This window comes from Amblyomma americanum, chromosome 8, assembly GCF_052857255.1.
Source record: "Amblyomma americanum isolate KBUSLIRL-KWMA chromosome 8, ASM5285725v1, whole genome shotgun sequence".
Classification (NCBI taxonomy): Eukaryota; Metazoa; Arthropoda; class Arachnida; order Ixodida; family Ixodidae; genus Amblyomma; species Amblyomma americanum.
The window spans coordinates 85,091,902-85,163,738 of record NC_135504.1 but is presented as its reverse complement, the minus strand read 5'-3'; the positions used below and the strand labels follow the sequence as shown (position 1 = coordinate 85,163,738).

At 48.9% G+C, this 71,837-nt stretch overlaps 3 long non-coding RNA genes across 3 annotated transcripts; all 3 read left to right on the top strand.

The window, feature by feature from the left end:
* The first annotated feature begins 23,634 nt into the window (after positions 1-23,634).
* LOC144100497 (uncharacterized) lies at positions 23,635-30,189 on the top strand. Its single transcript, XR_013307690.1, has 3 exons — positions 23,635-23,819; positions 27,566-27,764; positions 30,111-30,189. It is a non-coding gene; the product is annotated as an uncharacterized LOC144100497 (long non-coding RNA).
* Positions 30,190-34,057: 3,868 nt separating this feature from the next.
* LOC144100496 (uncharacterized) lies at positions 34,058-38,603 on the top strand. The gene is made up of 3 exons (XR_013307689.1): positions 34,058-34,340; positions 36,616-36,722; positions 38,561-38,603. It is a non-coding gene; the product is annotated as an uncharacterized LOC144100496 (long non-coding RNA).
* Positions 38,604-46,247: 7,644 nt separating this feature from the next.
* LOC144100495 (uncharacterized) lies at positions 46,248-64,199 on the top strand. Its single transcript, XR_013307688.1, has 10 exons — positions 46,248-46,453; positions 50,945-51,051; positions 51,571-51,617; positions 53,805-54,022; positions 56,153-56,243; positions 57,299-57,379; positions 58,031-58,121; positions 59,951-60,085; positions 63,013-63,136; positions 64,027-64,199. It is a non-coding gene; the product is annotated as an uncharacterized LOC144100495 (long non-coding RNA).
* Positions 64,200-71,837: the final 7,638 nt, after the last annotated feature.

Below are 71,837 nucleotides of genomic sequence, written 5' to 3'. Positions count from 1 at the left end.
GAAGCTTTCCTTATTAAAGCGATAATTCCTGTGCTACAAGAACTAACCGCATCGCGTACTCGAAGCGCTTTTTCTAGCTTCAGATCAGACTTCAGCGAGTTGCCCGTTGTTCAGTCAGGAACGATTTTAGCGCAGAGACATACATTACAGTTTTGGAATGCGAGATTTTCGTTGACTTTATTTAGAGTCCATGCTTCGCGACACAGATTTCGCGCCTAAATTGCAGGGCTAATGGATACAGGGTAATGCACAAGCTATCCTGAATAAGATATCCTGCATAACGCCACCCAAGTCTTTGATACACCGCGTGAATGGCTGCGTAAAGAGCATAGGTAGGATAATGCGTATTCCTTGCTAAGCAGACTAGCTGAGTAATACCTCAACATGATGGTTTTGATAGGGTACACAAGGCTTGAAGGAGCAATTCGTGGGTATGCAGTTTTGCTGCAGTTGCAGCGAGTGTTCCAGGTGTGCAAGTACAAAGTTTCCCATCCTCAGCGGTATCAATGCAATGAAGCACGCAGGACAGTTATGTGCGTAATGTTATGCTATGCGCCTGGTGTTAGTTCACACTGGAGAATATCCCTTGCCCCTTCTTCATACCTGATCACTGAGCGGGGAGCACCCACGTGATGACTGCACTCCACCCATTGAGGCAGGATTCAAATTCCTTCCACACCGATGTCTGTTCGCGGTTATAAGTAGGCAAAGAAAAAATAAACAGGGTACACTGTTAGGAAGCTCGAACATATAAAAGTCCTCTTAAGATCTTTTCGAGGTCATGCACATACCTGCTACATCAAGGATTGTCCGAGCCTGACAGCAGACGGCAGTGGTTGCTGGAAATATAAAATGACCACCAATGCCGATCATGACGTTACTGCAAGGAAATCTGATTATAGGGAGGCCTACGTACTGAGCGCTTTCGGTTTCTGCATACGGGTATTTCAAGTGTGAAAGCAGTAATCCTCTTAAACAGAAAGATCAAATGGCGTACGGCGTGCAGCCTCAGAGGGTGTCCCGAACGGAAATGAAAGGCGCATAACTGGCTTCCTGAGTCAGTGGACACCTCAATAGCACTTTCCGCTATGAGTGGTGATACAGATGTGCGCTGCTTGCCTTAGGGTTGACAACGTTCCAGAAAAATATACGGCACTGAAGGAATAGACCACCGTTCATTGGCGCTGACGTTTTAAACTCTATTGATTTTAAAGAAAGGAAAGATGCATAAGTGGCTGGCTGCCTGGGTAAGTTCACACCTCAATCATGCTCTGGGGTTGTCATGTGGCGGTTGTCCACAGCGGTTGTCCACAGCGGAAATCTGTGCTTTCGCACAATATTTAATAATCATATTATTAATTGGGTTTTTTTGGGGAAAAGAAATAGCTCAATATCTGTCTCATATATGGTTGGACACCTGAACCGCGCCGTCAAGGAAGGAATAAAGGACGGAGTGAAAGAAGAAAGGAAGGAAGAGGTGCCGTAGTGGAGGGCTCCGGAATAATTTCGACCAACTGGGGATCTTTAACGTGCACTGACATCGCATAGCACACGGGCGCCTTAGCGTTTTGCCTCCATAAAAACGGAGCCGCTGCGGTCGGGTTCGAACCCGGGAACTCCGGATCAGTAGCCGAGCGCCCTAACCACTGAGCCACCGCGGCGGTTGCACAATATTTCGCGCTCAGCAATGCTGAAAAATTGAAATTCAAAATTAGTCTTTGTGGAAAGGAAATGGCGCGGTATCTGTCTCACATCTTGGTGGTCACCTTAACCGCGCCGTAAGGGAAACTATAAAGGAGTGAGTGAAAGAAAAAAGGAAGAAAGGTGCCGTAGTGTAGGGCTCCTGAATAATTTCCACCACCTGGGGATCTTTAACGTGCTCTGATATGGCACAGCACACGGGTGCTCTTACGTTTCGCCTCCAGCGAAACACTGCCGCCGCGGTCGCATTCGAACACGGGTACTCCGGATCAGTAGCCGAGAATTACCTGCACCGAGGATTAAAGGATTACCTGATACCTGATTTAATATCTGCTGCTGGTCCTTGCACCCAAGATATTAAACTTAGTTTTGGAATATGGTGGAGTGCTAGACGCACTCTGGCACGGGTCGGCCCGGTTTTGCACTGCCTCCTGGATCGACCCGGGTCCTATGGACCTATTAGCGCGCGGCGTCTTTTCTTTCTATCTTTCCTCTCCTATCCTTTAATTCTCCTACTTTCGGCACGCGGCAGCGAGCGTGGCTTGGGTTGAGCCAGTAGGCAGGCCCGTGCAGTTTATTCCTATCTTCCTGTCAGCAGCAGTACAGTAAAGCCGGGCGCTCTAACCTTTGCAATGCTAAGCCGGAAAGTTTTTTCACATTACCTCTGTGGGAACGCGGCCGCCACCACTGAAATTCAGTTTTGCGTCCTCGCGCTCAGCAGCCGATCGCAGTAACCACTGAGTTAACATGGCATACATTTATGACATACAAATCCTCTCGAAGGATGAGGTATTTCCATATCCAGTATTTGTACATAATTTTGCTTACAGGTTATGGAGGGAGGGGGGGGGGGGGTAACATCTCAAAGGCACTAAGGCTATGAGGGACGACGTAGCGAAGGAGTCTGGAAATTTCTACCATGTGTAGTTCTTTAATGTGCACTAACATCGTACGATACACGGCCCTCTAGAATTTCGCCTCCATCGAAATTCGGGCGCCGCGGCCGGAATCGAACCCGCGCAAAACGAGCACAAACAAACGCTGACAACTACTTTCGCAAGAGTTCGCGTTTCTACATTATGATTAACGCACTCCCTAAGGCGCCCTTGCATGGAAAAAAAATTGTCTGGTGGTTTAGAATTGCTGAGCACGGTTTTTTGCACGTGGGAACCACCGCCACGTATCTCAAAGCGTGATTGAGGTGTCCACTGAACAAGGGATCCAATTATGAAATTCAAACTAACCCACTGAATCTAATGAACGCCGGCGCCCTATTGAAAAAATTAGCTGTGGTTGAAGTACTGCTAAACCTGGTTAGAGAGCGAAAGTTGTGCTCAATCAGAGCACTAGACGCGGCTTGGCGTCTTTAACGTTGAGTGCGTTCACTGTATAGGCACCGTGCCCACCCTGCCACCCTGGCAAGTGGCAGTTAAAGGTTAAAGGTTGATCGCGAGAGGTTGGTCACACAATGAAGGCTACGGCGTAATGCTGCAGTGCCGCGTGTCTGCCACAACATTGTCAGGGCTAATGCATGTAGCCCACATCTCCCTCTCATCCCCGCCGCGTACCTAAAAGCGCGATTGAGGCATCCACTGTCCCAGGGAGCCAGTTATGAGCCTTGAAAATGATAATTGGTATTGGGGAAAACCCGCCGCGATGGCTCAGTGGTTAGGGCGCTCGACTACTGATCCAGAGTTCCCGGGTTCCAACCCAACCACGACGGCTGTTTTTATGGAGGAAAAACGCTAAATCGCCCGTGTGCTGTGCGATTTCAGTGCACGTTAAAGATCCTCAGGTGGTCGAAATTGTTCCGGAGCCCTCTACTACGGCACCTCTTTCTTCCTTTCTTCTTTCAATCCCTCCTTTATCCCTTCCGTTGCGGCGCGGTTCAGGTGTCCAACGATATACCAGACAGATAGTGTGCCATTTCTTTTCCCCAAAAAAACAATTATTATTATTATTATTACTATCATTGGGGGAAACGAAATGGCACAGCACCTGTCACATATCGGCGGGTACGTGAACCGCGCCAAAAGGGAGGCCTTGTCAACACCAACAGCAATAAACACAATGGACGCCGACAGTTCTTCAGTGCCGCGTTTCTGCTACAACCTTGTGAATTCCAACGCCTGCCGCGCGCATCTGTCACTACCGCCACGTGGGTTACTGCGCGACTTGGGTGCCCATTGCCCCAGGGGGCCATTTACCTGCCTTTTTTTGCTTTCGAAGAAAATTGAAGATCAGTTTTGAAAATTGGTTTCGGGAAAATAAATGACCCAGTGACTGTCTCACATACTCTGGTGGACACCCGAACCGCGCCGAAAGGAAGGAACAAACGTGGTTGGACTCAAGGTCGTTCAAGTTCAATCTCTAGCCCATGCGATGACAGCTTTACTTAGCGTAGCAAAGTTTTTCGCATAAAAAATGTTTTTTGAGGAATGACGCAGTGTGTCCTATTGTGGTGTACAACCGAACCGCGCCGTAAGGCAAGGGAGGAAGGTCGGAGTGAAAGAAAGAGCCGCCGGACTGGAGGGCTGCGGAAAAACTTAGCAAGACTGACACCGCACACGGGCGCATTCGCGTTTTGTCTGAAGCGCGGCTGCCATGCCCGAGCGCCCATCCACTGAGCCACCGTGGTGAGTGATCCACTGCCGCGTTTCTGCCACAACGTTGTCAACGCATTGCAGCGCACGTCACGTACAGTACCTCAAAAGGCTCTTGAGGGGCCCACTGACCCAGGAAGCTCGTTATCAGACTCTCCTCAAAACCAATATAGTCTACAGCATTGTCACCACCAACGCCAGTATACGCTGGCGGCCTATGGCTCTGCAGCGTTTCTGCCACAACGTTATCAACGCCAACGCATGCAGCGCACATGTCTGTCACCACCGCCACGTACCTAAAGCACGATTGTGGTGTCCACTGTCCCAGGGAGCCAGTTATGCGCATTTCGTTTCCTGAAAAGAAGGCTCTTATGGAGGCTCTTATGCTTATGGAGCAGGTTTTTATGGAGGCAAAGCGCTAAGGCGCCCGTGTGCTGTGCGATGTCAGTGCACGTTAAAGATCCCCAGGTGGTCGAAATTATTCCGGAGGCCTCCACTACGGCACCACTTTCTTCCTTTCTTCTTTCACTCTCTTCTTTATTCTTTCTCTTACGGCGCCGTTCAGGCGCCCGCCGATATAGGAGACAGGTACTGCGCCATTTCCTTTCCCCAAAAACCAATTATTATTATTATTACATGAAATCTCGCACAAGCTTGCAGGTCGGTGGCGGTGGGAGGCAGACTGAGACGGGCGAGCCCACTTCCACTGCAGCTGAACGGCAGAGGGGTGTCGGGGTGCGCGCCTCGTGGGGACGCCGAATTTGCTGTTGTTGCAGCGGAAACGAACGCTTCTCTATATGCCCGAAATGTCGAGTTTCGGAGAAGACGCTTCCTAATCTCGATTCGATGTGGTCCACAAGGCGTCAATACAAAAACGTGAGAGAGGAAACTGCGGCGGACGTAGTTTTCCAAGGTGTGCGATTTCGGGCTTAACGAGCAAGTTCGCACAAAGACCTATGCACGTGTGCTGCATGCAGCGTAAAGTTGTCCAGATGAACGCTTTCGCAGTATTAATAATAAGGCCCACGGGTACTGCGCGCCGAGACTACAACGACCAGCTGCATTTGCCCCGCCGTTGCGTTCTTCGCGCATCGTACGGCTTTTGCCAGCGCTCACCGCCACCAAAGCTCTCGCCACTGTACGTATACGCGCGCGTTCTCATGGCACGCCATCCTCGCCCACCGACTCTCGGCCGGACTCGAGCGACTGCGAGGACTCGACGGCCGTCAAAGGTGGACACTTCACAGTTGCATTTATGAGGCCCACAAATTTGACCACTTCCGAGAACGCTTCCGATAGTGCAATATATTCGTGCAGACGGCCTACAAAGTCCAATGAGCGGACCCATGCACTCAACCCGTCACACAGCTCCATTAAAGGCGTGTACGTACCTCTGTGATTGGGTTGGAAGCTATGGTTCCATTCTTGCTTCGTTTTGGTTTTGCTCTTGGCCCTCCATTCGTTCCGCCCAAATGAAGGCGCGCGAGGAGCAAACTGCAGGACTGCACAACCCCTCCCTTCGCCGGAGTTGCTCCCTCTCCGGAGGTCTCCTTCCTCCGGATGTCACTGCCACTGTTGCCTGCACTCCGCGTTGACCTCCTGCATGTTTGCAAACAAACGAGGTGGCGCTGCGGCTGCTAGCGGGCTCGCGGTAGGGAAAATGCAAGGGAGTGGCGTCGCGGAGAGGCGTTGATGGCGGCTTTCAAGGCTTGTAGGCGAGTTGGCAGTTTCTGCGAATCACAGCAATGGTTCATGCTTTCAACTCAGTAATTTCTCGAAGTACACGAGCTCGCGTTGTCCACGTGCGGCGTATTCAGAGAAATAGTTATCATTATTATTATTGTGTTATTTCCTTTCCTCAGAACCAGGAGGAACGTTACATACAGCGATGTCTTACCCACCAAACAGCGCATTCTTGGCCCGTATAAAAAGAAGTGTCATGTCAGTGCTACAAGAAGCTTCTGCGGTATCAAATCGAAACGCAAAGGCGCTCGTGTGCTGTGCGATGCCAGTGCATGTTAAAGACCCCAGGTAGACGAAATTATTCAGAAGGCCTCCACCAAGGCACCTCTTTCTTCCTTTCTTCTTTCACTCCCTCCTTAATCCCTTCCCTTACGGCGCGATTCAGGTGTCCACCGAGATGTGAGAGAGATACTGCGCCATTTCCTTTCCCCAAAAAGCAATTTTCATTTTCATTTTTATCAAAGCACAAGAAGCCGCTAATACAGGTCGATGGCTTCCTATGCACTGTCTACACAGCCCCTCCCGAGGCCTAGTTAGAGAAAAGAATTGACAGACACCACAAAAAGTCTGGCCAGCCCATAAAATCATTTTGCCATATCCTTTTAATCATTTTTCTCACGCAACTAAATTCGTTGTTTATTAACTCAGCCCCACTGCAGTCAATTCACATTACAGCAAAAATATTTCTGGCCCACAGGAAATATTTCTGACCCACACTCCCTCCTTTATCCCTTCCCTTACGGCGCAGTTCAGGCGTCCAACGATATATGAGACAGGTAGTGCGCCATTTCCTTTCCCCAAAAACCAATTATCATTGTTATTATTACAACATTGTCAACGCCAAAGCCAATGAACGAAATGAACGCCGGCGGCCATTCGCTCCGCTGCCGCGTTTCTGCCAGAGCTTTGTCAACGCCAACGCATGCAGCGCATATACCTGTCACGACTGCCACCTACACAGCAAAGCGCGATTCAACTGGGCACTGAAACAGAAGCCGCAATTTACATTAAAACGACACAAGTCGGCTCCACCCAACTTTTTGAGGAAAGCGCAAAAACGTCGAGAAAAGTAGAGGACGAGCAACTTATCTCCTTCTCAAAACTTGCCCTTTCCCTCAAAAAGTGGACAGGAGGCGACTTCTGTCGCATTCATGAAACTTCAGCTATGGAGGCAGTTATCCGCGCTTCTCTTCGCAACTCTCTCAGAGGTGTTACGTTTCGCCTACAACGCGCGGTATAGCCGGCGCGGATGCAACGGACGCCGCGGCTTCGTTCATCGCGGCCGCAACGCCTCCCGCCAAGCGCGTCCAGGCATGTTTCAGTGCCACGTGTCGTCGTGCGTGCGTGTGTGTGTGTGTGTGCATGTTTTGCCCACGCTTGTCAAAGCGCGGCAGCCGGGGAGAGGAGCTCCTCCAACTGGGAGGCGAGGAGGTCTGACCGGCGCCGGCCTGGCGGACGCGCCCGTCACGCCTGAACATGTTCAAGCGTCGCCGTATCGGATGACTCTTCCCAAGCCGTTCCCTCTTGCCCTCGACTCCGAGGGTATAAAGAGAGCTGCCCCGGACGCCAAGGAGAGACTTCGATTTCGCCCTTCGAGTAACGTGGTCGCCCTGACCGGCTGCTCTTTTGGCGATGCCAGAATAAACAAGTTGTTCTGTTTCCAGTCGACTCATCCTTTGCCGGGACCTTCGGATGTTTCCAGCTGTGCCCCAGGCCGCCAGGCCAACGCTACCCTTGGGGCTTGCAACCCAAATGCAACAACTGGTTGCCAGCGGTGGGATCCCGACAACGGAGGCCAGCAGCGAAGATATGCGGTCAACGGTATGCTGAGCAGCACAACGACCATCCGGGAGCAGTGCAACGAGCCCTGTGTGATGACTGGTTGCCTGCAGCGGAACGACTGCGCTGAATTCTTGGCTGCGAGGTTTGGTGAGTGCGGGACTTTCTTCTTCTGAGTTTTGCCAGGCTTTTGTTAGTGTCAGAAACAGAGCTGGTAATTGTGGTTGTCGTTGCTGCCGGGTTAGTTTGCGGCAAGACAATAGTAGGCAGTAGAGAAAGCAGCATTCGGAGCAGCCATGGATTTGAAGTCGTTGCGCAAACCGAAATTGCTGGAGCTTGCAAGAGAGTTGGGTCTGGATGTCTCAGACAAACTCAGAAAACCAGAACTGCTAAGGGCTATTCTTGAGTTGGAGGCTGAGGATGACGAGCTGTCGGAATGCCTTGAGACCATTGAGGAGAGGGAGCAAAAAGAGAAAGACGAGCGCGAACGTAAAGAACAAAAAGAGAAAGAGGAGCGCGAACGTAAAGAGCAAAAAGAGAAAGAGAAAGAAGAGCGCGACCGTCAACACGCTTTGGAAATGAAGCGTCTCGAGGTAGAAATGGAACGCGCTCGTAATGGAAGTCAGGCACACGGTGCAGGAGAACGGGTATCGTTCAAAATGACTGACCTGATGCGGCCGTTTAAGCTTGGAGAGGACATTGGTTTGTTCCTGGTTAACTTTGAGCGAACGTGCGAGAAGCAGGGGTTCTCTCGGGAAACGTGGCCACAGCGCTTGCTCACTTTGTTACCCGGCGAGGCGGCCGACGTAGTCGCTCGCTTGAAGAGAGAGGAGGCAGAGGATTTCGACCAAGTGAAATCGAGTCTGCTAAAAAAGTACAGGCTGTCAGCGGAGGCGTTCCGTCGGAAGTTTCGGGAAAATGAAAAAGGCAGAAATGAGTCATATACAGAGTTTGCCTACAGGCTTATGTCAAACATGCAGGAGTGGCTCAAAGAAGAGAAAGCGTTTGGTGACCACGAGAAAATTCTTCAGTGTTTCGGGCTGGAACAGTTTTATAGTCGGTTACCTGAGAACGTGCGGTACTGGGTCTTGGATAGGCCAGACGTTAGTACAGTGGCTAAAGCCGCCGAGCTAGCCGAGGAGTTTGTGACGCGTCGGGCTCGCGGAGCTAAGGACGGTCAAAAGGGTGAATTTGGCTCCAAGTCTGAGAGGCCGAAGTTCACACCCATGAGAGCAAGGGGGGACACGCGTAGTGCGGATGCGAGTGAAAGCAGTCCGACCGAACGTAAGGAGACGGCGGCAGCCGAAGCCGAACGCAGAAAGCGGTTCGAGGCGAGGCAAGCGCGCGTGTGTTATACGTGCCAGAAGCCGGGCCACTTTTCGGCGCAGTGTCCAGAAACAAAAAGTCGTGTGTTTGTCATTATGTAGCACTGACGAGAACATGAAGCTTCTCGAGCCTTACATGCGAGACTTCCTCGTGAACGGGAAAGAGTGCCGAGTGCTTCGTGATTCCGCAGCTACAATGGATGTAGTTCACCCCTCTTACGTAGAACCCGATATGTTCACGGGCGAGTGCGCATGGATCAAGCAAGCCGTGGAAGCTCATAGCGTGTGTCTGCCCGTAGCAAAAGTGCTTATTGAAGGACCTTTCGGAGCACTTGAGACGGAGGCCGTAGTGTCATCTATGCTGCCCCCCCCAGTACCCGTACCTATTTTCGAACAGGTCCGATCACCTCCTGCGCGAGAAGGGTCTTTTGTTTGGTGAGGCTAGCGTTCAGGCCTTAACCAGATCGAGAGTTCGGGAGCTCGCTGCAAAGGCGGTAGTTGCGGGGCCGACGTTGTCGAGCAATGAGAAAGGGTCGGAGGCGCAGCAAGCTGATATCCAGAGCACGTCCGAACTGGATAAAATTGAGCCTGTAGCGTTGAAGGCACTAGGTACAGGAGAGGAAATGCCCGACACGGGAAAGTTAGAAGAGCTTCCGATCGAGCTTCCGGGACTAGGCTCAGTGACGAACAGGGAAGACACTGATCAGGTCATTAGTGACTTAATCATTAAAGCACCGCTGTCAGCTGAGCAGAGAACCGAACTACACCAACTCTTACAAGAATTTCAAGGTCAGTTCTCTGAGAGGCCTGGTAGGACTTCTGTCCTTACTCATGATATAGAACTTACCTCGCCAGAGCCAGTACGATCCAAGGCGTACCGGGTGTCACCCCGCCAGCGCGATATTATGGAGGCTGAGGTAAAGAAAATGCTACAGCTCGGTGTTATTGAGGCGGGTGAGAGTGATTATACCTCCCCTTTGATTTTAGTTGAGGTACCGGGCAAGGAACCTCGTCCTTGCGTCGACTACCGCAGGCTTAATTCTATCACTAAGGATCAAATTTATCCGATCCCTAACATCGAGGAGCGCCTTGAGAAAGTTAGTAGCGCTCAGTTTATTTCCACCCTAGATCTTGTCAGGGGTTATTGGCAGGTTCCACTTACAGAGGAGGCTAGTAGGTATGCGGCGTTCATTTCACCAATGGGAACATTCCGTCCTAAAGTTTTGAGTTTTGGTTTGAAGAACGCGCCATACTGCTTTTCAAGCCTCATGGACAAAGTGTTGCGGGGACAGGAAGAATTTGCTTTACCGTATTTAGACGACGTAGCGATATTCTCCGCATCCTGGTCTGAGCATATGGCACATTTGCGGGCAGTGCTAACCCGCCTGCGCGAAGCGGGCTTGACAGTCAAGGCTCCCAAGTGCCAATTAGCACAGGCCGAGGTTGTCTACCTCGGTCACGTGATTGGACAGGGTCGTCGCCGCCCCTCTGAAATAAAGGTGGCCGCTGTGCGAGACTTCCCGCAACCGCGCACGAAGACCGATATTCGGTCGTTCTTGGGTGTCGCCGGCTACTATCAGAGGTACATCCCCAGGTACTCCGATATCGCGGCTCCCCTGACGGATGCTCTAAGAAAAACAGAGCCCCAAACAGTCGTCTGGAGCGAGACAAAGGAGAGAGCTTTTAGCGCCCTAAAGAGCGCCCTAACAAGCCAGCCTGTGCTACGATCGCCAGACTATACCAAAGGGTTCGTTGTTCAGTGCGATGCTAGTGAGCGAGGCATGGGCGTTGTACTGTGCCAAAGGGACAATGGAGAAGTGGAACACCCCGTCCTGTATGCTAGTCGTAAGCTGACCTGTCGTGAGCAGGCGTACAGCGCCACCGAGAAAGAGTGTGCGTGTCTCGTGTGGGCCGTTCAGAAATTGTCATGCTACCTAGCCGGCTCGAGGTTTATCATTGAGACGGATCACTGCCCTCTCCAATGGCTGCAGACCATATCTCCCAAAAATGGCCGCCTCCTGCGCTGGAGCCTCGCTTTGCAACAATATTCCTTTGAGGTGCGTTACAAAAAGGGGAGTCTCAACGGTAACGCCGATGGCTTAAGTCGAAGCCCCTAACGTAGGAATCCGCCTCAAAGTTGTTGGTTACTGATGTTTTCTTCCTGAGGCAGGATTTTTAACATATTGCTTTTGTTTAGTGTTTCAAAGTGATTATGTGCTTTCTAGTGCAATTTTCCAATTTGTGGACGCGTTCTGAGTGCTGCTTGACTACTGTAAGGAACTAGGCAGTAGTATAAAAGGGGAAAGAGCCTGGCTGAGCTTAGTGAGGGTTGTCTCGTGCTTGCTGACTGAGCGGTTGCGTTTCGGCGTAGTTCTAACGCTTGCTGGGAACGAGCACAAAAATGGCAACTCTCCCGAAGTCACTTTGCAGTGCCCTGTATGAACCTGAACCTGAGAACGAGGCCTTCTCTGTGCGCTGCGCTCAAGCAACGTCGAGGGACCACCGGTTTCGATTATGAGCATCATCGAGCGACATCCCTCTGGACAGCGGATGCAGTCCCCTGACCATCGGGATCTCCTTCTCCCGGCGGGGCGGTCTGTTACGTTTCGCCTACAACGCGCGGTATAGCCGGCGCGGATGCAACGGACGCCGCGGCTTCGTTCATCGCGGCCGCAACGCCTCCCGCCAAGCGCGTCCAGGCATGTTTCAGTGCCACGTGTCGTCGTGCGTGCGTGTGTGTGTGTGTGTGCATGTTTTGCCCACGCTTGTCAAAGCGCGGCAGCCGGGGAGAGGAGCTCCCCCAACTGGGAGGCGAGGAGGTCTGACCGGCGCCGGCCTGGCGGACGCGCCCGTCACGCCTGAACATGTTCAAGCGTCGCCGTATCGGATGACTCTTCCCAAGCCGTTCCCTCTTGCCCTCGACTCCGAGGGTATAAAGAGAGCTGCCCCGGACGCCAAGGAGAGACTTCGATTTCGCCCTTCGAGTAACGTGGTCGCCCTGACCGGCTGCTCTTTTGGCGATGCCAGAATAAACAAGTTCTGTTTCCAGTCGACTCATCCTTTGCCGGGACCTTCGGATGTTTCCAGCTGTGCCCCAGGCCGCCAGGCCAACGCTACCCTTGGGGCTTGCAACCCAAATGCAACAGAGGCTTCACACAGGAGTACGAGGCTAATAATGATTTCGCATTAAAAATCTCGTCGCAGCAAGTTAAAAGTTCATTGAGCGTTAGCTGTTAGCTGCAGTAAGCGTCAAAAAGAACAGCAGTCGAAAAACGCGGACGATAAAGGAAAAACACGAACGCTGCCTAACGACAAAGTTTTCAGTGAGCGTTTGTTTCTTACCTTTCTACGATCACCTAGCTACGTCAACTTAACACTGAACGCACGGCAGCAACAAACGTGTATAGTACAACGCACAATACGCTCCACAGAAAAATTAGCAGTACGTGGCGGCACGAAGAAAGAAAGGCACGTGCCTATAGACTTCCGCCAAACAGGCCAATATCGCTGCCAGGTTCAGTTCAGAGAAATGATCGTGAAAGACGCTTGTCGTGCCGCTGACGGGGCCTGAAACTAACAGGAACACGCCGCGTACGCGTGGTGAAAGTGAAGGGTGCTTCGATGGTAAGAGCGAGGCTGCCGTGATATCATGGACCACAAAACAATGCCTGCCGGGACAGAAAACCGGAAAGAAGAGAAAAACTTGCGACCTTCCTAAACACATTCATAAAGACGCGCACACCAATATATTTCGAAACTCCTCAAATTTGAAAGCAGGCCTGCGCCTGAAAAAGATAATAAGCCGCATTGAAGAAGATTAGTGCGTTGGTTTGGATGAATCAGTCGGATTTAGTAGGTGGACTAACGTAATTAGTGGTTTATGCTTTATGGCTTCCCAAGTAGAGACAGGCTATTGAGGGACACCTTAGAAATTTCAACTACGGCTCCGGAAATTTCAAACACGAGGGGTTCTTACTGGAAATTCGAAGGTGGACTAAAGTGGAAAAGTGGATAGAGTTAGTATAATCCTATATGAGAATACATCAAAAGCAACTCGATCATTCTAGTCCTCAGATTTTTCATTTTTGCCGGTACGCACAGCTCGCGGGCGATTTATGCGTTCCGCCGCCTTCATAACGCGGCCTCCGTGGCCAGGATTGAAAACCCTACTCCTCCGGATCACTAGCCGAGCTCCGTAATCACTGACCCCCCCACGGCGGGTAACGCTACTCTTTGGATCAAGTGTAAATACATGCCGCACAACGGAGCACACGCACCTAAGTAATAGTCGCCCGCCTATGCTAAGTCCGACGGCTAGCCATCATTTCCGCTTAACTAACACAAATAGCTTTGAATTTTACCTGCCGCTAGTCTCAGAGGTGCCCCAGTGCAGCTTAAGAATGTGCAAAAATGACGGCCTCGTGACACATATGCTCCGTGAAGCCAGGCTAGAATGCCAGCGACGCACGGCGAACGCAGCAGCCAACCTCGTCGACGCACTATAGAACGCATCGCTCAGTCCAGCGAGTAAAAAAAAAAACACTTTGAACGGCGACCTGAAGCCCTTTAGCCGAGATACAGTCATGGCGGAGTTTTTTATGGCTTATGGGGCTTAAGGTCCCAACGCGCCACAGGCTACAAGGGACGCCGTAGTGAAGGGATCAGGAAATTTCGACGACCTTGGGTTCTTTAACGTGCACCGACGTCGCACAGTACACGGGGCTCTACAATTCCGCCTCCATCGAAATTCGACCACCGTTTTTTAGACCTTCCGACTATCATTATGGGCGCATATACAAACACTAAGTCTTCATGAGTAGATATTATCGTTTAGAATTATTCGTCGTTCTCACCTTTCGTGATGCTTTGCCGCAGGGGTCGTCCTTGCAAAACTACAGCTGCCGGTTGCGTCCAGTCCGGGGCACTGCTGAGGTCATATGCCGCTGCCCCATCAATCTCTTCCAGGAGACGCGCTAGGAGACGCGCGTCTGAAGTTCTCGCCTGCTCCTTCAGCAATGGCCTCCCTCCGAAGTGAGGCTGACGTGTGTGTTGGACAGCAGGTCACATGGGGCCGAGCGCCAGCCACTCAGGCGCTTCCGCGTTTGCATGTCACGTGCCACGTGCTCCGCCTGGCGTCGTCGCCGTATTCTTCTTCAGGCTAGTGAAAAATTGGAAATGAAAATTGCTTTTTTTGGGGGGAGATAGGAAATGGCGCAGTATCTGTCTCTCATATCGGCGGACATTGAACCGCGCCGTAAGGTAAGGAATAAAGGAGGGAAGTGAAAGAAGAAAGGAAGAAAGAGGTGCCGTAGTGGAGGGCTCCGGAATAATTTCGACCACCTGGGGATCTTAACCTGCACTGACATCGCACAACACACAGGCGCCTTAGCGTTTCGCCCCCATCGAATGTAGTAAGTGGTTTTATTTTTAAAAAAATGGCAGTGCCTTAGTTCGGCTATGCCAGGATATACGTAGCGAGAGGTATGTTTCCCTGGCTGAGCCTATTTTTCGGAAACTCGAATGGTGCGATCAGTAACGCGACGGGCCTTCACATCCTGTTCTTTTGGTTCCCACTGACTGACCCCTTCCGTAGGATCCATCTCGGCGGCTATGAGCCGTCTATTATGCTCGGCAGCCTGGCATCTCCGTTTGGCAAGCCGTTGCTCTCACTGTTCGGGCGTCTCTGCTGCTCCCTTCGCCTTCTTACGCTCATTCTCTCTTTGCTGAGTACCCAAGCGCCAGGCGACAACCTCAGGATCGGAAGAGTTAATATTATCTTGTCTATAGCGCCGTTTAGCAGCAGCTGTACTCTCCTTCTCTTCACGCATGCCAAGCATTGTGATACACACGCCCATTACTTCTGCGCCTTTTATATGCAATGCTGCGCATGCGACGTGCGGTTCGGGTGAAAAAGTGGCCTGCGGCGTGGTGACGTCGAAGAACGCCGCGCAGCTGTGGGGTCTGTCTGGTTAAAATGATATTGGCGCATGCGCACAACTGCTCATCCGCGTGACGTCACGCTCGGCTCCGACGGTGGAGCGGGCGCGCGGCCGCGGTGAGGGCGAAGCGCACAGCACACCTTGCGCCTCTCCAGTTGACATGGTAATGGCGCATGCGCACAAGAAGTACTTTGGTTTGGGCTAGTTGGTCATTGTGTTCGTGTGCCTCTTTGGTCCTTGTTGTTCTTCGCGCCGTCCTGACATCTTCAAAAAGCATGCGCACAACTGGCCTCTCCCATGTATCGCGAAATGCACGAGTGAATAAAAAGCCACTACCGCCACCAGCCCACAGTAGCTCTCGCTACAATAATAATAATGTCTGCAATTCGTCTTTCGTCTTTATACCTCGTCCCTCCTTGAGGACATGAGGACATTCACATAGTATGTGGTCCAAGGTGGCCCTAATAATAATTGGTTTTTGTGGAAAGGAAAATGGCGCAGTATCTGTCTCATATATCGTTGGACACCTGAACCGCGCCGAAAGGGAAGGGATAAGGGACGGAGTGAAAGAAGAAAAGAAGAAAGGAAGAAGGAGGTGCCGTAGTGGAGGGCTCCGGAATAATTTCGACCACCTGGAGATCTTTAACGTGCACTGACATCGCACAGCACACGAGCGCCTTAGCGTTTGTCCTCCATAAAAACGCAGCCGCCGCGGTCGGGTTCGAACCCAGGAACTCCGGATCAGCAGTCGAGCGCCCTAACCACTGAGCCACCGCGGCGGGTCAAGGTGGCCCTAAGTTCCCAGTTTGCGAATTTTTCTAAAAATCGCCCTCGGTACATACAAACTCGAGAGGGCGGGGTTTGGAAAGGTAACCGGCGCCAGTTTATGGCTTCGTATCTTCAAAAATCCATCCGCTGGAGGAAGTCTAGCTAGTTGGAAACCACAGTGCTGTGTAGCTTCTCTTTATAGCACCATTTGATCCTTTTATGTGAAGACCACCTCGCTCGGGTTCGCCCGGAAGTAAAAGCCTCGGGCGAACTCGTGGGCCGTCTCATTACCTGGCAGGGATGCATGTGCTAAGACGCCCGTGTGATGTGCAATGTCAGTGCACGTTAAAGATCCCCAGGTGGTCGAAATTATTGCAGAGCCCTCCACTACGGCATCTCTTTCTTCCTGTCTTCTCTCAGTTCCTGCTTTATTTCTTCCCTAACGGCGCGGTTCAGGTTTGCGCCGAGAAGTGAGACAGATACTGCGCGATTGCCTTTCCTCAAAACCAATTTTAAATATTGTAGAACATTCTCGCCGCGCCGCGGTGGCTCAGTGGTGAGGGCGCGCGACTACTGATCCGGAGTTCCCCAGGTTCGAACCCGACCGCGGCGGCTGCGTTTTTATGGAGGAAAAACGCTAAGGCGCCCGTGTGCTGTGCGATGTCAGTGCATGTTAAAGATCCCCAGGTGGTCGAAATTATTCCGGAGCCCTCCACTACGGCACCTCTTCTTCTTTCACTCCCTCCTTTATCCCTTCTCTTACGGCGCGGTTCAGGTGTCCAACAATATATGAGACAGATACTGCGCCATTTCATTTCCCCCCAAAACCAATTATTATTATTATTGTTACTAGAACATTTTCGAAACCAACGCCAATGAACCAAATAACGCTAGCAGCCTATTGCTCTGCCATAACATTTTCAACGCGAACGCGCGTTCATCGGTCGCTACGGCCACGCAGAAATTAAATGAAAACGAAAATAAGTTTTTGAGGAAAGGTAATACCTCAGTAATTGTCCCACATATCGCGGTGCACACTCGAAACGCGCCGTAAGGGATGGGATAAAGAAGGAACTGAGAGAAGAAAGGAAGAAAGAGGTGCCGTAGTGTAGGGCTCTGCAATAATTTTGACCACCTGGGGATCTTTAACGTGCACAGACATCGCAGAGCACACGGGCGCCTTAGGAACATGTATCCCTGCCAGGTAATGAAACGGCCCACGAGTTCGCCCGGGGCTTTTACTTCCGGGCAGACCCGAGCGAGGTGGTCTTCACATACAAGTATAACATGGTTCCATAAAGATAAAGTACACAGCACTGTGGTTTCCAACGAGCTAGACTTCCTCCAGCGGATGGATCCTCGACCAGATAGGAATCCATAAACTGGCGCCGGTTACAAACACCTTTCCAAACCCCGCCTTCTCGAGTCTTACGTACCGAGGGCAATTTTTAGGAAAATTCGCAAACTGGGAACTTAGGGCCACCTTGGACCACATACTATGGGAATATCCTCATGGCCCCCAGGAGGGACGAGGTATAAAGACGAAAGACGAATTGCAGACATTATTACTACTGTAGCCACAGCTACACTGAGCTACCACTCAAACATTTCGCGGTACATGGGAGAGGAGAGTTGTGCACATGCGCCGTTACCAAGGCAACCGGAGAGGCGCAAGGTGTGGCGTGCGCTTCGCCGTCGCCGCGGCCGCGCGCCCGCCCCACCGTCGGAGCCGATCGTGACGTCACGCGGATGAGCAGTTGTGCGCATGCGCCGATACCATTTTAACCAGACAGACCCCACAGCTGCGCGGCGTTCTTCGTCGCCGCCTCGCCGCACGCCGCTTTATCACCCGAACCGCACGTCGCATGCGCAGCATTGCTTATAAAAGGCGCAGAATGGGCACCTGTATCACAATGCTTGGCATGCATGCAGAGAAGGAGAGTCGAGCCGCTGCTAAACGGCGCTATAGACAAGAGAAGATTAACTCTTCCGATCCTGAGGTTGTCGCCTGGCACTTGGATAATCAACAAAGATAGAATGAGCGTAAGAAGGCGAAGAGAGCAGCGGAGACGCCCGAACAGTGAGAGCAACGGCTTGCCAAATTGAGATGCCTGGCTGCCGAGCATAATAGACGGCACATAGCCGCCGAGATGCAGCCTACGGAAGGCGTCAGTCATTGGGAACCAACAGAAGAGGATGTGAAGGCCCGTCGCGTTACTGATCGCACCATTCGAGTTTCCGAAAGATCCCCAGGTGGTCGAAATTATTCCGGAGCCCTCCACTACGGCACCTCTTCTTCCTTTGTTCTTGCACTCCCTCCTTTATCCCTTCCCTTACGGCGCGGTTCAGGTGTCCAACGATATATGAGACAGATACTGCGCCATTTCCTTTCCCCCAAAAAGCCAATTATCATTATTATTACTAACATGGGCACAGCCAGGGAAACGTACCTCTCGCTACGTACAGTCAAACCCGACTATATCGAACCCGTTTACATCGAATTACCCCGTATATCGAACAATTTATGAACATTGTATTGCTAAAATGAGAATATATAGCAAAAAATACTAATATATCGAACAAAAATAGCAGCCGCGCTTGATATATCGAACTTCAAGCCGCGCAAAACTGCTCCAGAAGTTGGCTTTCCCGCGTGGCGGCCGGGCGAGCTGCGCCAACATCCATCCCCCCCCCCCCCCCCCCCACTTGGCCAAAGTGGTTTAGCCCAACAGCGCTCGCACGGCGCTGCTATAAATAGAGTCCCAGCGCTGCGCTCGCTCCCTCAGACAGCCACCCAGCCACCCCTAGCAGAAGTGGTTCGACCGCGCACTCTGTTTACTCGCAGCCACGTGCGGTTGATAACTGGTTGATAACTGGTTGATAACTGCTCTGCCCACCATTGCAACGTCAGCGTCAGCAACATCGAGCTTCGTTTTCTTCCGCCGAACACAACGTCGGTGCTGCAGCCTTTAGACCAAGGTGTCATTCGTGCACTGAAGGCAGGCTACAGAAAGCGACTTGTGCAGAGGCTTTTGCTAAACCTCCGCACTGGCCGGGAGCTGAAAATTGACCTCCTGGGAGCAATAACCATGCTGAATGAGTCATGGAACGACGTCAAACAAGAAACAATTCAGAACTGCTTCCGTCATTGTGGACTCTCTGCTTCCGGCGAGGCTGGCGCGAGCTCATCAAACAATCACCATGAACCCCTGGATAGCGGTGAACCGCTGGAGGAACTTGATGAGTTGTTTAGCCAGCTTGCCGAGTTCCCGGGTGCTGTTTGTGATGGGACTGCAGCAACAGACTTCGTCTCCGTCGACGACGATGTTCCGACAACCGGAGAGCTCGCTGACGAAGACATCATTGCCGACCTCACTAGGGATGCCGCCGGCGACAGTAACTGTCAGGATACGACGAGTTCGTACCCGCCATCGTGTTCCGACGCACTTAACGCGCTGAGCGTTGTTCGCCGTCACTGTGAGTCAATAGAAGGCTGTGGGCTCAGCTGTTCTCAGTCGCTCGATAACGTTGAGAAGTGCATGCTTAATAATGCTTTCAAAATCAAAAAGCACAAGAAGATCAACGACTATTTCTCGCATTAATAGTCCCACCGTACATGTTTTTATCAAATAAAGAATGCTTTTTACTGAGGTGCGGTTTGTACATTGCCAAATTTGTTAAAAGTTGTATTTCGAATTACACGATATATCGAAGTGATTCCCGTTTTTTTACGAGTTCGATATATCCGGGTTTGACTGTATATCCTGGCATAGCCGAACTAAAGCACTGCCATTTTTTTTAATAAAACCACTTACTACATTCGATGGGGGCGAAACGCTAAGGCGCCTGTGTGTTGTGCGATGTCAGTGCAGGATGAGATCCCCAGGTGGTCGAAATTATTCCGGAGCCCTCCACTACGGCACCTCTTCTTCCTTTGTTCTTGCACTCCCTCCTTTATCCCTTCCCTTACGGCGCGGTTCAGGTGTCCAACGATATATGAGACAGATACTGCGCCATTTCCTTTCCCCCAAAAAGCCAATTATTATTATTATTAACAGGCACAGCCAGGGAAACGTACCTCTCGCTACGTATATCCTAGCATAGCCGAACTACGGCACTGCCAATTTTTTTAATAAAACCACTTACTACATTCGATGGGGGCGAAACGCTAAGGCGCCTGTGTGTTGTGCGATGTCAGTGCAGGTTGAGATCCCCAGGTGGTCGAAATTATTCCGGAGCCGTCCACTACGGCACCTCTTTCTTCCTTTCTTCTTTCACTTCCCTCCTTTATCCCTTACATTACGGCGCAGTTCAGTGTCCGCCGATATGAGAAACATACTGCGCCTTTCCCCCCCCCCCACCCGAAAAAAAAACAATTTTCATTTCCAATTTTTCACTAGCCTGAAGAAGAATACGGCGACGACGCGAGGCGGAGCACGTGACACGTGACATGCAAAAGTGGAAGCGCCTGAGTGGCTGGCGCTCGGCCCCATGTGACCTGCTGTCCAACACACACGTCAGCCTCACTTCGGAGGGAGGCCATTGCTGAAGGAGCAGGCCAGAGCTTCAGACGCGCGGCTCCTAGCGCGTCTCCTGGAAGAAATTGATGTGGCAGCGGCATAGGACCTGAGCAGTGCCTCGGACTGGACGCAACCGGCAGCTGTAGTTTTGCAAGGACGGCCCCTGCGGCAAAGCATCACGAAAGGTGAGAACGACGAATAATTCTAAACTATAATATCTACTCATGAAGACTTAGTGTTTGTATATGCGCCCATAACGATAGTCGGAAGGTCTAAAAAAAACGGTGGTCGAATTTCGATGGAGGCGGAATTGTAGAGCCTCGTGTACTGTGCGATGTCGGTGCATGGTAAAGAACCCAAGGTCGTCGAAATTTCCTGAGCCCTTCACTACGGCGTCTCTCGTAGCCTGTGGCGCTTTGGAACGTTAAGCCCCATAAGCCATAAAAAACTCCGCCATGACTGTGTCTCGGCTAAAGGGGCTTCAGGTCGCCTTTGAATTTTTTTTTCTGTTGATTCGCTGGACAGAGCGATGCGTTCTAGAGTGCGTCGACAAGGTCGGCTGCAGCGTTCGCTGTGCGTCGCTGCCTTTCTAGCCTGGCGTCCCGGAGCATACGTGTCGCGAGACCGTCATTTCTGCACATTCTAAGCTGCACTGTGGCACCTCTGAGACAAGCGGCAGGTAAAATCCTAGGCTATTTGTGTTAAGCGGAAATGATGGCTAGCCGCCGGAGTTAAGCATAGGCGGGCGACTATTACTTAGGTGCGTGTGCTCCGTTGTGCAGCATGATTTTACACTTGATCCAAAGCGTAGCGTTACCCGCCGTGGGGGGTCAGTGATTACGGAGCTCGGCTAGTGATCCGGAGGACTAGGGTTTTCAATCCTGGCCACGGAGGCCGCGTTCTGAGGGCGGCGGAACGCATAAATCGCCCGCGAGCTGTGCGTACCAGCAAATATGAAAAATCGGAGGACTAAATGGTCGAGTTGCTTTTGATGTATTCTCATATAGGATTATACTAACTCTATCCACTTTTCCACCTTAATCCACCTACGAATTTCCAGTAAGAACCCCTCGTGTTTGAAATTTCAGGAGCCGTAGTTGAAATTTCTAAGGCGTCTATCAATAGCCCGAGTCTCCTTGGGACGCCTTAATGCATAAACCACTAATAACGTTAATCCACCAACTAAATCCGACTAATTTATCCAAACCGACGCACTAATCCCCTTTAATGCGGCTTAATACCTCTTTCTGGCGTAGGCCTGCTTTCAAATTTGAGGCGTTTCGAAATATTTTGGTGTGCGCTTTGTTTATGAGTGTGTTTAAGAAGGTCGGAAGTTTTTCTCTTCTTTCCGGTTTTCTGTCCCGGCAGGCATTGTTGTGTGGTCCATGATATCATGGCAGCCTCGCTCTTACCGTCGAAGTACCCTTCACTTTCAACATGCGTACGCGGCGTTTTCCTGTTAGTTTCAGGCCCCGTCAGCGGCACGACAAGCGCCTTTCACGATCATTTCTATGAACTGAACCTGGCAGCGGTATTGGCCTGTTTGGCGGAAGTCTACAGGCACGTGCACTTCTCTTTCTGGTGCCGCCACGTACTGCTAATTTTTCTGTGGAGTGTATTGTGCGTTGAACTATACACGTTTGTTGCTGCCGTGCGTTCAGTGTTAAGCTAAAGTAGCTAGGGAATCGTAGAAAGGTAAGAAACAAACGCTCATTAAAAACTTCGTTTTTAGGCAGCGTTCGTGTTTTTCCTCTATTGTCCGCGTTTTTCGACTGCTGTTCTTTTTGACGCTTACTGCAGCTAACAAGTAACGCTCAATGAACTTTTTAATTTGCAGCGACGAGATTTTTAATGGGAAATCACTATCAGCCTCGTACTTCTGTGTGAAGCCTCTGAGAGAGTCACGAAGGGAAACACGGATAACTGCCTCCATAGCTGAAGTTACATGAATGCGACAGAAGTCGACTCCTGTCCACTTTCTGAGGGAAAGGGCAGGTTTTGAGAAGGAGATAAGTGGCTCGTTCTCTACTTTTTTCGACGTTTTTGCGCTTTCCTCAAAAAGTGGGGTGGAGCTGACTTGTGTCGTTTTTAATGTAAATTGCGGCTTCTGTTTCAGTGCCCAGTTGAATCGCGCTTTGCTGTGTAGGTGGCAGTCGTGACAGGTATATGCGCTGCATGCGTTGGCGTTGACAAAGCTCTGGCAGAAACGCGGCAGCGGAGCGAATGGCCGCCGGCGTTCATTTCGTTCATTGGCTTTGGCGTTGACAACGTTGTAATAATAACAATGATAATAGGTTATTGGGGAAAGGAAATGGCGCAGTATCTGTCTCATATATCGTTGGACGCCTGAACCGCACCGTAAGGGAGGGGATAAAGGAGGATGTGTGGGGGTCAGAAATATTTCCTGTGGGTCAGAAATATTTTTGCTGTAATGTGAATTGACTGCGGGGGGGCTGAGTTAATAAACAACTAATTTAGTTGCGTGAGAAAAATGATTAAATGGATATGGAAAAATGATTTTATGGTCTGGCCAGACTTTTTGGGGTGTCTGTCAATTCTTTTCTCTAACTAGGCCTCGGAAGGGGCTCTGCAGACAGTGCATAGGAAGCCATCTACCAGTAATAGCTGCTTGTGCTTTGATAAAAATGAAAATGAAAATTGGTTTTGGGGAAAGGAAATGGCGCAGTATCTGTGTCACATCTCGGCGGACACCTGAACTGCGCCGTAAGGGAAGGGATAAAGGAGGGAGTGAAAGCAGATAGGAATGAAGAGGTGCCGTAGTGGAGGGCTCCGGAATAATTTCGACCACGTGCGGATCTTCAACATGCACTGACATCGCACAGCACACGGGCGCCTTTACGTTTCGTTTTGATACCGCAGAAGCTACTTGAAGCACTGACATGACAATTCTTTTTATACGGGCCAAGAATGCGCTAATTGGTGGGTAACACATCGCTGTATGTAACGTTCCTCCCGGTTTTGACGAAAGAAAATAATGCAATAATAATATTATTAATAACTATTCCTCTGAATACGCCGCACGTCGCCAACGCGAGCTCGTGTACTTCGAGAAATTACTGAGTTGAAAGCATCAACCATTGCTGTGACTCAGAGAAACTGAAAACGCGCCTACAAGCCTTAAAAGCCGCGATCAACACCTCTTCGCGACGCCACTGCCTGGCCTTTTGCCTAGCGCGAGCCCGCTAGCGACTGCAGCGCCACCTCGTTTGTTTGCAAACATGCAGGAGGTCGGAGTGCAGGAAACAGTAACAGTGGCAGTGACATCCGGAGGAGACCTCCGCAGGAGTCGCTCCGGCGAAGGGAAAGGTTGTGCAGTCCTGCAGTTTGCTCCTCGCCCGCCTTCATTTTGGCGGAACGAATCCAGGGCCAAGACCAAAACGAAGCAAGAATAGAACAAGAGATTCGAGCCCAACCACAGAGGTACGTACACGTCTTTAATGGAGCCATGTGACGGGTTGAGTGCATGGGTCCGCTCATTTCTCATTGGACTTTGCAGGCCGTGTGCACGAACATATTGCACTATGGGAAGCGTTCTCGGAAATGGTCAAATTTGTGCGCCTCATAAATGCAACTGTGAAGTGTCCACCTTTGACGGCCGTCGGGTCCTCGCAGTCGCTGGAGCCAGGCCGAGAGTCTGTGGGCGAGGATGGTGTGTCATGACAACGCGCGCGTACACGTACAGTGGCGAGAGCTTTGGTGGCGGTGAGCGCTGGCAAAAGCCGTACGACGGGTGAAGAACGCAACGACGGGGCAAATGCAGCTTGCCGTTGTGGTCTCGGCGCGCAGTAGCCGTGGGCCTTATTATTAATACTGCGAAAGCGTTCATCTGGACAACTTTACGCTGCATGCAGCACACGTGCATAGGTCTTTGTGCGAACTTGCTCGTTAAGCCCGAAATCGCACACCTTGGAAAGCTACGCCCGCCGCAGTTTCCTCTCTCACGTTTTTGTATTGACGCCTTGTGGACCACATCGAATCGAGATTAGGAAGCGTCTTCTCCGAAACTCGACATTTCGGGCATATAGAGAAGCGTTCGTTTCCGCTGCAACAACAGCAAATTCGGCGTCCCCACGAGGCGCGCACCCCGACACCCCTCTGCCGTTCAGGTGCAGTGGAAGGGGGGTCGCCCGTCTCCGTCTGCGTCCCACCACCGCGGGCCTGCGAGCTTGTGCGACATTTCATGTAATAATAATAATAATAATTGGTTTTTGGGGAAAGGAAATGTCGCAGTATCTGTCTCATATACCGGCGCCGTAAGGAATCGAAGGCATAAAGGAGGGAGTGAAAGAAGAAAGGAAGAACGGGGTGCCGTAGTGGAGGGCTCTGGAATACTTTCGACCACCACAGCACATGGGCGCCTTTGCGTTTCACCCCCATCGAAACGCAGCCGCCGCGGTCGGGTTCGAACCCAGATTTCATGTATAGCAGTTTCGCGGCGGCGATGAAAACACGTTCAGTCCTTTAAGGTACCTTGGACTTTAAGGCGCGTTCACGCCTACGCTGCAATAATCCCAATGCTGCCATTGCAGCGTGCATGTTCGCGCAAGCTATGTCGGCGCCCAAAAAGTGTTTCTGTATATAACCAAAGTGAACATGGGCATATGTAATACATATTTCGTTGTGACAAATCTCAAGTATATACCTTGACTGGCGTCCTCCTGCACTTTGTTTTACGTCTCCCCATATTCCGTCCTGCGTTGGCTGTTATGTATGATACGTAGTATAGTGACTGCTTAATTACCGCGTCGGCTGCGACGGCCACTTCTTTGTAGCGCTTTTCCAATGCAGCCCGAAAACTTCGTTTCTACGTGAAGATTACATTCAGGTCACTACGTGGTTCAATTGGCGACACGCGCTTCTTGAAAAAATACCAACTGCATGCATTCGAAACGCGATGAACTAGCAACAAACCTTTGAGCTACTCACGACATTAACCACAGTAATAGAGCCGGTACCCGTAATTAATAAGCGCGTCGTGAAGAGTTCCCACCTCCCGCAATGACCCTGCGCTGTTTTCCGTTTAATTAAGGACGATGGCGTCAAGTCGGAGGGTGAATAAGTGCATCAAGTCAGCCCCTGGTATGAATGAGCGTCCGCGTTAGCCACATCGTAAGTCTACCGATGAGGAGAGGCTGGCTACGAAGAATCGAGAGGTGGGAGCCTCTTTTCAGTGAACACTGATAACAAGGCACGCCACTGTTCCCTTTTGTCTGCCTTATGGGCGCAGCTGCAGCCCGCATCCCAATGAACGTTTCCCATGGTTTCCTTCGTTATCTAGACAGCATTGCGAGAGAGTGCAAGGGATGAGACCGAGTTTTGAAACCAAGCGGCTGGCTTGGTGCGGTTGTGGAAAATAGCAGACGGCCCCGTAGGGAGGGAACGGAGCTTTAAAAGAGATGGCGCCGTGAGCCCGCAACGCGACTTCCACCCGTGAGCCTTGTCTGACCAATGTCACAAGTGGCCCTCTCTCTCTTTTTGCACAGACTACCAGGAACCAGCCGCTCGGAATGCCCTCCTTGCTCCGCTTCCCACTGTTCCCTTTGTATTCTGCATGTGTTTTGTGTTTCCAGATATCTGGACAGCGTTGCGTCTGCTTCGCCTCGCGAGCAAAAATAGTCATCGCGTAAGCAATGAGCTGTACTGCTTTCGTTAACTGATGTGTTTACACGGTTACCGCCATTAGCTCCGAACCAATTTGCTGTGCACACGCTATGTCTAAATAGCCCATTCTTTCATTCATGTATACCGTGGACCGTCATTTTCAGTCAGGTGGCGTTCCAAGACGTGTTCAGACGACTGGGGTTGAATTTTCAAACGTTAGCGCTCGGCTGCTGACCCGAAAGACGCGGGTTCGATCCCGGCCGCGGCGGTCGAATTTCGAAGGAGGTGATATTGCAGATGCCTACGTACTGTGCAATGTCACTGCAAGTCAAAGAACCCCAGGCGGTCGAAATTTCAGGAGTCCTTCACTACGGCGTCCCTCATAACCTGAGTGGCTTTGGGACGTTAAGCCCCGATAAACTAAACTATCGTACGGGTTTTGTTAAGTGTTTTCGTGTGACGCATTGTTTCTGCGGAATCCGCATTTTTTTAAAGAGCGGTTGGTCTTACTTCTTACGTTTCTCAGGGACGCGTCTCTCTGCAATGAAGGCCAAATTGACCAAAAGTTACCACGTGGCCTTATCACATTACATAAGCCACTTTTATATGAACGCTACAGAAGTATACGGCAGTCCCCTTTTGTGGGAAAGAGCAGGTTTTTAGAATGAAAGCCTTGACTCGTCTTCTACTTCTCCCGCGATGTAGCGCCTGAATTAATACCTAACGGCTAGCTGAAATCGTCGAGTTCTCACTGAAGTTGTCTAGATGGCTCCCTTTATCGTCGAGTTCTAATTTCAACCAGTACTGTCTGGCTAAGTATTGCGGCCATCGAAGTGGGACCCACCGGCACCACCATTTGCATAAAACTTGGGGACACCCGTTTGACACAGAATATGTTCCCGATGATAAAATTACTGTCATGAAACCCGAAATATGTGGTGCATTCGCATTGACGATCTTTTTGTCCTCAAATCATCCATGCCGAGGACTGAAAATTGAAAATTGGGTTTGAGGAAAGGAATTGGCGCAGTAACTGTCTCACATGTCTCGCTGGACACCATAACCGTGCGTTAAGGGAAGGGATAAAGGAGGGATCGGAAGAAGGAACAAGAGCCGTAGTTTCGGCCACCTGGGGATCTTTAGTGTGCTCTGGCATCGCACAGCACACGGGCGCCTTAAAGGCGTTTCGTTTTGATACCGCAGAAGCTACTTGAAGCACTGACGTGACACTTCTTTTTATACGGGCCAAGAATGCGCTATTTGGTGGGTAATACATCGCTGTATGTAACGTTCCTCCTGGTTCTGAGGAAAGGAGATAACGCAATAATAATAATGATAAATATTTCTCCGCATACGCCGCACGTGGCCAACGCGAGCTCCTGTACTTCGAGAAATTACTGAGTTGAAAGCATCAACCATTGCTGTGATTCGCAGAAACTGAAAACGCGCCTACAAGCCTTGAAAGCCACGATCAACGCCTCTCCGCAATGCCACTGCCTGGCCTTTTGCCTACCGCGAGCCCGCTAGCAACTGCAGCGCCACCTCGTTTGTTTGCAAACATGCAGGAGGTCGGAGTGCAGGAAACAGTGGCAGTGACATCCGGAGGAGACCTCCGCAGAAGGAGTTACTCCGGCGAAGGGAAAGGTTGTGCAGTCCTGCAGTTTGCTCCTCGCGCGCCTTCATTTTGGCAGAACGAATGGAGGGCGAAGAGCAAATCCAACACGAAGCAAGAATAGAACAAGAGCTTCCAGACCAACCACAGAGGTACGTGGGCGCCTTTAATGGAGCCATGTGACGGGTTGAGTGCATGGGTCCGCTCATATCTCTCATTGGACTTTGCAGGCCGTGTGCACGAACATATTGCACTATGGGAAGCGTTCTCAGAAATGGTCAAATTTGTGCGCCTCATAAATGCAACTGTGAAGTGTCCACGATTGACGGCCGTCGAGTCCTCGTAGTAGCTCGAGTCACGCCGAGAGTCGGTGGGCGAGGATGGCGTGCCATGACAACGCGTGCGTATACGTACAGTTGCGCGAGCTTTGGTGGCGATGAGCGCTGGCAAAAGCCGTACGACGCGCGAAGAACGCGACTAACGAAGGGGGCAAATGCAGCTTGTCGTTGCGGTCTCGGCGTGCAGTAGCCGTAGCCTTTGTTATTAATGCTTCGAAAGCGTTCATCAGGACAACTTTACACTGCATGCAGCACGCGTGCATATGCCTTTGTGCGAACTTGCTCGTTAAGCCCGAAATCGCATTCCTTGGCAAGCTCCGCAGTTTCCTCACTCGCGTTTTTACAGTGACACCTTGTTGCCCACGTCGAATAGAGATGTTGTGCTGTGTATGACAAATTTATCACCAATGCGGTAGGAAGAATGCCTCTTTTGAAAGGATTACTGTTTATTTATTTTTTTGCAGAAAGCTTATATTTGAGATTATAGACAGTTTTTCCTGCTCAACGTGCTTGGGGAAAATTTTGAATATTAAAAAATGTAATGCACTGTTATGAAAATTTAGCTAATGGTCCATTCTATGGCAGTGAAGAATGCCATAGACAACCAATGGGGAACCCCTTTGGCGAAGGCGAGAATGTCAATAGCAAAAAAAGCAAACATACAAGCCTGCAGATGGAAGATCTGTGGGTATATTGATTGTTGTAGTGAAATCTTACAATATGTGAAAACGTTCCGTTCATAAACCTTTTCCCGTTCAAACATAATTTCATACAGGATTTTTGGGTGTGAATACAGCGTTTATTGACTGATTTTTTTCGTTTTTTTAGGCAAACAGTCTCTGGTACATTGTTTTGGGCGAGTAATTTAATTGTTCAAGCAGGTCTTTGCCTTTTGTTTGAATTAAAACTGAATTTTATTTCCAAGTACTGAGTCCATGCTGAGAAGCTACCAAAAAGGCCACATACAAGCGGTCTGTAGAATAACCTTGTTTTTTAGACTGTTACTATTCCCATGTCTTAAATAATTGTCCGGCGTTGGCATCGGCGACAGTTTGAAGCTTCGTAGCCCAAGCGCGCAAATAGAATGTGTAGCATGACAAATAGATCACGTGATATTTTAGCATCATGACAACTTGCCCACCGGATAGCGAGCATACTGCCTACCGCCCCAGGTGCCAGTTAAACGATTGATTGGTCTTGAGGCATTGCTGGGGAAGAGCACCCTGGGTCTCAAAAGCTCCACCGGAGGCTGTGCTTGTAAAAGCTACGTGCCGGGGCAGTGGGGCATCTTTTAACCGCTACACCAGTTTGAGAACACCCAGCGATCTATACATGTAAAGCAGAGTATGAGCAATTCTGGATATATGGGTTTTAACTCATTAGCCTAACGTGTCATAACCTTCAAGCAGAACGTGTGTGTTCCCTTCATTTTTCTTTCACAGCTTCCAGCGTCTGCTCAACAACACAGGTGTCACTCTACCATGAACACACATACTAAGCAGTAGTAGTCACTCTAAGCACCATCCAGTGACTCTAAGTAGGAACAAGTACACCTCTGAATGCTCCCGCTCCGAAGGCCTGATTATCCTGATCAGGCCTCCTTTCTATTGACGATACATCGATCACCGGTAGACGGCGATCCATTTATACTGAAGTTGGTTAAGCAGCCGTCATTGTCCGAGTATATCGAGCAAGAACCGTGAACTAAAGGTCAGTATTCGTACGTGCTGTTCTGTCACCGACTGGCTTTTAGCGCAGCGCAGGAAGGTCGCACAAGTTCCTCGCTTGCCATGAATGGCGTCGCGGCTGACGTCACACAAAGCAGCCTTCCGCATTTCACGCGGCGGCTTCTGTTCCCGTTTAAAGATTTCGCTGATGTGATCGAATTTTAAAGAAGTACGCCCTAAGTTTGGGTAAAAAAGTCCAAATGTATAAGTAAAAGTATAAACTAAGCATGAAAGCTTTCCTTTACGGTACTGAGAAAGACCTCAGCAGCATTAATCAGCCATTGCGTGCAAACAAAAAATCTCCGGAGTTTCTTTTTAAGCACTAGAGAACCAAGGGCTGTTTGATCCTTAAAAAAACATTCAACATTAAAGCCTCACTGTCGCTGCTTATTTTCTGACTGATAAATTCTCAGGTAGGATTTACCCTGTGCAGGTGAGATGAAGCCGAACCCTGCTTCTTCGTGTGAGATACCTGCATCGCGTGTGGATGCCCTTCCACTACAGTCTACGGGTGAGTGACCGTTGCTTAGAATGAGTGCATGAGCTGTAGTGCTTTGACACTGGAAGTATTTTATTCACCTCAAAACCTGCCGAAAACGTATAGCACCACCTCCATAGCCTGGAAGTTCAGTGGTGGAGGACCAAAATAAAAACGACGGTTTTACAGTAGCATGTTCACTTCCTGCGGTATTTAACAAATGAGAATAAGAAACGGAAGGTGTGTAATGTAGTACTGTGCCCCAACAACAAATTTTGTAGAGTGGCAGGTGAAAAAGGAATAAAACTTTGGGTCTTCATATAGAAGTGCAAAAAATTTAGGAGCCTTGTCTACCTCATTCTTACAGAAGAAAATGCAAAAGCGCTTAGGTTGCTTGATACGGTGTCTACAGTCTAATGTTGCGATTTTCGCGCCAAAACTGCGGTCGGAAAAGCTTCCATTGCCCTTATACGGCAGCCCCTTCTAGAATGTTCCAGTACCTTCCATTTGATTATCCTGAAGAATTAATGCAATTCGACCCACTAATCAACCTTACTCCGGCAGCCTTAATCAACCTTAATTCATTTTCTAGAGTGGGCGTAAATTGGGAGGCCGTTTGGAATTTTCAAGGCAAAGGAGGGGGTCAGCTTCTAAATTGTGAGGCTCAGATTTTCTACCAGGTTGTCACCAGCCCCCGTGGGCACTTTTATGGTGTCAGAAGGTCACGTGACCCCTCAATCTGTTTGGTTGGTTGTACCTGTCACGGCGGGCAGGTTGTGATGGCGTCACAAGGTCACATGACCGCGGTGGCTCAGTGGTTTTGGCGCTCGCCTACTGACCTACAAGGCGCGGGTTCGATCCCAGCTGCGGCTGTCGAATACGGACACGTTACTGAAATGTTTTTCTGTAGTTATCTTTGCAAATGAGCCTGGCAACCTTGACACAGCTCTCCACAGCTATAATTGCTGTAGGTTAGCAGTCCTGTTTCTAGCGGCATCTTAATGTTCTGAAATTATTTCGCTAAGTACCACAATACTACAATTTATTGAAACCTCAGCTCCACGCAATCATCGAGCAAGCCTTCTTAAATTTTGCTGCCTTAAAATTGTGACATTTAAGATCATAGAACTAACCTTTTTCTTTAGTATAGTTGGAGAAACAAAACTACTGGCATGCCGGACTTGTGCAGTGCATTTAGCTTTTCATCTGCTGATACATGTGTGCCTGTTAGCGTAGTGCGGCTCTTTCTCCTAGTGAAGCTGCTGTATCGATCTACAAAGAATGGAATCTTGAATACTATGCAGACCTAACAGTACATCGTATATAGCCTGGGCACTTAATTTATTTTTTGCCCGAACGTGCACTCAGGCGAATTTTTTTCTGGCAGCGTGAATTTTTAAGAATGTGGTTAAAAAAATTAGTTATCATGGCCTGCCTGAAATTGAGATGGTACAGGTAACTACTTTTAGTATGCACACTTCCAACGCAAATGCCAGTTAACAAAATTTTAGCGCATTTCCGCTTTGATATGGTTGCGATCGTCACTATATAGAACTTTCGTTCCGCCATGAATTTTTGATTTGCCGGTATGCGTGGTAGATATAATACAACGGTTCTGTGCGAAATTTATTTGATTTAATTTCCAGGAATGGCGGAGGGTAAGAATGGGAGAGAAAATTCTTGTATTTTTCCTGGACTGCATTGAGTGCCATCGTCCACTTTTGGCTTATAACATTTATTCCCGCGGCTAAGCGTAGCAGACAATCAGAAAACGTCAAATTTTATCTGCGGTGACGTTGGGTTCATAATACTGCCTGAGCGTTGTTGTCGCTTGGTAGATTCTCCAGCGGACACCTTGATATTTATTTCAGGAGGTCGAAAAAACCAGAGAGAGGACTTGGGAGGCGCCAGCTACCAGGTACGGGTCTTTTATTTCCACACACCAGAGTAAACCCCACTCAGTTTTTTTATTTATAAAATGCACCGAATCTTGAAAGCGCAGGAAAAGACATAGCATGGAAGAATTGGACAAGACCGGCGATTTGTCGTTTTTGGCCACAGAAAGAATTTTGTTCAACTCCTCTGCCTTCGCAGTCAGAACTTGCCGCTTTGGTTTTGAAAGGCCACTTTGTCCAGATGCGCCAAAGCTCTCTTGTCTGCCTAGGCCTCTTCCATAGCCGTAGATATGTAGTTCTTCCACCTCAGCCAAGAGTTCCTTCGGAACGACGGCGAATCTGCCCTGCCTGTCAGCTGGAATAACCTTTAGATCCAGTTCTTCGAAACTCTCCGAGACATTTCAAAACATGGGCTAGGCACTCACTGTTTTGTTAGTTTCTTTGCAGAGAATCCACAGGATTCAAAATGTGTCGTTCTTTTTGTTGCCTTGGCGTGTCCTCAAGTTCTGTCATCCTTTGTCTTTATCTATCCATTGAAAATTCGGTATGCTATGCCAGTAGCCTAAGAGAAAGCATAGCGGCAAAATATACCTTTTGTCTAGATTGTTGTTTACTCAAGATAGCAAGTAATTATTACTAATGCGTCTTACGGCCCTCTCAGAGAAGGTCGTGGCACTTGTCGCAGCGGTAGACAACGGATGAGGCAGACCATCTGCAGTGCTAGCAGTATATAGGACGTTTGAGTGCTTCAGCAACGTTCAGCATCCTCTAAGTTGCGTGCAGAGGGGCCCGTTTTTACATGAGCACGAGCGCTAAACTGGTAGAGGTTCACCTCTCAGTGTTCCCCCTCGTTCACAAGATCAGCAACCCTTTTTCCAATATCAACAATTGCGTATTTGTTCCCCAGTTGCTATCACGGTGGCCTTTATTTGGTTTACTTTGGCAGTCCTTACAGTGCCAGATGTTTCTTGGCGGTTATACCGACGGTGCGCCAGCATACCGTCTTACCGTTACCGGAGAAGCACGAGGCCACCCACCGCCGGAGAGCATGCTCTGATTGGTCCCGTTACTGCAGGCGTGCGCTTAGCATCCGTGTACCAGGTGCCATCTGGCACCGTCAAGGTGATTTGCGCATGCGGATTCGCACGCGGACACCCGGACATCCGGTACCGGTAACAGTAACACGGTACACGGCATACTAAAGGTGTCTATTAACTGCCGCAATCGCTGCGGTGGCTCAGTGGTTATGTTGCTCGGCTGCTGACCCGAAAGACGCGGGCTCGATCCCGGCCGCGGCGGTCGAATTTCGATGGAGACGAAATGCTAGAGGTCCGTTTACTTTGCTATGTGAGTGCACGTTAAATAACGCCATGTGATCGAAATTTCCGGACACCTTCACTACGGCGTCCCTCACAGCCTGTGTCGCTTTGGAATGTTAAACCCCCGGAAACTAACCTAAAGTAAACAACCGGTTCCAACAAACGCAAAGCGCCTCCCGGTTCAAAATATAGCTCCGGTGGGGTTTACCTCCGATGTCATTAAGCACAAGTGTAGCACATCTGTTTCTCGGCACAGATCTAAGCGTTTATCAGGGATTCTGGTTTTCTAAGTACATGGTGTTCCACACATCCTGTATACACGGGGTTGATGCAGGAAAGAGAAGAAAATAAACAATCGTACCCCTACTGACTTCAAAGTTGGTTTTAACCTACGCACAGCATAAACAGGCAACTCAACGATATCTTATTCCTGGCTTGTGAGTGCACTCTCCGCCCATTACCACTTCACCGTATTTCGAAGCTCTCTTTCGCTGACTGGTGTATTTTTCTATGCGTGCGTAGCGGACCTTCGTCGCTCACTGAGTCGTCAAAGAAATGTCACGTCCTCGTTGAAATCCATTTGTGCGATGTAACTCGCTTGCAGCGATCACAAAACCGAAGGTGGTTAAGGCGAAATCAGTAGTGAAGGCTGTGAGCTTTTTTTTATTCTTTGCACTTGCGTCGACAGCAACTGCCAATCACGAAACTTTTGTACCAATTTTTGACTGTACTTCTGTTATAGAAACCACTCAAGAAGACGCAGCTTCTTCGTTGTCATGGAGACAACCGGCAGAGGCATCGTCCATCATGTGTCACGTCGCCGCATGTTTCTGTCTCGGATCTCGCGTTGATGATATCGGCGACAGAAACAGCGCTGCAAGGAGGCGTTTTCCGAAGCAGCCCGATGCGAAGAATATATCCGGGTTTACATGCTCACGCAGTGGATATTGGACCGAGGAAAAGACCGCATGGTAAGCGTCTGGAACTGTCACACGCATAGGCCGCGTTCTGCAATTTCTAATTGATAAATACACTCTCTCGTGTAACGCTTCACTATGCTAGGTAAAGCAGTCTTCGGGCAGCTAGCACAACGGCCTTGAACGGCCTTCATTCCAACCAAGGATAGCGATGTATGGCCATATGTGGGACAGGTATGGTGGCGTACCCTTGACCCATGACCTTGAGTTGCCCTCTGACCTTTGACATTGGGCGACCTTTGGTTGGAGCTGCCATGGACGAGCCTAAGACGCTTAGCAAGCATGCTTGATTTTCTCCTAATTTCAGTGTTAGACAAGTTAAGCCTCTCCCAATTTTGTTGTTCTCATTTTTTGTTTTTGCTTTCTTTTTTATCTTTGCTTACTCCAGCAGTATTGGTGAGCATTACATGCACATTTCAAAGTCGTCAGTGTAGACTCGGTGCTGTATATGACAATTTTATCACCTATGCAATTGGAAGCAGATGCCTCTTTCGAAAGCAATATGATTACGTTGTGTGTAGAACGTTTTACTTCAGATTATGGGCAGTATATCGTGCACAATATTCTTGGAAAAAATTTTGAGTATTACAAAAGTGCAAAGCGCTGTTATGAACATACTGAACCTAATGGTCCATTTCTCTGAAGTGAGCCAAAATGTTTCTCTTAAAATATTTTCCATCATCTCTTTCATCGAACAGTTAAGACTGCCATACACAACCAATGGGAAACGCCTTTGACATGGCAAGAACGACAATAGCAAAATAATGCATGATTGCCGATAGGAGAATTGCTGGTATATTGATTGTTATAATGAGGTCTTACAATTTATGAAAAAATTGCGTTCCTAAACTTTTTCTCGTTCAAAAATGATTTTGTCCATGATTGTTGGGTGTGAATACACCGCTTATAGACTTCGATTTGTTTTTGTTGTTTTTATTATGTAAACTGTCACCGGACGGAGTAATTTATGTTTAGGGCGAGTAATTTATCTGTGCAAACTGGTCTCCGCCTTTCGTTTCGGTTCAAAATCAATTTGACTTTCAGCACTGAGTCCTTGCTGCGAATCTAGCGCAAGTGATAACCGCTGCCTGAAAGGTCGCATGCAAGCTATCCGTAGAATTACTTTTAATCTGACTGTTACTACCCCCATGTCAGAAAAACATTTTCCGGCTTGGGCATCGGCGACCGTTTGAAACATCGGAGCACAAGCACGCAAATTGAATGATGCGCCTGTCAATATGTCGCGTGACCATGTGACGCCATCACAACTTGCCCACTCCATTGTGAGCCAACTGCCTGCCGTGGCATGCGCCATTAAACGGATGATAGCTGCAGAGACATTGCTGGGAAAGCAAAACCTGGGCCGGAAAAGATCCACCGGTTGCTTTGCTTGGCACAGCTACCTGCTTGGGCAGTGGGGCATATCTTAACCGCTACACCAGTTTGAGAACGCTCAGCGATCTATGAATGCAATGCAGACAATGAACAATTCTGGATCTATGGGCATTAACTCTTTGCGCTATCGTGTCATACCCTTAAAGTGGTCACGAAGTCCAGCGTCCGTTCAGCAGCACAGGTGTCACTCTACATGAATTCAAATGCTGAGCAGGAGTAGTCACTCTAAGCAGCATCCAGTGACTCTAAGTAGGAACAGGTTCACCTCTGAGTGCTTCCGCTCAGAACGCCTGATAATCCTGATGAGACCTCTTTTCTCTAGGCGATGGATCATCGGTAGGCGGCGATCCATTTATACTAACGTTGGTCAAGAAGCCGTTCTTGTCAAAGTTCATCGAGCAGTAACCGTGAACTAAAGGTCGTTCTTTGTGTACGTGGTTTTCTGTCGCCGACTGACTTTTTGCACAGTGCGGGAAGGTCGCACATGTTCCTCTCTTCCCAAGAATGGCGCCGCGGCTGACGTCACACAAAGTAGTCTTCCGCACTTCACGCGGCAGTTCCTGTTCCCGTTTAAAGATTTCGCTGATGTAAAGGAATTATAAAGAGGTACACGCCAGGTGTGGGTAAAAATAAGAACAAATGTTTGAGTAAAAGTATAAACTAAGCATGAGGGCTTTCTCGTACTCTGTCGAGAAAGCCCTCAACAACATTAATCAACCACTGAGTGAAAACAAAAAATCTCCAGAGTTTCTGTTTAAGCACCAGATAATCAAGGCCTGTTTGATCCTTAAAAAATATTTCACATAGCAGTCTTAGCGTCACTGCTTATTTTCTTATGAGTGAGAAATCCTCAGGTAGGCTTTACCCTGTGCAGGTGAGACTAAGCCGAAGCCCGCTTCCTCGTGTGAGATACCTGCGTCGCGTGTGGATGCCCGTCCAGGGAACCTGTCCACCCAGCGTCCCTCCCACTATAGTCTCCGGGTGAGTGATCGTTGCTTAGAATGAGTGCATGAGCTGTAGTGGTTTGACACTGGAATTGTTTTATTCACCTGACAACTGGCCGGAAACATTCATAGCACGACCTCTATAGCATCGGTGTTCAGTGGTGGATGACCGACATAAAAATTACGGTGTTTACAGGAGCGTGTTGACTTCCTGTGGCATTTAACAAATGAGAATAAGAAGCAGAAGGTGTGTAGTGTACTAATATGCCTCAACAACAAATTTTGTAGCGTAGCAAGTAAAAAATGAATAAAACTTTGGGTCTCCATAGAAAAGGGGAAAAAATTTTAGGAGCCTTCTGTACCACATTCTTACAGAAGAAAATGCAACAGCATTTATGTTCCCTTATATGGCGTCCAGTCATGTTGTTGCAATTTTCGCGCCAAAACTATGGTCGGAAAAGCTTCCATTGCCCTTATACGATATTCATGAGGCAGCCCCTTCTAGAATGTTTCAGTACCTTCCATTTGATTATCCTGTAGAATTAAAGTAATCCGATCCATTAATCAACTGTGCTCCGCCAACTAACCCTGACTAGTCATAAGCTTAATTCATTTTCTAGTTGGGGCATAAATTTGGGGGCCGTTTGGAATTTTCCTAGCAAGGGGGGTGGGGGGGGGTCAGCTTCCAAATTGTGGGTCTCATCAGATTTTTTACCAGGTTGCCACCATTCACCGTGGGCGCATTTACGGTGTCAGAAGGTTACATGACCTCTCAATCCGTTTGGTCGGTTGTACCTGTTACGGCGGGCAGGTTGTGATGCCGTCACAAGGTCACATGACCGCCGTGGATGAGTGGTTATGGCGCTCGCCTGTTGACCCAAGAGGCGGGTTCGATCCCGGCCGCGGCTTTCGAATACTAGCACGTAACTGAAATGTTTTTGCGCTGTTATCTTTTCCCATGAGTCTGGCAACCATGACACAGCTCTCCACAGCGATAATTGCTGTAGGTTACCTGTCCTGGTTCTAGCGGCATCTTAATGTTGTCAGATTATTTCGCAATACTAGAATTTTTTTAAACCTCAGCTCCAGGCAATCATCGAGCAAGCCTTCGTAAATTTTGCTGCCTTAAAATCGTGACATTTGAGATCATAGAACTAACATTTTTTGAGTATAGTTCGAGAAACAAAAGTACTGCTATGCCGGACTTGTGCAGGGCATTTAGCTTTTCATCTCTTGATTCTTGTGTGCCTGTTAGCAGACTGCAGCTGACTCTCCTAGTGAAGCTGCTACATCGATCTACAAAAAATGGAATCTTGTGCACTATGTAGACCTAACAGTACACGGTATATAGCTTGGGAACGTGCAATCAGGCGATTTTTTTTTTCTGGCAGCAAGACTTTGTTACGTATGTTGTTCAAAAATTTAGGTATCATGGCCTACCTGAAACTGAGATGGTAAAGGTAACTATACTTTTAGTATGCACACTTCAAATGCGATAGCCAGCTAATACAATTTTAGCCCATTTCTGCCATATAAAGGTTGCGATCGCCACTATATAGAACTTTCGTTCCGCCGTGCATTTTAAATTTGCTGTCATGCGCGGTAGGAATAATAGAACGGTTTTGTACGAAATTTTTTTCCTTTAATTTCCAGGAATGGCGGAGGGTAAGAATGGGAGAGAAAATTCTTGTATTTTCTCTGGACTGCATTGAATTTCATCGTCCATTTTTGGTTTATAACATTTATTCCTGTGGCTAAGCGTAGCAGACAATCAAAAGACGTCAAATTTTACCTGTGGTGACGTTGGGTTCATGATACTGCCTGCGCGTTGTCGCTTGGTAGATTCTCCAGTGGACGCCTTGATATTTATTTCAGGAGGGCGAAGAAACCAGAGAGAGGACTTGGGAGGCACCAGCTACCAGGTACGTGTCTTTTATTTCCACACACCAGAGTAAACCCCACTCAGTTTTTTATTTAAACAATGCACCGAATTTTGAAAGCGCAGATGACATAGCATGAGAGAATTGGACAAGACCGGCGATTTGACGGTTTTGGCCACAGAAAGAATTTTATTCAACTCCTCTGCCTTCGCAGTCAGAACTTGCCGCTTTGATTTTGAAGGGCCGCTTTGTCCAGATGCGCCAAAGCTCTCTTGTCTGCCTAGGCCTCTGCCATAGCCGTAGATATGAACTTCTTCCTTCTCAGCGAAGAGTTCCTTCGGTATGACGGCGAACCTGCTCTGCTGCCTGTCAGCTGGAATAACCTTTGGCGGTGGTGAAAAACTTTATAAAGTAGAGCAAGCCTTAATTGTTACATCCTAGTGATGGGATTGCTCTTGGATGCGTGTCGTGGCCGGAAGGTGATGCTTCTCAGCGACTTCCAAAGCCCAGTCCACTAGCTGCCGTTGGGCAGCCGGGTCAGAACTGGACACCGCAGCCTCCCATCGCTCGAGGTCTGTGAGTTGCCAATCGACTGGTGGAAGGAGCTCAGAGCAAGAATAAAGAATGTGTGCAAAATCCGCATTCGGAGCGCCGCAGAGGGTGCATACTGGCGTGAACAGTCCCGGGTGAACCAGGGCTAAGTGGGCAGGGGAGAGGAAGGTGCGGGATTGTAGCTGTCGCCACATCACCTGCTGCAATTTTGTGAGAGACTTGTGCGGAGGGGGATACGTTAGCTGTTGCTCACGGTAGTGTAGAGTGATCTCGTGATACGCGACCATTCGATCTCGAGCGTCTCCCCAGGCGTCGGCGACTTCTGCTCGGCTGATGAAACCTCGAGCTAAAGAATGAGCCGCCTTGTTACCTGGGTGGCCGGCGTGGGCCGGGACCCAGAGAAGCTGAATAGGTCAGGTAGGGGCGGGAGACCGGCTTAGAAGCCGGAAAGCGGGTTCGGAGATGCGGCCTTTCGCAAAGTTACGGACCGCGGTTTTTGAGTCGCTGAAAATGTGGGTCGCCAATGTAGTAGCGATGGCTAAGTCTATGGCTGCCTCCTCCGCTTCCGCAGGAGTGGAGGCAATGACAGTGCCTGCCATAATAGGTGTGTACAAATTGGACACTACCGCCAGGGCAAAGGCGGAAAAGGAGGTGTAAGAGCCTGCGTCAACGTAGACGCTCTCCGGCTGAGCGCCATAGTGTTTGTGTAGGGCTGCAGCCCGAGCAGCACAACGAGCCGCGTCATGCTCGGGATGCATGTTCTTGGGGAGGGGTTGAATGGGGATGCGGTCCCGTGTGCGGTGTGGGAGGGAGAAGGTGTGGGTATAGCCAGGGGGGTGTAGGCCAATGGCGTCAAGAATGTGACGGCCGGCTAGGGTGGAGGAGAGCCGATCAAGTTGGGCAGATCGATGGGCCTCGGTGAGCTCGGCGAGGGTGTTGTGTACGCCCATCTTAAGAAGGCATTCATTCGACGTGTGCTGGGAGAGGTTGAGGGCCGTGTTGTACGCCTGACGGATGAGGCAGTTGACTTTGTTCTCCTCTATTCGGGAGAGGAAGAGATAAGGCAGGGAGTATACTACCCGGCTAAGGACGAAAGCCTGGATCAGGCAGCGGAGGTCGTGTTCCCGCATGGCTCGGTGTTTGTTAGCGATTCGTCTGATGAGGCGAACGGTTAGTTGAATGGTAGCAGTGAGCTTGGTGATTGTGGCAGTGTTCTTGCCCATGTTCTGGAGAACCATCCCCAGGATGCGAACTTTGTCCACCTCTGGTATGCGGGTGGCATCAATGGTGACATCGATGCCAGGTGGGGGAGTTTTGTCCAGTCTTCCCCGAGGGGAGCGAAGGACCAGAAGTTCCGATTTTGTAGGAGAGCATGCATGGCCGACCTGATGGGCATAGGAGGTCACCACATCTGCCCCCGCTTGTAGTGTCTCTTCAATGGTGCCGACATTACCCGTGGACGTCTACAGGGTGATGTCGTCGGCATATAAAGAGTGCGAGACGGCGGGAATGGCTGAAAGAGCCTTTGCCATGGGGATGAGAGTTTTATTAAATAGAAGCGGGAGAGTACCGATCCCTGAGGGGTACCTCGGCTACCGAGGATGAAAACAGGGGAGGAGAGTGAGCCAAAAGTGATTTAAGCTGTGCGGTGGCGGAGGAAGGCTGAGATGTACTGATGGGTATGAGTGCAGACGTGTAGGGACGACAGGGCGTCCAAGATGGCCGAATGATGTACATTGTCGAATGCCTGTTTTAGATCCAGGGCCAGGACCGCGCGCGTCCATCTCGTGTTTCAGGAATGGAGGACGTCTTCTGAGAGCTGAAGCATGATATCTTGGGTAAAGAGGTGGGGACGGAAACCAACTATCGTTAGGGGGAAGAGGAGGTTGTCGTCCATGTGTTCCTGGAGGCGACCAAGGACGACGTGCTCAAAGAGCTTGCCGATGCAAGACGTAAGGGAAATGGGACGGAGATTCCTTATCTCAAGACGCTTTGCTGGCTTAGGGATGAAAGTTATGCGGGCATGAGTCCACTGCGAAGGGAGGGTTCCCGTTTGCCAGCAGTGATTGAACAAGTCTGCAACAGCCTCCACGGACTGGCCGTCGAGATTGCGGAGCGCCTTGTTGGTGACTCTGTCAGCGCCGGGGGCGGTCGTGGTCCGAAGTTTGGCCGCCCGAACCTCCACCAGAGATATGTCCGCGTCGAGTTCCGGGTTGGGGTCTCCCGTGTACGGGGGGACGGGGCTGGGAGGCGTGGTGGTGAGATATTGATCTTTGAGGGCTTGGAGGAGTGCATCGTCTGAGAGGGGGAGCTGGCGCAAGATGCGTGTGACATGCTTGCGTTGGGTGGCCTTCGTGTGACCCGGGTCCAGGAGATATCTAAGGAGGGACCAGGTGTCTTTGAGGCCTAAATTGCCACTCATGCGATCGCAGACCTGTCCACATTGTTGATGGGCCAGGTCGCGTGCATGTGTTTCAATCTCGCGTACGAGATGAGCGATACGGCGTTTGAGGGGATGATTGTGCTTTTGATTGAGCCAGCGCCTTTGCAGGCTGACATGTGCTTCCCATATGTGGAGGAGCCGGCTGTCAGCAGTCGACGTGTCCTCAGGTTCGGGAATGGTGGAGGTAGCGCGGGCGACATCGCGGTTGAGGCTGGCGGTCCATTCAGAGAGGTCTGTGAAGGTGTTCGGGGTTAGGCGCCGAAGTTGGCGGAATTTGTCCCAATCCACCACCTGTGTCCCTCGTCATTTTGGCGAGGTAATGGAAGAGATATTGACCTCTGTGGAAATGATATAATGGTCGCTGCCAAAGGAGTGTGTCGTGTTGATCCATCGGCTGTCGCGAATGTGTTTGCTAATTGTGAGGTCTGGGCTGGTGTTGTGCTGAACACTGGAACCAATACGGGTGGGGATCGTGGTGTCATTCAAAAGGGAGAGGCCTTCGTCCTGAATGAATGACCACAGGGAGGTGCCTCTGCGACAGTTCTTGCGGTACCCTCAACTGATGTGATTGGCGTTAAAGTCGCCCACTACCAACAGGGAGTTGTTCGAACTGATCGAGAGCGTCTTGCGCAAATCCGCAAGAAGAGGGGCAGGAGCACCTTTTGGGGGGCTATAGAGATTGAGGATAAAGAGGCTAAGTGACTTGCGTGTGGGAGGGAGAAGCTCCAGCGGGAGACCGTCTATGTCGTCTACCTCTAATGGGTGCTCTATCGCAGTGATATTGCGATGTTCGAGCGTGGCGACCCTAGTCTGTGGCTGGGTAGAAGGTTCGTATGCGGTGTAGCTTCGGAGCTTGACTGACGTCAGAGTTTCTTAGAGCGCAATGACCGCGGGGGCGTCGCGGCTAGAGAGGGTTTGTAAGTAAAGCTGCAGGTTATCTCGCTTTGAGGGAAAACCCCTGCAGTTCCACTGCCACACCTTAATGCATTGGGGTGTCGCAGCCATGTTGGGCAATGACGGAGAGAGCGGAAGATGCAGTGGGTTGCATATGACCTCTGGGGAGAGGCTCGTGAATCTTAGTTTGGAATTGCGCGACTTTGGCCTCCAGATTGCTCTGGTGGGTTTCGAGCGCCACCACGCGGTCAGAAATGTTCTTCATCCATGTTTGAGTTTCGGAGCGGAACGTGTTTAGCGTCGCCATCATGCGTTTCTCAAAATCTTGCATGAAAGACGTCACCTGGTGTACGCGGTTGTCAGTGACTGGTTGGGAGGGAGAATTGGCGTCATCGGCGGACTTCCGTTTAGCGGGGAGCCCACGTGCCGGTGACATGGTGCGCGAGGAGGAGGCGGAGAGGGAAGAGACGGAGGAGGAACGGGGCACGTTTGGATGTGTCGGGGTTTGCACTACTGGGGGCAATGTCGGTAGGGAGTGTTCACACCTTAAAAGGTTTTGCAGTTGCTCTTTTAGAGCAGCAATTTCGCGACTTTGGGAGGACAATTGTGCTCTTAGCTCCTGGTTTTCCTTCTCGAGCGAGGAAGACTGCGGCCCCCAGCTCACCTGTTTCGAAGAGTCCTGGACCCTTCTGCCTGGAAGTGGTGGGAAGGACACGGAACGGCTGCGACTGCGACCAGTTCTTGGGCGGGAGGTGGAACGTTGGCGGCTTCGCGACGCCCTGGGACTCTTAGGTGGCGAAGACGGTGGTGGACTCGCCGGGGGCGTTGTCCGTAGAGTGGAGACCGGTGTGGTGTTGCTGGAGCGTTCGAAGCGTACTTTGCACTTGCGCGTCCCTGTGAAGTGCGTTCCATTACACAGGATACATTTGGGAGTGCAATCCGGCGTTTCTTTGATGGGAGGAGGCGCACCGCAGCGAGGACAAAATCGGTGCGCTCTTTCGGACACACATCAGCACGATGGCCCGGCTTGCGTCAGTTGAAGCATGCATGCTTCAACTTTCGCCTTGAAGGGATGACACATGTAGAGGGTGCCGTAGAAGACGAGCTGTCTTGTAACTTCCGTGGTGTCAATAAAGGTGACCAAGATGGACTTGGTGCGGCCTAGTTGGCGGGCGTCGGCGATCGTGAAGTGGCGGATGGGGTTGAGCGCCACAAGGTCGGAGAAAATATCTTCTCGAGTCTGGTTATATACCGCGTTGTAGAGTATCCCTTTGACGGCGTTGTCGGGGGCCACGACGTATGTCTTCATCGGATACTGTTGGTCGTGGAGCCTGAGTTCTTGAAGTTTGACATATCGTTTCATTCGGGCTTCCGAATGTGTACTCACGGTGAACGAGTTATTGTAAGGGTTGATTCGGAGCTTGTCCTGGCTCCGCGCTTGCGCGTAGTCGATCTCTGCGCCAGTGCAGAGAAGCTGGAGAAGAGCTCCGCCATTCACGGGCCGCAGGTCGAGACAGCCGCCCGGGCAGAACACAATCTTGAGGTCTGAAGCTGGTAGACGAGGAAGTGGAGCGTGTTTCTTGATTTTCCGTGGAGTAGACTTCCCTTGCGGCGGTTGAGCGGGCTTGCCTGGACCTGCCCGGGAACTGGACGCTGCTGACGCGTCATTGGACGATGACAGCTTCGTGGTGGGGTAGAGCTTGTTGTGGGCCCGCACGGCGCGGGACCACCGTGGATCATTTTTGAGTTCTTCTGGGGAAATCACTTTGCCATCGACGCGGTACTCCATCTGTGACGATGTAGACCCAGAGACGAACAGGGCGATGAGCAGCCGGCGGTGTTAGGCCTAACCGGTGATGGCGTTCCACGCCTGGCGCGACAGGTAAATCTTCCAAAATCGGTTCCAATGGGTGAAAAAGGCCAAAAAATGGTGCGTAGAGGTGCACAACACCTTCACTGACTGTGTCCGATGGAAAGCAGGTCACTTCAGGTCGATATTCCGCCACCACGAGCAAGCGTTGACGGAGCCCATGTGATGCACGTCCTCATGACTCAGCCGTCGGAATAACCTTTAGATCCAGTTCTTCGAAATTCTACAAGACCTTTCAAAACATGGGCTAGGCACTCTCGCTTTTCTATCAGATTCTTTGCACAGAATCCGCAGGATTCAAAATGTGTCGTTCTTTTTGTTGCCTTGGCGTGTCCTCAAGTTCTGTCGTCCTTTGTCTTTATCTGCCCATTCAAAATTCGGTACGCTATGCCACTAGCCTAAGAGAAAACAGCGACAAAATATACCTTTTGGCTCGGTTGTTCTTTACTCAAGATAGCAAGTAATTACACCTAGTGCATCTTACGGCCCTCTCAGAGAAGGTCGTGGCACTTGTAGCAGCGGTACACAACGTATGAGGTGGACCATCTGCAGTGCTAGCAGTATATGGGATGTGTGAGTGCTTCCGCAACTTTCAGCATCCTCTAAGTTGCGCGCAGAGGGGCCCGTTTTTACATGAGCTTGAGCGCTGAGCAGGTAGAGGCTCACCTCTCTGTGTTCCCCTTCGTTCACACGATCAGCAGCCTTTTTTCTAATATCAACAGTTGGAATTTGTTTCTCAATTGGTATCACGGTGGCCTTTTTTTGTTACTTTGGAAGTCCTTACAGTGCCAGACATGTTTGTTGGTGGTTATACCGATGGTGCGCCAGCGTACCGTCTTACCGTTACCGTTACCGGAGAAGCACGAGGCCACCCACCGCCGGAGAGCATGCTCTGATTGGTCCTGTTACTGCAGGCGTGCGCTTAGCATCCGTGTACCAGGTGCCATCTGGCACCGTCAAGGTGATTTGCGCGTGCGGATTCGCACGCGGACACCCGGACATCCGGTACCGGTAACAGTAACACGGTACACAGCATACTAAAGGTGTCTATTAACTGCCGCAATCGCTGCGGTGGCTCAGTGGTTATGTTGCTCGGCTGCTGACCCGAAAGGCGGGGGTTCGATCCCGGCCGCGGCGGTCGAATTTCGATGGAGACGAAATGCTAGAGTTCCGTGTACTGTGCTATGTCAGTGCACGTTAAATAACCCCACGTGATCGAAATTTCCGGATACGTTCACTACGGCATCCCTCACAGCCTGTGTCGCTTTGGAATGTTAAACCCCCGGAAACTAACCTAAAGTAAGCATCCGGTTGCAACAAATGCAAAGCGCCTCCCGGTTCAAAATATAGCTCCGGTGGGATTTACCTCCATGTCATTAAGCACAAGTGCAGCACATCTGTTTCTTGGCACAGATCTGAGCATTATATCAGGGATTCTGGTTTTCTATCTACATGGTGTGCCACACTTCCTGTATACACAGGGTTGATGCAAGAATGAGAAGAAAATAAACAATCGTACCCCTACTGAGTTCACAGTTGGTGTTAACCTACGCACAGCATAAACAGGTAACTCAACGATATCTTGTTCCTGGCTTGTAAGTATACTCTCCACCCATTGCCACTTCACCGTATTACGAAGCTCCGTTCGCTATCTGGTCTATTTTTGTATGCGTGTGTAGCAGACTTTCGTCGCTCACTGAGTCGTCAAAGAAATGTCGCGTCCTCGTTGAAATCCAACAGCGCGATGAACTCGCTTGCACCGATCACAAAACCGAAGGTGGTTAAGGCGAAATCAGTAGTGAAGGCTGTGAGTTTTTTTTTTTATTCGTTGCACTTGCGTGGACAGCAACTACCCATCACGAAACTTTTGTACCTATTTTTTACTGTACTTCTGTTATAGACGCCGCACCAGAGGACGCAGCTTCTTTGTTGTCATGGAGGCAACCGGCAGAGGCATCGCGCATCATGTGTCACGTCGCCGCATGTTTCGGTCTCGGATCTCGTTTGGATGACATCGGCGGCAGAAAGAGCGCTGCAAGGAGGCGTTTTCCGAAACAGCCCAGTGCGAAGAATATCTCCGGGTTTACATGCTCTGGCATTGAATATCGGACCGAGGAAAAGAGCCCATGGTAAGCGTCTGGAACTCCCACATACATAGGCCGCGTTCTGCAATTTCTAATTGATAAATACACTGTCTCCTGTCTACTTTGTATCTTTGTGTAGGGTCATTTGTTTTGTTTTTAAGCGAAAAACTTCACTACGCTAGGAAAAGCAGGCTTCGGGAAAACAGCACAACGACCTTGAACGAACTTCAGCCCAACCAAGGATAGCCGTGTATGACTATATGTGGTACACTTATGGTGTCGTACCCTTGACCCATGGCCTTAAGTTGGCCTCCGGCCATTCATGTTGGGTGACCTTTGGGTGGAGCTGCCATGGATGAGCCTCAGACGCTGAGCAAGCTTGCTTGCTTTTCGCTGAATCCAGGGTTAGCCAAGAATAAGCCACTGCCAATTTTTTTGTTTTCATGTTTTTGTATTTGCTTGTTTTTTTTTGCTTCCTTCAGCAGTATTGGTGAGCATTACATGCTGATTTCGGAGTCGTCAGTGTAGACTCGATGCTGTATATGACAATTTTATCACCTATGCAATTGGAAGCAAATGCCTCTTTCGAAAGCATTATGGTTACGTTGTGTGTAGAAAGTTTTTACTTTAAATTATAGACAGTATATCGTGCACAATATTCATGGAAAAAAGTTTTGAGTATTATAAAAGTGTAAGGCGCTCTTATCAACATATAGGAGCTAATGGTCTATTCTTCTGAACTGAGCCAAAATCGTTCTCTTAAAGATTTTTCATCTCTTTCATCGAACAGTTAAGACTGCCATAGACAACCAATGGGAAACGCCTTTGACATGGCAAGAACGGCCAGAGCAAAAAAAATGCAAGATTGCCGACGGGAGAATTGCGGGTATATTGATTATTATAGTGAGGTCTCACAATATATGAAAAAATTCCGTTCCTAAACTCTTTCCCGTTCAAAAATTATTGTTATTTATTTATTTATTTATTTATTTATTTATAGATACTGTGATCTAGTACAGATCATAGCAGGTTGGGAAAAAACAACAAAATACAAGTGTATAAACACTGAAATTCATAACATTTGCAGGCACTTTTCAAATATCACTAAAGAATTATGATTAAGTCTCGCTATTAAGTTTATTCCATTCAGTAATTATCCCCGGAAAAAAAGAACATTTAATGCAGTAATTTTGTGCGTTCAAAAGGGTTATTATCAGCACCTGCCTTTGTCTCGTGTTATAACCTGAGGAGTGAGCAAAATAATTAGAAGTATTAACTTTATATTGACCTTTTAAGAGCTGGAAGAAAAACTTTAATCGACAAACACGATTGCGCTCAACGACTGGCGTAACCCACTTCACCTCACGAGCTCACTTACAGATGCACGGCCATATGAGTGAGAAATAAATCTAACTACTTTATGCTGTATTCGCTCTAATTTCTGAATGTATTTCGTCCAGGATTGTTGGGTGTGATGTCACTGTTTATAGACTTCGATTTGTTTTTGTTGTTTTGTTATGTAAACTGTCACTGGAAGGAGTAAATTATGTTTAAGGCGAGTAATTTATTTGTGCAAACTGGTCTCCGCCTTTCGTTTCAATTAAAACTCAATTTGACATTCAAGCACTGAGTCCGTGCTGCGAATCTAGCGCAAATGATAACCGCTGCCTGAAAGGCCGCATGCAAGCAATCCGTAGAATTACTTTTAATCTGACTGTTACTACCATCATGTCAGAAAAAAATTGTCCAGCTTCGGCAACGGCGACCCTTTGAAACATCGCAGCACAAGCACTCAAATGAAATGTGGTGCCGGTCAAATATGTCACGTGACCATGTGGCGTCATGACAACTTGGCCACTTCATTGTGAGCCAACTGCCTACCTTGGCATGCGTCATTTAAACGAATGATAGCTGAAGAGGCATTGCGGGAGAAGGGCAACCTGCATTTCAGAAGCTCCACCGGAGGCTGTGCTTGGCACAGCTAGCTGCTGGGGCAGTAGGGAATATTTTAACCGCTACAACAGTTTGAGAACACTCAACCATCTATGAATGTAAAACAAAGAATGAGAAATTCTGGACCTAAGGCATTACTCTTCGCACTATCGTGTCATACGCTTCAAGCGGTCACGACGTCCAGCATCTGCTCAACAGCACAGGTGTCACTCTACATGAACGAAAATGCTAAGCAGGAGTAGTCACTCTAAGCAGCATCCAGTGACTCTAAGTAGGCTTCACATCTGGGTGCTCCCGCTCAGAACGCCTGATTATCCTGATGAGACCTCTTTTCTCTAGGCAATGGGTCATTGGCAGACGGCGATCCATTTATACTAAAGTTTGCTAAGCAGCCGTCATTGTCCGAGTATATCATGGTGGAACCGTCCACAAAAAGGTCGGTCTTTGTATGCGTGCTGTTCTGTCGCCCACTGGTTTTTGGCACAGTGCGAAAATCTCGCACATGTTCCTCGCTTCCCAAGAATGGCGCTACGGCCGATAACACAAAGCTGCCTTCCGCTCTTCACGCGACAGTTTCTGTTCTTGTTTAAAGATTTCGCTGATGTAAAGGAATTTTAAATACGTAAGCCCTACGTTTGGGTAAAAAAAAAGAGACCAAATTTATGGGTAAAAGAATAAACTTAGCATGAAGGCTTTCCTTTGTTGTACTGAGAAAGACATCAGCAACATTAATCAGCCATTGCGTGCAAATAAAAAATCTCCGGAGTTTCTTTTTAAGCGCCAGATAATCAAGGGCTGTTTGATCCTTAAAAAACATTCGACATAGCAGTCTTAGCATCGCTGCTGATTTTCTATTGAGTGAGAAATCCTCAGGTAGGCTTAACCCTGTGCAGGTGAGACGAAACCGAAGCCCGCTTCCTCGTGTGAGATATCTGCGTCGCGTGTGGATGCCCGTCCAGGGAACCTGGCCACCCAGCGTTCCTTCCACTACAGTCTTCGGGTGAGTGATCGTTGCTTAGAATGAGTGCATGAGCTGTAGTGGTTCGACACTGAAATTATTTTATTCACCTCACAACCTGCCGTAAACATTCATAGCACCACCTCCATAGCCTGGATGTTCAGTGGTGGAGGACCAAAATAAAAACAACGGTGTTTTACAGTAGCATTTTCAAAAATGATTTTGTCCAGGGTTTTTGGTTGTGATTACACCGTTTATAGACTTCGATTTGTTTTTGTTGTTCTTTTTACGTAAACTGTCACCGGAAGTAGTAAATTATGTTTAAGGCGAGTAATTTATTTGTGCAAACTGGTCTCCGCCTTTAGTTTCAATTAAAACTCAATTTGACATTCAAGCACTGAGTCCGTGCTGCGAATCTAGCGCCAGTGATAACCGCTGCCTGAAAGGCCGCACGCAAGCGATTCGTAGAATTACTTTTAATCTGACTGTTACTATCCCCAGGTCAGAAAAAAATTGTCTGGCTTGGGCATCGGCGACCGTTTGAAACATCGGGGCACAAGCACGCAAATGGAATGAGGCGCCTGTCAGTATGTCACGTCACCATGTGACGCCATCACAACTTGCCCACTCTATTCTGAGCCAACTGCCTGCCGTGGCATGCGCCATTAAACGAATGATACTTGAAGAGACATTGCTGGGGAAGCGAAACCTGGCTCTCAGAAGCTCCACCGGTAGCCTTGCTTGGCACAGCTAGCTGCTTGGGCAGTGAGGCATATTTTAACCGCTACACTAGTTTGAGAACGCTCAGCGATCTATGAATGCAAAGCAGACAGTAAACAATTCTGGATCTATGGGCATTAACTCTTTGCGCTATCGTGTCATTCCCTTAAAGCGGTCACGACGTCCAGCGTCCGTTCAGCATCATAGGTGTCATTCTACATGAATTCAAATGCTGAGCAGGAGTAGTCACTCTAACCAGCATCCAGTGACTCTAAGTAGGAACAGGTTCACCTTTGAGTGCTCCCGCTCAGAACGCCTGATAATTCTGATGAGACCTCTTTTCTCTAGGCTATGGATCATCGGAAGACGGCAATCCATTTATACTAACGTTGGTCAAGCAGCCGTCGTTGTCGGAGTACATCGAGCAGCAACCGTGAACTAAAGGTCGTTCTTTGTATACATGGTGTTCTGTCACCGACTGGCCTTTGGCACAGTGCGGGAAGGTCGCACATGTTCCTCTCTTCCCAAGAATGGCGCCGCGGCTGACGTCACACAAAGCAGTCGTCTGCACTTCAAGCGGCAGTTCCTGTTCCCGTTTAAAGATTTCGCTGATGTAAAGGAATTATAAAGAGGTACACCCCAAGTGTGGGTAAAAAAAGACCAAATGTATGAGTAAAAGTATAAACTAAGCATGAGGGCTTTCTCGTACTCTGTCGAGAAAGCCCTCAGCAACATTAATCAACCACTGAGCGAAAACAAAAAAATCCCCGGAGTTTCTTTTTAAGCAGCTGATAACCAAGGGCTGTTTGATCCCCAAAAATACATTTAACATACCAGTCTTAGCGTCGCTGCTGATTTCCTATTGAGTGAGAAATCCTCAGGTAGGCTTTAATTACCCTGTGCAGGTGAGACGAAGCCGAAACCCGCTTCCTCGTGTGAGATACCTGCGTCGCGTGTGGATGCCCGTCCAGGGAACCTGTCCACCCAGCGTCCCTCCCACTACAGTCTCTGGGTGAGTGATCGTTATTTAGAATGAGTGCACAGCGGCTGCGATTTGAGCTGCAGTGGCTTGACACTGGAATTGTTTTATTCACCTGACAACCTGCCGAAAACGTTCATAGCACAAACTCTATAGCATCGATGTTCAGTGGTGGATGACAAACATAAAAACGACGGTGTTTACAGCAGCATGTAGACTTCCTGCGGTAATTAACAAAAGGAGAATAAGAAGCAGAAGGTGTCTAAAGTGTACTACTGTGCCTCAACAAAAAAATTGTATAGAGTAGCACGTAAAAAATGAATCAAACTTTGGATCTTCATAAAAAAGGGGAAAAATTTAGGACCCTTCTGTACCTCATTCTTGGAGAAGAAAATGCAAAAGCCTTTCGGTTCCCTTACATGGCGTCTAGTCTAATGTTGCGATTTTCGCGGCAAAGCTACGGTCGGAAAAGCTTCCATTGCCCTTATACGATATTCCTGAGGCAGCCCCTTCTAGAATGTTTCAGTACATTTATTTCAGTATTTATTTCAGGAGGGCGAAGAAACCAGAGAGAGGACTTGGGAGGCACCAGCTACCAGGTACGTGTCTTTTATTTCCACACACCAGCGTAAACCTCACTCAGTTTTTGATTTAAGACAGTGCACCGAATTTTGAAAGCGCCAGTAAAAACAGCATGACAGAATTGGACAAGACCAGCGATTTGTCGGTTTTGGGCACAGAAAAAATTGATTCAACTCTTCTGCCTTCGACGTCGGAACTTTCCGCTTTCGTTTTGACGGGCCACTTTGTCCAGAAGCGCCAAAGCTCTCTTGTCCGCCTAGGCCTCTTCCACAGCCGTAGATATGAAGTTATTCCTTCTCAACGAAATGTCCCTTCAGAACGAAGGCGAAACAGACCTGCCTGTCAGCTTCAATAACCTTTAGATATAGGTGTTGGAAACTCTCCCAGTCATTTCGCAGCAAAGGCTGGGCACGCTGAATTTTTTATTAGCTTCTTTGCAGAGAATCCACAGGATCAAAATTGCATCGTTCTTTTTGTCCTTGGTGTGTCTTCAAGTTCTGTCGTCCTTTCTCTTTATCTGCGCATTCGTAATTCGGTATCCTGTACCATGTTTGATATGGGGCTCAATTCCTATCTCAGGCCAGCAGTGTGTGGCATTGCGCGACAACGCCACCGGTGCCACCAGAGTTGGAGATGGAAGGGTCCTTGAATAGGCTGACTCGTTCAGCACCGCAGGTCCCGGCTCCGAAGGACGTTGTCGGACTTCGTTAAGGAGGGAATTGTACAGTAGGGTTTTCTTACATTATTATAAGCATGTGAATCAAAAGTGGGGATCCTCCATTCTGAGAGATCTAATCCCCAACACTGGTGGCCTGCGATGGGGTTGGAGCCCCATCCCCAACAACCACCAGCTTAAGAGAAAACATAGCGACAAAATATACCTTATCGCTCAGTCGTTGTTCACTTTAGACCGAAATAAATTATAACTTATCGGTCCTACGGCCCTCTCAAAGATAGTCATGGCACTTGCAGCATCAGGCATCATGTGTCTCACCGCTGCATGTTTCGATATCGGGTCCCACGTGAGTAGAGATCGGAGGCGGAGACAGCGCAGCGGGGAGGGGTTGCACAGGCGCGCCTTTGCACATGAGCACGAGCGCTGAACAGGAGAAGGTTCACCTTTCAGTGCTATCTATCGTTCACACGATCAGCAGCCCTTTTTCCAGTATATACAGTTGCGCATTTGTTCCTCGATTGTTACCACAGTGGCCTTTATTTTTAGCTACTTTCGCAGTCCTTGCATTGCCAGGCATGTTTGTTGGTGGTTATACCGACGGTGCGCCAGAGTACCGTGTACCGTCTTACCATTACCGGAGAAGCACGAGCCCACCCACTGCCGGAGAGCACGCCCTGATTGGTCCCGATACTGCAGGCGCGCGCTTAGCTTCCGTGTACCAGGCGCCATCTGGCACCGTCAAGGTGATTTGCGCATGCGGATTGGCTGCGCACGGGCACCCGGTACTCCGGTACCGGTAAGGGTAACAAGGTACAGAGCACACTAAAGGTGTCTAATATTTGTGGCAATCGCCGCTGTGGCTCAGTGGTTATGGCGCTCGGCTGCTGACACGAAAGACGCGGGTTCGATGCCAGCCGCGGCGGTCGAATGTCGATGGAGGCGAAATTCTAGAGGCCCGTGTACTGTGCGTTCAGTGCACGTTAAAGAACCCCAGGTGATCGAGATTTCCAGACCCCATCACTACCCAAAAAACGCAAAGTGTCTCCCGGTTCGAAATTTAGCTCCGGGGGCACAAAGCACAACGGTCGCACATGTGTTCGTCGGTAAAGACCTAAGCGTTATATCAGGCATTCTGGTGCTCGAGCTACATGGTGTTCCACACTCCACAAAACAATCAGTGCCATACATAGTTCAAAGTTGCTGTTAACTAATTGATGTCTTCTTCCTATAGCTTGTGAGTATACTCTTCGCCCATTGCAACTTCACCGTATTTCGAAGCTCTGTTCTCTGACGGGTCTTTTTCTGAGTGCGTGTAGCGAAATTTCGTCGTTCACTGAGTCGTCAAAGAAAGGAGGCGTCCTCGTTGAAATCCAACGGCGCAATGAATTCCCTTGCACCAATCACAAAACCGAAGGTGGTTATGGCGAAATCAGTACTGATGTCTTCGCGTTTTTTTTTGCGTTTGCGTGGACAGCAAGTACACATCACGAAACTTCTGAACCTATTTTTTACTGTACTTCTGTTATAGACGACGCGCAAGAGGACGCAGCTTCTTCGTTGTCATGGAGACAACCGGCAGAGGCATCGGGCATCATGTGCCACGTCACTGCATGTTTCGGTCTCGGGTCTCACGTGGATGGCATCGGCGGCAGAGACAGCGGTGCGGGGAGGTGTTTTCCAAAACAGCCCGGTGCGAAGAATACCATGCTCCGGCACCGCATACCGGTCAAAGGAAAATAGCACATGGTAAACGTCTGAAAATCCTGCATACATGGCCGTTCTCCCATTTTTAGCTGAGCAATACATTCCTTTTGTGTCTCCTTTGTGTCTAGTCGTTTAAAACTCACTTTCAGAAATGAAGTTTTTTTGTCTGTCTGGGTATACTTGTTGGGTCGTTTGTTTTGTTTGTTTTTTTCACGTTTCTTGCTTGTTTTTGTTTTGCTTTCGCCAGAAGTTGTGGTGAGGTTTACATCCTGATTTCAGAGCTGTCAGTTCAGACTCTATGCTGTATATTACAATTTTATCACCTATGCGGTAGGATTCAAATGCCTCTTTCAAAAGGATTATGGTTACATTGTTTGTAGACAGTCTATCATGTCCAACATTCTTGGACAAAAAGATTTAAATATTTGAGAAGTGTAAGGCACTGTTATAAAAATATTGAAGCCAACGGTTCATTCTTCAGAAGTGTAACAAGATCTTTGTCTTAAGGATTTTTCGTCTTTCGCATCGAGCAGTTAAGACTGCCATAGGTAACCAATGGTGAACGCCTTTGACGGTGGCAAGACCATCCATAGCAAAAAAAAAATGCAAGCCTGCCGGCGGGAGCTCTGGGGGTATATTGAATGTCACTGATCGATTGTTATCAAACTGCCCATCATGGCAGGCGCCCGTTAAAAGAATGATTGGTCGGGAGGCGTTGCTGGGGAAGAGCAACCGGAGTCTCACCAACTCCACCGATGGCTGTGCTTGGAGGGTTGCCTCCCTGCGCTCATATGCCGGATCAAGATTGCTGTCCAAGTCTGGGTTTTCTTGGGAACAGCCGCCTGCCATCGCGGGGCAGTGGCGCATCTTTTAATCGCAAAACCAATGCGCCAATCATAGTATGAGGAGACCTGGCGATCTATGAATGCAAAGCAGACAATGAACAATTCTGGATATATGGGGGCTAACGCGTTACGCTATCGTGTCATGCCCTTAAAGAGCAGCTTAAGTGTACCCTTAATATTTTTTTCATGATGTCCAAGGTCCGCTAAGCAACACAGGTGCCGCTCTGTACAAGAGCACAAAGGCTTAGCAGGAGTACTCGCTCTGAGCAGCATCCAGTGACTCTAAGTAGGAACGGGTTCACCTCCTGAGTGCTCCCGCTCTGAAGGCCTGATTATCCTGATCAGGCCTCATTTCTCTTGGCGGTTGGTCATCGGTAGACGGCGAGACATTTATACTAAAATTGTTTATGCAGTCGTCATTTGCAATGTCGAAAGAAATGGAGAAGGGTCCGTGAAGTTGGTGTCGGTCTCCGTACGTGCTTCGTACATGCTAAATGAGCAATTTAAAGAATTATAAAGTTTGTGTCAGCATAAAAAAAAACAAAATTAAAAGTTAAATTAAAATTCACCGGATACCCCGCACCTCTGCCAATAATAAACCGGCTTTATTTTGGAGGAGAATGTTGGTTGCGAAGGCCGGGTAGAGCAAGCAGGGACGGCTCCGAGCCCAAAACAGTTGGTGCTGCCCTCTCGCGGCGCATGTCGGCTCTGCCGCTGCAGCTGCCGAGTGCCTTCCTCTTGGCAATTGTAGTGCACCTATCTTCCCAGAACGGACACAACAGTTCCTGCTCAGTGTTCGGTGGAGAGGGAAAACTGAGAGCTAGGGATCAAAAGTATGTTTAGTAGCATGCAATGCAGGGTTCTAGCTCGGTCGTCGGGAAAGTGTTCGGCGCCCGTTTTATTTGGAAAGCATGATACAGCTTATCGGAAACGAAACAGGGTGCTGTTGACCGCAAATGTTGTAACGAAAAATCTCACATGACGTCACCGTGGTGTAAAAATAATTTTTTTAAGAGGCACGGCGAACTTAAACCAGGACTTTCGAATTGCGGAGTCGAGCATGCAACCTATGGGCCAAAAAACACCATTGCTCCTTTGCGAACGTATATGTAAAGCTAGCCTATATGCCTTGCCTTACAACTGTATGCTACTATATAGGCGTGTCATTAAAAAGCAAGAGAAAGAATAGTAAACAAATTATAGAGCAAACAAGAAATAAAAATTTAGAAAAACATTACCACGCATTGAAACCACCTACGTAGTCTTAAGAGCCTCCGTAATTCTTTTACGATACACGCGGCCATATTCGTACGCGCTGTCTTCGCAGGAAGCTGTCGCCGGTTGCCGTCGTAGTCGGCTTGTTCGTCCTGAACTGCAGCGTCATGAACGGTGCTACCCATGCTGCAGGATAACGGGCAGTGAGTATGATGGGCGGTACTGCGGCCTGCACTTTGAACTCTGTCGCACAGGGCCAAATCTTCTTGCTTAACTATCGAGCACCTTCTTAATGAGAACCTTCTTGTAACGAGCACCTCCTTGCCTAACTAACGAACATAGAGCACTGTGCGTGCTGAACACTGTTGTGCGACTTCAAGCTGCACCATTCTTGCCCACTGCTACTGGATTCGACGACGCGGCGGAATGGGTTTCGGGTTCCGCTAGACTCCATTGGCTGTTCTCTGCAGGGCCACTCCGTCGTTGACCAGCGGACAGTATGCGAGCAGCATAAGATGAGCATCATGCATAAAATTATCTTTGATGCCGTTAACTTCACGTTCGCCTGCATAGAGGCCATACCGTCCAAAGAATATTAACGAAATCGAAATATGTACTCCCGCGTTGCTTAAATGCAATAGCCAGTACCACAGAGAAATTCTTTTTGATGTGCGCGCGTGCGTGCTTATTCACGTGGATCAGTGTAAAACGCAAGGCTCACGTGTAATACGCAAAGGCTGGCTAGTTCATAATATGCGGCATAATATTAGGCCAATTTCACGAAACGAACACATACAACGTGGAATAGGATCGTTGGCTGGATGCTCTTTTCGCAGTTTCCCACAGCCATTCTCCACATTTGACGTCCGCCTAACGCAAGTTCAATGCTTCAAAAGACCGATGCGAGTCGTTTTGCATCCTTCTGTTGAATCCCTTTGTTGGTATCTCTTGGAAACTGCTTCACGTTGGGCTTCGGTGCCCCATCTGAATGTTCTCATTGCCGCGTTCACACCCCTTCCCTACCTCAGCTATAAGCGTCGCAAAGATACCGAATGATGGGCGCTTGGCATACCGTTGCCATGTTTTCGAACAACTCCCGGATACGGGACATAATCGCATTGGCGTTTTCACGTTTTTTTTTTTACAAAAATTGAATTTTCAAGAATAAAAGGAGTGGGTGCTATTCGAGCATGGGTGTATGCTCGGTATTTTACGGCAGTGCTGAGAAGTGCTGCATCCATGACTGTTTTTATTCCAGGCACTAGGTTCAGCCAGCATCCGGAATGAAACCGACAGGCCTTCTATCCGCGAAGACCTCTTGACAGTCAAAAGAGTCCAAGTAAGTCCTCTGCCACGAAGCATAAGTTTGTGGCTCCGAACGACATGAAAGTCCGGAATGCACCATTTCTCTGTACGAGCACTGTTATGATTGGTGGGTTGCCATACGTTGTACATTTTTTGGAACGCTCACCTTCAAGCGTGCTCAACAAGGACAGTTCTGTGCCTTTAAAGCAGCATTAGACAAGACATCCCTGGCAGTACCTGTCAGGGACATCACCTTTGTTGTAAACAGCGCCAGTAGTTGCTTTCACGAAGCATGGCTGCTTGTTTGCAGGAACTGAAAAGCTTAGCGGGCGGCTATATTGACATGACCATTCATCCCTTTTCGTGAGGTCTCATGCAACACCGAGAAAAATGGAGCACAAAGATGCGCTAGGCCTATCGTTGTCATGCTGTTGCTTTTGGGAGAGAGATACAAGCCATAGATGAACCCGCTGTTAATGAGCCGTTTACTTCATCGCTTGACGTATTTGGTGCGGATCGAGTGGGCGGCACTCAGAAGCACTTCTGCTCTAGTTGTCTAACACAATAGGGCTTATATACAGAGTAAATTTCTGAGTGACTGCACGTTTTAAGTTTTTGTTTCAAGGCTTGAAAGTAATTTTTTTTATGACACACACGGCCATATTCGTACGCGCTGTCTTCGCAGGGAGCCGCCGCCTGTTGACGTCGTACTCGACTTGTTCGACCTGAACTGCAGCGTCCTGCACGGTGCTACGCATGCCGCAGAATAACGGGCAGTAAGTATAAGGGGCAGTACACTGCTTCCTGCACTTCGATCGCTGTCGCACAGGGCCAAACCTTCTTGCTTAACTATCGAGCACCTCCTACACCATTCGTGCCCCTTGCTGCTCGATTCGATGCCGTGGCAAAATGGGTTTCAGGATTCGCTGGACTCCACCGGCACATCCCTAATGGGACCACTCCTTCGTTGACCAGCAAACAGTATGCGAGGAACACAAGATGCGCGTCATGCATGAAGTAACCTTTCACGCCATTTGAATCACATCCGGCTTCACAGTCTACTGACAAAAGAATACACTTGACTTTGACTTGACTTTGACCATGCACTTCACAGCTCCTAAAACAAGCTTAGAAAACATACTTATTACAAAAGAAATTTTTCCGACTAATAGATAATGCACCATACCTTAGCCACACGGCCCCATTGTTTAGAAAACACCAACTGTTTACACTGTGGGACGTTATAAACGAAAAGATTGCGTTAGCTACTTACGTACAAATGCATTCTGATCCTACCGCTTTTTGTCATCAGTATCTAACGAAAACACATACCTACAACATCCGGCACATATGTTTATAATAAGGAAAAAATACGTACAAACTACGGCACCCAGAAACTTAGCTACAGAATTTCCAGTTTCTTAAATGATCACCATCCTGCTGTAAGCATTATTCAGGAAAGTCAATCATTGAACGCTTTCAAAAATAGCATCACTATGTATCTGTTGTCACTGCCGACATGGCCACTCATTGTTTTTATTCTGTTGTTTCTCACAGTATCTGTCCAACTGTTGTACATAAATATTCAATATGAAATAATGCCAGTTTCAATGTTAACAAATCACTATGTATTTCCTCGTTTAGTGTTTATTTTGCACGCTGAATGTCTTGTGCTCTCGACTGGGAGCAAGAAGGGCGCAGACTCTGTCAGGCATCCATTTGCATTTTGGTCTGTGCCCTAGGCAACTGTACCACACGTTGCCTGAATAAACTCTTTGACTTTGAAGCGAGTTCGAAAAATATACTCCTGCATTGCTTAAATACAATAGGGAATATCACGGAGAAATTCTTTTTGATGCGGTCGTGCGGATGAGTGTAAAATGCACGGCTCATATGGAATACGTAATGCCTGGCTACTTGGCAAAATGCGCCATAATATTGCATCAAACGGCGTAAGCACATATATTCTCGAATAGGATCGATGATGATGATAGTGCATTTTTATGGCGCAAGAGAATCTGCGGCGAAAAAGCGCCATGGCACCGGGTATTTTTGTTTGCTCAAAGTGGGCCGAAAGACCCATTTCCCATGCACTTCACCCTGGTTAAGCCCAGCTCCAGACCAGGGGAAAGCTTGTACCCATTGTATCACCGATAGGTACCCGGCGGCACTGGGGATCGAACGCCGCACCTCCCGCATGCGAGGCGAATGCTCAACCACTAGCCCACCACTGCGGTCAATAGGATCGTTGGCTGGATGCCGTTTTCGTAATCCTCCAAAACCACTCCCCATGTTTGCTGTCCGTCTAACATTATAACTTATACCGCTTCAAAAGACTGATTCGAGTCGTTTCGCGCTTTTTAATTGAATCGCGCTAAAGAGAAAAAGGTGCCTTTATTTCAGCGATATTCGTCGATATGAGTGTCATAGGCACAGTGCGGGATCTCGTTCACAGTGTGTTCACAGAGTGGGCTTGCGTAAATACAAAAATTACGCCACTCACTGCTTGCTGCACGATCGCTCTTGTTGTTCGGTGTGATGTGTCTGAGTTCTTTGCTAAACATTTCGGCTGATGACCGTTTCCTAAAAACTCTCCCTCCTTCAGAGCCACCAAGCAGCCCCGACTGTTTCGCTCTGTCGGATCCCACATGATTGTGTGAAATACCTGCGTCACGTGACCATCATGACTCCTAACATGCTGCCATCTTTGTCGCTGCCTTCATCTCACTACGGCGGACAGGTGAGTGACTGCTGATTAGCACTAGACTAATGAACGAGGCCAATGCAATGTCATTATAATGACTGTGCATCGTTTTAAAAAGGAAAACATGCCACCAAACCTAGGTGTCTGCACTAGTTTAAACAATGTTACAACTCTATGCGGGAGCAGAAATTAGCGATAAAAGCTTTCTACCACTAGCGTTAGATAATAAAGGCGCCGAGATTGAACAGATAGATGGTAGTAATCGTGAATCATTTCCGATTGTCTAGCGGCGATGCACATTCGGTACAGGCGAAAAAATGCAGTTGGAAATTCATGGTCTTTTTAACTGTTTCGCAGGCACAGCGGGGTCACACAGTGAAGGTATTATTTCCTTGCGAATAGACTGAAGCTGTGTGATAAATTCACTAAAAGAATTCCAACACAACAGTGTCGCATCCATGTAGGCCCAAAGAGAACAACAAACCTTTGATTTTTTTTTTTCTGGAAACGCCCAGCACAAACTTATTTGCAGCCTGCTTCACCATCAATGCGTTTCACGTTTCCGAAGCTCTGGTCGCCTAAACTTTATTAATGCGATTTGCTATGACGGACACAATCAAGAAAACTTGCAACATGAGGCACTGTCAACGCGACTCGCGAGGTCAGGAAAGTGTTTCTATGAGCTACACATGGAAGGAAGTGTGCACTGACTGCCCGGACCCGTTTGATGAGTGCGTTTTTCCAATTTCTTGACGGGTGGCATCATATGTTTTCTTTACCGAACGTTCTTTTGTTAGCCCATAATGGCACTTTTATAATTGTAGGGGCAATGTAGCTCCAAAAGGGTATTTCGTGATAGCGTAATGATGGCGTAATTCCATATATGCACAAGGTCATTCTCTACGTTACATTCATATGCCCCTGGAAGTCCTCACACCCCTCCTGGCACAATGGTGAATTGGTTTAAGCGATGCGCCACTGCCCTGCGATGGCAGGTGCTCCCAGTGGTGGACCTTGTGCGGCACAGGTTGATCTTCCCGAGCGACCAATTATTCCTTTATTCTACCACCTACTGCGGTGGGCACTTCGCTCACTATCCGGTGGGCAGGTTGTGGTGAAGCGGCAATTTCACATGAGCAAGGTGACCCACCTCCCTCTTAGGTTGCTCTGGGCGTCACCTGCCAGAGTCGCGCTCGTGATTTTTCGCACACAACGCCGACACCGGATTCTCTGGTGAACGGGGCCTTTAACGCTAGGGCGTTAATACTCACGTTTCTGGCGCTCATCCCACGTTTCGAAGCTCTGCTGTCTGTCACCGTCAACGCCGGGACCGATCATCACCTCGCTACCGGAGAACAGGCCGGGTGGCTCTGCCACCCTAGCAGGAACAGGCGAATGTGGTAACGCTCACCGCCACACGTGCTTGGCGACTGATCACTTGCTCTTCCTAGCAGATTATAGTGCGCTGTTTAACATGGCACACTGCACTGCGAACGATGCTAAAACGGCGCATAGCTGTGTGCCGACGCCGATTTCGAGTTCACTGACTGCGAAAGAAATGCGCAATTGATGATTATTTACAGCAGCGCGTGTCATCCATCTGCGCATGCACCAGCCTCCAGACTTGGTAAATTTGCATTCGACGCAGTGTTACGGAAAATAAGCTCTCCACAAAGAGCTTGAATTCGTTAAACGTATTCAGAATTGCTTGTCTTATTTTTAAAGATCAGTGACGCTTCGATGTAGGCGGGTGGATCTCAAGAAGAGCCACGGTGTCTGAATGGTTATATGGTGTTCGGCTATTGGCCCGAAAGACGCGGGTTCGATCCCGGCCGCGGCGGTCGAATTTCGACAGAGACAAAATGCTAGAGGCCCGTGTACCGTGCGATGTCAGTGCACGTTAAAGATCCCCAGGTGGTTGAGATTTCCGGAGTCCTTCACTACGACATCGCTCATAGCCGTTGTTGCTTTGGAACGTCAAAGCCTCATAAGCCAAATAAAGTCAGAATTTGGCGCGCAGCGTGCACCCTCGAGTTGAGGGGATGCTCCGACGCTATCGACGGACTTGATGCGCAGATACTCCCAGTTTCTGTTTGTGATACAAGCTCTTTTCCTACGCCTTGAAAAAGCACTCGCTCACCGAAGGTACAGCATCTGAAATTGTGGGCGCGTGATTAAGCAGGATACGCATTGAAGCGCTGAGCGCACGCAGCAGCGTTCTGCTCATCTAGATCTCCCCGTTCTTGTTCGGAGTTATCCTCTGTTTCCCTGGAAGTGAGAGTATATAATGGCGCTTAAAGAATGAACCACGAGCCGCTTTAGCTGAATGAGTTTGCCTGTTCTGCAGCTGTAAGTAGCCAATATATTCTATGCACAAAAGCAAAAAGGATGGATTGAAGCAGTCTGACAGATCTTTTTTTTTCGTCTCCCTCCGAATGCACTTTGTATGGACGTGAAGTTTGCTTTGGTTTATGGGGCTTTGACGTCCCAAAGCGGTTCAGGCTATGAGGGAAGCCGTGGTTAAGGGCTCCATAAATTTCGACCACCTGGGGTTTTTTAACGTGCACGGACATCGCACACCACACGGACCTCTAGCATTTCGCCTCCATCGAAATTCGACCTCCGCGGCGGGGTTCGAACCCGCGTCTTTCGCGTCAGCAGCCGAGCGCCATAACCACTGTGCCAGCACTGCGGCGACCACTAGGTGTATCTGCAAGATAGATCTGATGGGTTTTCTTTCTCGTTTACCCTCGTCAAAAAAGCTGCCAAAAGTGCAGTGGGAGATGCCGATCGCAATGCATATGCGGAGCACATGTATGCGAATGATAAGCTGACATTATTCGGGAGCTTTTCGTTGCTTCTTTCCGTTCGATAGTATGACGCGTAACCTTTATTAGCATAAATCAGTCGATTTTACCCCAAGTATACTGCTTTCTGATGTCACCCCAATTAACCTCGTGCAGAGTCACCGTGGAGCTGGGATTCCACTTTTTATTCGTGTGGAAAACCTGCATCGCTTGCTCATGATCGCCGACTAGGACCGCGTGGCAGTCGCCATGGCAGCCTTTCTTCTTACACGATGGATGGGTGAGTGACTGCGACGGAACCGTGACGAAACTTTCCCTTTGTCTACCCATCGAAAAGCGCTGGCTCTGTGATCTTTTCGTTTAGATCTCTTCGGAGTGGGCCGAAGTGGTCGCGTGAACAATTGAGCTGAGCCTATTTTCCATTCAGTTTCCTAGAAAATACGGTTTCGCCATTGGACTGCTGCGTTTATCTGAAACGGCGGCTCTTTGATGGTGTGCTTAGGCAAAGCCATCTAAGAACTTGTGCACGATGGCCTCTATCGAGGTACTGGAATGATTGTAGTTAGCAGCGGACCATTTAAAAATTCTCCGGCAACTTTGCGGGAATCACCATGTAGGGCTTTCATCGGTACGTACTACGTCAGTCTTTAAACTTCTGCGCGTGTATGGAGCATATGCGAAGCTTAAAATTTACAGTGGTCGTGAGGCGTACCGTCCCCGACGAGTTTTCTCAAATGCCGCCGGAAGCTTACGCCAACGTCGGCGAAACCAACCATTGCACCAGTAAACGTCTCCCTGATGAATAGCCTTTGCAGCCTAAGCGGTTACCGTCAGCGTAGAATATGTAAGGCCTGTTTCGTTATTTATGAACTTATCTGGATTGCCATTGAGGTTAAAAGCGGAACTTCTACTACACATGGTGGGGCCGAACACCCATTTTCCAAGCATTTCACCCGAAGATAAGCAGAGCACAAGGCATGAGGAAGGCTTGTATTAATTTGAAATCTGTGTATAGCCGGCGACACTGGGAATCGAACCCTGCGCCTCCAGCATAGGTATGAGATTCTCAAACCACTCTGGCACCCCTGCGGTTCATGCTCAGCTGAGGTTCAGCGCATGCCTTCTTTACTTAAACAAGGTGTATGACATCGTGGCTACTCATTTTTGCAGATGCAGATCTGGTATGAAAAAACAGATACAGCAGGCGAGACGCACGGCAGCAGTACAGGAAGCTGGAAAGATCACCGAGAGCCAGCGGGACCAGCTGAAAATGTCACCATACTTTGATGCTCACGCCATTGCCTTCTCTGATGTGACATCGTTGCCTGAACAATAATAGAAATCACGACCTGGGTTCACAGGTGTTCTGGAAGATTCGTGTGCTTGTGAAGGAGATTGGGGCCATCACTTCATCTGTGTCTTCATTTCTGGTGTATACCTTGCAGGTCAAGGTAACACAGCTTAAATCCCATTAGATTCAGCTAAAGGAAGTCGAGCGCCAGGCCAGGGTAAGAGTGTCGACGGCTGGACACCGGTGTAGTCAGACTACAGCCCTTGGTTTTATATCCTAAGCCCTTTTCCATTATTAGAGCAGTAAGGACAGCGCGGCCATCTTGTACAATGCACGAATACTGTGTCCTAAGACGCATGTTAGAGAAGGCGCGAAAAAGAAGAAAAGTGCCGTGCCCGCATTGTGTGCCGTGAGGCAGCGGCCTTAAGTTACCAGGCTACGATCACTAAATACTTCGACTTAGATATCATCGTTCATTGCATGCTAAATTTATCAAGGTAGCCTCAAAGACCCATTTTCCAAAAATTTCAAAGCAAAGAAGTCTAGCACCCAGTTAGGATAAAGCTTGCACCCATTGTATCACCGGCGGGTACCTGACGCCACTAGAGATCGAACCTCGCCACTCCTGCCTGCAAAGCAAATGCAGCTGCGGCGTTTTTAAATTCGACCGCATTATATGCCCCATAAGCACAAAAGCCGTCCGCTGTCGTCTATGAACACATGTAAGCGGAGGTGTATAGCCATGATGAAACGTGAAGTACTATGACCACTGAAAACATGACTCGCATTCATAGTTATGACGTATAGTCATTCTGCAACCTATAATGACTCTGCACTTTACAGGTAACGCAATATAAGGTGCATAGATGGAAGAAGCGACAATTTGCGGAGCCCGTGCATAGCGCGTCCGCTCTTCACGGCCCTCTTGGAGCCAGCAGTGCTGCCGCCGTGACTGTTCAAGCGAGCCGGTTGAAAGGCTCTGCTATCTCGCCAAAGGCAGCTTTATGTAGCTACATGCTAAGGGGTGCCCAAAGCGGCCTAACGTGTCGCCATTGCACACAGAGTGGTCGGAGACTATGGCGTGCCAAACAGCGCAGAACGGTGGGCACACCGCTTATCACGAAAAGAAGCGGCGGCTCAGCGAGGCGGTATGTAAAGGTCTACAAATGGCGAAGGAGCTTAATCACGTTGTCCATTTAAGTGAGAGAGAATAAACATGTTAATGACGACCGAAGCCTATTGTGGGTCGGGTCCTCAGTCCAGGACTCCAGTAGCTTCCTCCATCGCTTTAGGGATAGCGACTAGCGCCTCCTGGTCTTCCAGGGTGCCGCTGGCCAGCGTCACCTCCCACTGCTCCAGCGCCGCATTGGGCGGCTTTAAGTGGTTGGATTTAGATGCGCATGTCCGTGTAAGGCGTGTAAATGAAGGAATAGGAGATATTCACGTGACGTCATCCGCAAGGGGCGCTAGTGTCCGGCGCGGCATTCGCCATGTTGGTGGTCGCGCGCGCGGCAGCCGCAGCATTTACCTCGCTTGTGATGTGTGAAATGTGAGTGTATTTAGCGTCTCGCCGCAAATCATTTCTGTCCGACCGGTAACACCGTGTGACTGAATGGATAGGCCGTGAACTGCGCGAAGCAGAAAAGAGCGGGCACGCTGAACATGTTACACTTTGTGAAAACGTCGACGCGTAGGAATGTGCAGGTGCCGGCGTGGTGTGCGACGTACAAGACGGCTGCCGTGCGTTGAATTCACCCATATTAAGGTCCGCCTTGTGCACGGCGTAATTTTGCCGACAGGTCTAGGAATTAAAGCATGCAAATCTATGAGAGTGTTCTATTGCTTGACAAGCGGTCGACCCGGGCCCCACATCCGTGCTGAGGGTGCCGACGGCCGAACTGCCGTTTTTCATAGGTGAGTAGTTAAACGTGTCTGTTCGTTTAGCTAGCTTAACTTGTCATCTCTGTCTGCTGAAAGTGACGTGTTACTATTGAATGTAGCGGAATCGCTGCACATCGCGTTGCTGCGAACCGGCCTACAGATTCCAGGTCTTGTGCACTGAAAGCAACGGTACGTTTCTACAATAAAACCTAAAAAAAATTCTTGTTATGTCTGCCATTCGTGCTGCGAGTGCATGACCGTATTTGCTCAACCATTTTATCGCGTAAATAAAGCAGCTATGACGCAATATGCGTTTTTGCTGAAACAATGAGGCTTCGGCAGTTCGCAGACTACAGCCGCTGGAAATATGAGTTTCTGCAGCGTCCGTTTAGGAATATGGGTAATCAATCATGTGCTGTGTTATCCACCATGTGTCCTGCATGAGTAGATGACAGTTATGAACTGATATTGAAAGCGGCAAGTCGTGTACATTCTTGCGTGCAATGCAGCCGGCCAGTTTTGCTGCCGAGTTGCGGCACGCAGCTCGGTTAAATTACGGCACAGAATTCTGCTGCAAACTTGATGCACTATAAGCGTTCCACTAAGAAAATTGGACGTTGGCGCATTTAACAACGTGCAAAAATGTTACGGATCACTAACAATACAGGCCGGATACCTCAAGGCGTACCGTGACACTGCGCGATCTTTCGTGAAACGACAGCAAAACACGGTGCGTTTGCCGCGGCGACGCTCGCGCCGTCTGGTAGCGCGGCCTCAGTGAATACCTCCTATACCACCACACCAGGGACATGCATCTGCTTATACCAGTTAAGAAAAGCAGATGACGCAGGCTTCGAATGCCGTGTAAACAGGAAACTAGGCCGTTTGCGCTGCCTAGCTCGAAGAAAAGAAGCGGATGAAGAGGGGGCCATGTTTTGCACCCGATGACCCTAGGCTACCGCCACCTATGAGCCGTTCTAGCATGCGCAAGAAATACTGAACAATGCTTTTCACGCTTGCACAAACTCTCGACTATTAAATCGAACGTTTTGTGGTTCGGGGGCTTGGTAACTTTTCGTTCCTTGGTCCTGGAGTAACGTGGAAGGCATCGAACTTTCAATTATTTATTTCTTTAACTGTGCAGTCCAGGTTCGTTTTTTCGTTTTGTTCTCAGGAAGGAAATAATCCATGCCTGAGAAATGATTCGATTGCGAACGATGTCCAAGTAACGTTAATTGTGCCCATGCAAACCCGATATCATTTCCACTCATTTGTTTCAGTCAGAATTGCCGTTGACAGTGTTTATTATGCGTCTCTTCCGTGCTTCGGCCTTCCCTGAACATTTCAAGGGTATCCAGGTTATTCGAATGGGTGGCATCAACCGTAAACCTGATTACGCCGTCAAACACGCCACAATTATCTCCAAGTCTGTCACACTTATCATTCTAGTGTTGAACCTATGTCTAAGGAGTAAAAACTGCCTTTTGGCTGTGCGCTGCACAGAATGAACAAGGAGAAGCAGGTTTTAACGGTGACGCAAGGACTAAATGGAGGCTAACGAAAAGGACTTTAGGACAGTTCAGCGATATGAAAAAACGATAGGTGCAACAGGCTCGAACCCTGAGCCGGAGTACCCGGGTTTGAACCCGACTGCGGGGGCCGCGTTTCGATGGAGCCGAAACGCCAAAAGCGCCTGTGTGCTGTGCGATGTCAGTGCACGTTAAAGATCCCCAGGCGGTCAAAATTATTCCCGAGCCATACACTACGGCACCTCTTCCTTTTTTCTTTCACTCCCTCATTTATTCCTTCCCTTACGGCGCAGTTCAGGTGTACACCGAGATATGTGGGACAGTTCCTGCGTCATTTTCCTTTCCTAAAAAACAATTTTCAATGTTTTTTTTAAACGTTAAGAGACGAGAAGAGGCCAGTTATGGCGAAGTTACCATGTGTTACCGCCTAGCTCGACGGACAATGCCGCCTCCCCACCCGGCACTCAGTCGGGAGGAGGCCGTCATCCTAAGAAAGATACAGACCGGGTCACTCCTCGCCCCGGCAGTGCTACACGTACTTCACCCAGAACTCTATCCGAGCGATGTGTGCAGTGTTTGTGCAGCTGGTCCGGCGGACCAATGGCACATCATGTGGGACTGTGCCAGGTTCCCGACCGAGGCTACCTCCAGGATATACCCGCCCGAACTTCAAAGTGCAGTGCAGTCTGCAGACAAGGACATTCAACTATGGGCCGTCCAGCAGGCCCGGGGTGCGCTCGAAAAGCACAAGCCTCACGGCCCACCACAAACGGGCCGAACGGGGGTAGTGCAGAGGAGGGCATAACCCCGGGTCGACGCTTGGCCAACGTCACGACGCGTCAAACCGTCGGTTGCCGGCATTTTCAATAAAGTTTTTCCTACCTACCTAGAGGTCGAGTTGGTCAGGTATTAAATACGAGTTAATGACATCTTAGTCGAAATAAAGAAGAAATGGGCTTGGGCAGGGCATTTAATGCGAATAATTCCAAGGGAAGGGAAGCGTAGCAGGGGGTGGCAGAAAGTTAGGTGGGCGGATGAGATTATATGTTTCCTATAAGAAAAATAAGCAGCACCATCGGCTCGGCAGGGCAATATACCCGCCGGTGGATAAGAAATTAAATAAGAATCAGGAAAAGATCCGGAGGCGCTTACAGACGAGGACATATCCGAATTAACCCGGCTAGCCTTAGCCAGCGGTACCCGGGACAATTCTCAGATAGATGCCGGTTGTATCAGGGTATTGCAGATTTCTCACACATTATGCGGACCTGTCCTGAAACATACGACACACTCACAGAATCTAAGACAGATGAACTTTTGGAGACTAAGGCGCAGCTCAGACTGTGAGACAGCTCAGAACCATCCGACTGGCCGAACACGCCGCCCGGGTCCACGCATTCCAGGCTGTCGTCTAGGCGGTTGGGCTCAAGCACATCCTATATCCGTCGGAGAATAAAATTATATACTACTACTTGCGGGGATAGGGTGGCCGCAGCTTGCAGAGGACAGAGTTAACTGAACAGATATGGGAGAGGCCTTTGTCCTGCAATGGGCGTAGTCAGGCTGATGATGAAAGAATAAACTGCATTACTACATCTCGAAGGAAGAATGACGGCTGCTACAGAGGTAGAGGGCTTGAATGACGCGCTCTGCAGGTTCCAAAGTTAAGCGGAGTGCCAAGACAAACAGTCGGGCTATAGCCCACCACCACTCCTGGCGCAGCTGTGCAAACTGTTATAATGAAGAAAAGGAAAAACTTTTGTACCACGGTCACAAAGGATCTACGTACACAGTCACACGAATTGCCCGCTTTCGCGACAACATACGGTCACACTTTTCACCAAATAGAGTGTTTATTGTTTCTTTGTGCCTTGTTTAATTCAGCTCTTCAGTAAACGGCGGGAGCGGAGTGAAAGTCGCGTTGGTCTAGCCGGCCGCCAAAAGAAGAGTAATCGGTTTCGGAGCGCTTGCTCGCCTGCGTGCACATAAATGTTCTATTTTCTTTTTTATGGGCGGCATTTTTTTTCCGTTTTCTGAGGCCCAATCTTCGACCCATGAGAGTAACACAGCAGCCCTCATCTGCTGGCAACTCGCTCTTGCAGGTGAGTTCTTCGATGCCAAAGTTCCAGCTCCTAGTAACCAAATATGAACACAAACGATTTGCTGGTAGCGAAGATAATGCGTGCAAAGCTTGAGTAGATGAAGGGCACAAGAGAAAGCACACAGACAGAAATAACACGAGACAGGTGCTCTCGTGTTATTCGGGTTATTATAGCGTCTGTCTCGTGTTATTCTTTGTATATGTACTGTATTTCGTGCGCTTCATCTACTCAAGCTATGCCTCAACTTGTCCCAGAGCGTGTTCTACTGCATAATGCGTGTATTTTCGGGGTGTGTACGCCGGCGCTTAATTATTTAAAGGACTTATCTAAGTTCTTTAACTTGGCGGAAATACTGACCACAGAGAGCAGCACAGATTGAGCACACTTTCTTTTAGCGAAATAACACCAATTTTCTTTTTTTTTTGCGCTACCGAAAAAAAAGTACGAATTCGCACAGAAGAAATTAAAAGCATAAAGTAAAAGATTTAAAACGGCAAAAAATAACCGATAAAGAAAAATTACTTGTTTCTACGAAAATAGAAGAGGATCAAGGTTAGAAATTTATAGAGCAGCTTTACACGATTCAGGCTGTCTATAATATTATATACGGTCATAGAGAAGAATTTGATTCTTTATTAATCAACATATTTATTGGCGCCTTGAGACTTTATAAAGGGTAATCGAAGCTCCAGTATTTAAAGCGGGCACAAATACTCCAGAGAAACAACAGTTATTAAAACTGTTCACCTGAAAACAAAAAATCAACGACTAATAATTTTAGAAATTTGCACCTTTCATCGAAGTTTCATCACACTACTTGGCAATAAGACATACACGGAGACCCATAGCCTTTACACATCAGGAAGTAGAATAATGGGCCCACAAGGATATTATGTGATAGAATTGTTTAATTTTTCAATGAGTTGAGATTCTATGTTTCAAATTTTAAGATTTAACAAATATAGTTTCCAATGTGTCTGAATCATTGCTCCATCTACCGAAAAAAATTTCGATCAATCAGAGCATGTAGTTCACAAAAGAACGTACAGTACTCACGGATTGAAATAGGACATTCGAAGGACATGCAGTGCCACGCAGGCATGTGGTAAACCACAGGCCGGCTCGTTGGCGACTGGAAGGAACAATTCTGCTTTGTAGATGTTCTCCCCCTCGCGCCATACCACAATGCACCACCTTGGTTCCATGAGCATCTACGGGCGGCGCTCCATGAAGCGACGGCCACGCGCTCCGAATGTCCTATTTCAATCCGTGAGTACTGTACACGAACACAAAAAGCATGTTTTGAGAAAGACGGGCTCGAAGCCACCGAAAGGGGATTACCTTGGTTTCTCATTCTCTGTGTCAGTGCAACCTGTTTCTTTGTTCGTTTTACATTTTCTGTGTTGCTTCGCTCAATCCTCTTTTGATCCATCGTGCGCGCAAATTTCTCAGTGCAGACGTACACAGCTGACCACGACTGCAAATCGGTGAACACAGATTCCTCGCTAATTGCTATCCTTAAAGCGTGAAAAGCGTGTCCGCCTTTCCAGTTGTCGTTTTTGTCAGTGTGTAGCGCGTTATTCACATCAAATGTAAAACTTTGTTAACAAGCTAACTGGCTAACATGTACGCCTGTTTTCTGACGTCCCCCAACGTTGGTATTACTGCGCTGCAAAAGCCGTCGTTTTACCACAACACGCCTATTTCTTTAAAAACGGTGACAATCATTCTTGACATAACACACACCGCTGTGCTGAGCATAAAGCATAACTACCCTACCCCTTTTTCTTTTTTGTCTGTTTTTAGTCAGTGCCGCTGCACGCAATAAGTCTGCGTCACTGTCTAGTGCGCCCAATATTTGCAAATTTTCTAAAAATATTTTCAAAGGTGTAAGCTGCTCCCTTTGTGAACTCCGCGGTCACATAGGTAATAACTAAGTCCAGCTAGCAACACGCAGGGTGAACGCCTTTCTTTTCTCAAGTATTTCTAGAAACCAACATTTTCACAGCTTGAGGAGGCTGGTGGCCTGTTAATGCAATTCAGGCAGCAGCGACCACTGGAAACAATAACGTCGTTTGTCGCGCGCCTGGCGACTGACCTCCTCCAAGACTTAAGAACTTAAAAATTGTATAGATTTTTTTGCATCAAATGGCCAAAGGGAAGATTGTTACTGCTCGT